The sequence below is a fragment of the Myodes glareolus genome, chromosome 11, assembly GCF_982192425.1.
Source record: "Myodes glareolus chromosome 11, mMyoGla1.1, whole genome shotgun sequence".
In the NCBI taxonomy this organism is placed as follows: Eukaryota; Metazoa; Chordata; class Mammalia; order Rodentia; family Cricetidae; genus Myodes; species Myodes glareolus.
The window spans coordinates 68,789,982-68,860,723 of NC_142036.1; the positions used below are offsets into that span (position 1 = coordinate 68,789,982).

Genomic DNA, 70,742 nt, shown 5'->3' on the forward strand with positions numbered 1-70,742 from the left:
TTCCCTGTATGCAAGACCGCCCCGACCCAGCCTCACACATTCTGTTACCAAACAAGCTAAATTATATTTTCTCAAAAAAAAAAAAGTGCCAGGCGGTGGTGGTGCATGCCTTTAATCCCAGCACTCAGGAGGCAGAGGCAGGAGGATCTCTGCGAGTTTGAGACCAGCCTGATCTACAAGAGCTAGTTCCAGGACAGGCTCCAAACACAGAGAAACCCTGTCTCAAAAAACAAAAAACAAAACAACAACAACAACAAAAAAAAACGCTCAAAATTGGGACCCCTCTCTGCCATCAAGTTTTGTCATTCATTCCCCCCCATAATTTCATTAGTATTTGTCATTATTCCATTTGTTTGTATGACACAGAATAATCTATCTCTGCTCCTTCTCAAGCACGATGTCTGTCCTGATGTACATGCCACCATGTCCTGCCGTGATGAGAATGACCTGAATCTCTGAACTGGAAACCACACCAATTTAAATGTGCGCTATGGTACGGTTCACAAGTTGGGCAAGGGCCTAGAGATTGAAACACACACAGAGACGCAGGAAACACCAAGAATGCCCCCTTTATTGTGTTCCAGGGCAGCTTATCTAGGGTCTCCTTGACTAATGGCCACGCCCTAACTCTCAGCTGCAAGCCCACCAGAAACCACTCCCCGGCCATCAGGAACTCCTGAGGGTCTCGTGCTCAGAGCAGATGCAGGAATAGGAAAACAAGTTGTTTACTCCGGCAGGCAGGGGGTCACAGGAAACTCAGGGTCTGTGGATGCACAGTCCCCAACATCTCCCCCTTTTCTACATAATTAGACCAAGGTTTCTGGACTGGCAAGGGTGTAGCACAAATAAGATACAAGATAGCCACAGTAGCCGTCTGGCTGATTGCAATTCCGGCTGCCTGAAAAGAGACCACAGCAGTGACAATAGCAGCCATTACAGCTACGGTGATCCCGAAGTCTCGGCCGGGACAGCTTGGCAGTTGTCCTCAAACTCCAGATCCTCCTGACTCTGTCTCCTTCAGCAAATGCTACCAGTGTGCGCCACCACAACCGGCTGGGGTGATGCACCTCCCGCCGCCGCCGCTGGGAGCAGGGGTGGCAGGCAGGCTTGGGGACCTTCCCCAGCTACTTCACAGGTTCCTCGGGTCCTGCAGGAAATCTGGCCACTTGTGCTGCAAACTCTTGGGCACACAGAGCCGGGAACCGCCACCACCTTCCCTGCCCCATCACTGCCTTATGTCACAGGTGGATGGGCAGCCTGGCAGGGTCTGGGCGGCTCTGGCTGGCCTCTGCTCCAGCACTTGTTGCCCTGGTTGCTGGCGCACCTCACTCCCGCTGCTGCTCCTGGCACTGCTGCCACCTACAGCATCCCCCTCGGCCCCACAATCTCCAGTAAACTATCATTTAGGGAATTCTCTCTAAACTACTTCCTGCTGTTAGTTGGGCAAAGAAATTTGGGGGGTGGGTATTCACAGCAACCCATCTCTCTCTCTGTCCCCACCTCCCCCACTTCATCTATAAGGACTCTAGTGATTACATCAGGCCAGTCTGAATCGTTCAGAATACGGGATCCAACCCAAGGTCACCAGATTAGAAGCTTAAATTCCATCTTCAGCCTTCATTCACCTTTGCCGTGTGACCTAACATAGTCACGAGTTCCTAGTATTGAGACTCAGACACTGGGATAGGGTGGGGTGGAGTGGGGGTAGGGTGCTGTTCTGCACAAGCCAGAATCCTTGTGCTGAAACTATCACCTCAAGTGTGCTTGTTAAATATTTCTCATGACCGTTGTTTTTCCTATCAGCTCTGTTGACATGGTTTTATTTTTTTCTTCCTGTGCTCGTCCATAGTTCAGTGTAGTTTAAGAACACACAATATGAGTCAAACACAGTGGCACACACCTGTAATCCCAACCCTTCAGGAAGTTTAGGGAAGGAATGTTCAGCCTGAGCTACACTGTGGGTTCCAGAGCACATAGTAAGGTGCTGGCTGCGGGGGCAGGGTGTTTTTTGGATTTTGGGAAGAGAGGAGAGGAGAGGAGGGGAGGGGAGGGGAAGGGAGGGGAGGGGGGAGGGGAGGGGAGGGGAGGGGAGGGGAGGGGAGGGGAGGGGAGGGGAGGGGAGGGAGGAGAGGAGAGGAGAGGAGAGGAGAGGAGAGGAGAGGAGAGGAGAGGAGAGGAGAGGAGAGGAGAGGAGAATTGGCCTAGAGAGATGGCTTAATAGTTAAGAGTACTGGTTGCTCTTGCAAATGATGGAGCTCACATGAACTCACAACTGTCTGTAACTCCAGTTCCAGGGCATCAGACACCCTCTTCTGGACTCCATGGATAACACACACACCACACACAGTGCACAGACATATGCTCAGGTGCACACAGACACACACATACATGTACATTAAAACAAGTATTTTTGAAAAGCAAAATAAAATTACAATGACAAAAAGAAAGAAAAAGAAACAAGTCCAGGACTAATTCAAGCCCCATCCAGTGTGCAGACATATTAACTTTAAATCCTATGTGGTTAGTAAACGGCGGTGACACACTTCAGTTACCACAGCTACACTGCCCTTCACATTCCAGGACTACAGACTCCACACACTTAACAAGTGAGAGAAAGTTCTGCTTTCCTTAGCCAGGCTTCCCTGAGCCTGAGCACAGAATAAAGCAAACTCTGAGAAAGGTAGCGGTGCAGACAGACGCTCGTCCATGAGAGACTGCACAGCAAAAGGCACAGCTTCCGACCTGGCAGCCCCTGCCTTGCAGTTCTCTCTGCTCTCACCCCTGAGCCAACAAGAAACCTCTGAAGGGACAGAGCCCACACATAGGCACCCACGCATGAACACAGACACACACAGACACTCACACATAGGTACCCACGCATGAACACAGACACACACAGACACTCACACATAGGTACCCACACATGCACACAGACAGGCACACACACACAGACACTCACACATAAGTACCCACGCATGCACACAGACACACACGCACACACAGACACACACTCACACATAGGCAGGCACCCACGCATGAACATAGACACACACAGACACTCACACATATGTACCCATGCATGCACACAGACAGACACAGACACACACACACTCACACATAGGTACCCACGCAGGCACACAGACACACACACACTCACACATAGGTACCCACGCATGCACACAGACACACACACATACACACTTAAAATTAAAGCTTAAAGCCAGCAGAGGTGTTGCACACCATTAATCCCAGCACTCGGGAGGCAGAGGCAGTGGATCTCTGTGAGTTCGAGGCCAGCCTAGTCTACAGAATGAGTTCCAGGACAGCCAAAGCTATACAGAGAAGATCTGTCTCAAAAAATAAAAAAATAAAATAAAATTTTAAAAATATAAAGTTTAAGGAAACCTTTCTTTAATCTCTGAGCAGGGTCATGTTTGTACTTTCTACCATTCAGCTGGCATCCAGGATGTTCCTATAGGGAAGGCGATCAATAAATATTATTGACAAGGCGTGTTACAAACAAGCAGTGAGTCTTCCGTCAGCAGAACCCAGAGAAAGGACAAGATAAGGGGGGTAGGGATGGTGACTGTCACATCCAGAGCCATTTACTCCCAGCACTCTGCGACCCAGGTCCATTAATCCCGCTAAAGTCACCCGCTATCCTGTCACCGTGTCTCAGCCCCGGGAGTTTTAACCTTTCGCGTGTGGCTTCTGAAGTGAGTGACTATGAACTTCCTATAGACTTCTTGATATATATATTCTTTTTTTTTATGTGAATTGGGTGTTTTGCTTGCATCTATGTCTGTGTACCACCTGTGTGTCTGGTGCCTGCAGAAGCCAGTGAAAGGTGTTGGATCCCCTGGAACTGGAGTTACAGGCAGTTGTGAGTGGTCATGTGGATGCTGGAAACAAAAATAGGATCCTCTAGAAGAGCTGCAAAAGCTCTTAACCAGATGAACTTTCTCTCTAGTCCCAAGAAACTCCCTTTTGTGTAGAAAAACAAGCGGGTAGGTATGGTCATGTTAGGGAGAGTGTTTCTGCAGTCCCATGAGGCGCCAGTAGGTGGCGATAGCACAATACCAACAAGATCCTGGATGATTGCTTTATTGAAAGCATCCATCTTCTTTCGCTATTGAAGTTACCATATTTATTTTTAGTGTGGCTTGATGGGTCCCGTCTGTATGTAATTTAACAATATTGAAATCAAATTCTGATACCTACTCACGCGGATGTAAGCCCTATTAGATTTCAATTAGCATTCACTCTGATCTGATTACAAGACTTTAGCCAATCCAACAGCTAATAGGGACACATTTAGATAATTGCAGCTGTCTGCCGTTATTACACACGCTATCATTTTCACGGAGCGATTCGTGAAAAGACTGGGCCATACATAAAATTCATTGCGTTGGTAGAGACAAGGAGTGTCCCCCAGAGCAGCCCTAAGGAGTTTGTTATTGCAGTCTGGCATTTGGGGTGTTTTCATTAGGGTAGAAGACAGGAGTGCGCGTTGGCCCAGTTATCCCTGCTCCAGATACTCCTGAGTCTCCACACTCGGCGTTGTTTCACTTGGCAACAAGAAAGAGGCATCGGCCAGGCCTCCTTGGCTGCTCTTTTCATTTAAACCGAACACAAGCACACCCAAACTCACCTTGTACAAAGGCCTTGCTCAGCAAACGGAATTAGGGTCTCAAGGCTCACTGGGGGTGAAATGAAACTCCTAGGGTGGTTGTTAGACACGGGTTACACACCGGGCAGGGATCCTGAAGGCATGCTTCAAGCGTGAAAGGAACACCGGGAGGAAACCGCCTTACTGACTGCCGGCTCCTAGTCGACGGTTCGAGGCAGCAACAACAGAAAAATATCCCTAGGAAGTAACCTGAGGGTGATGCCTTCTAAAGTCTGGAACAGAGATGTGATCCCTGCTGTAGAGACATGGCATATAGAAGGTCACCCTCTGAGTTGGCCACCAAGATTGTTTTTTGTTTTTTCAATTTTTGGTTTTTTAAATCAGATAATTCAATATTTTGCCTGACCACAGCCACCGTTGGAACTCTCTCTGTGGCCTTCTGTGACCCCCATGGTGCAGTCTTGGCACCTCCATTTGGTCCCAGGAATATGCACCATATCTTTCCTGCCTAATACTGTCTTATACCTCCCTCTGCCAAAGGCCTGGGGACGCAATGATCCATACCTTTGGTGTGTTCCGCCAGAGGCCTGCTGGAATCACACACACACACACACACACACACACACACACACACACACGAGATGTAGTATATTTGTACACTGTGTGAAGGTGTATTGTGATTGGTGTAATAAAAAGCTGAATGACCAATAGCTAGGCAGGAGGTATGGGTGGGACTTCCCGGTAGAGAGAAACTGGGAGGAAGAACTAGGCACGAGAGACACACACAGAGACGAGGAGGCGGCAGGATGGGCAGCATGTGACAGAATGTGATGAATGGAGATGGGTTAATTTAAGTTATAGGAGCTATCTGGAAACAAGCTCAAGCTAAGGCCAAGCTTTCACAATTAATAAGTTTCTGTGTCGTTATTTGCAGGCTAACGGTACCAACTAGAAAGTACTGTTACATATGGCACCCAGCATGGGCTCGATTATATACATAGGGCCTGAAAGAGGTCTCTCAGATAGAAACTGTGCATTTGAGTAGCCAGCGCAGGATACAAATGCCTGCTGCTTCTCAGACACAGCAACTTCCCAGAGCGGGGGCAATAAACACCTCTCCAGGCCGGGGCCCTCAGGCACAAGGCCAGCTTTCACCAACCAGAGGCAGGGAGCAGAGCCAGCCACCAGAGCCGCTCAGGCCGTAGCCTAGCCAGTTAAGGTCATGTTGGTCTCATGTGGCCAGAGAAGGCTGCAGACATGCAAAAAGCCAGGCCCAGACAGAAACAAACCTCTGAACAGGTAGAATATGCTTTAAAATGTGCTTAGATATTAAAGAAAGGGAAAAAATAAATTATTTTAAAATAGTAAGTAAAGTCTTTAAAAAGTGAGTAAAGTAATATTTTAAAAATTAAGTCATATAAGGATGGTAAATATTATAACACAGAGAATTTGGACCTTACATGGTGCTTTGTTAATTTTGAATTTTTTGAATTCTAATAAACAGGAAATGACAGCTGTTGAGAAACATTCAATTGTGGAAGGGACTGCCGAATTAAACCAGCCTATACACTTTAGAGATGTCTTGGCTTCTGAATGGAAACTGGGAAATGTGTTGTGTTGAAGATGTTATGCTTTTGTTTCCACAGTAAATGAAAAGCTTTGAATTCCTTCAAAGTTAATTGAGATTGGATTTGACCAGGGGGAACCTCCTGAGGATCTTGGCTACAGACATGAGGGGGAAAAGGCAAGAAAGACTACAGGACAGGTGGTGTATATACAGATCCCTCAATGTGGGAACAGCTCCAAGACTATATGAGACAAGACAAATATTGTTGACTACAGAGTCCTCATGACTTAGTATTATATACCATCCTTTCACATGATAATGATGGAGAGTTATATTACAGTTTATACAGTCCAAATGGACCTATACACTTTTACCTGCCCAAACATAAAACAAAAATCATCTTTAACTGATTTGTGCACACCACACATTCCATATGTGTGCTAATGCAGATATACATGCTGCCTTTAAAAATGTGTATGTCTTCAGAACAAAAGACCATACACAAATAAAGACAAAACAAGAAGCACAAGTGATGTAGCCTCTCAGAATGCCTGTTACAGTTTCCTCAAACCTCTACATTCAAAACAGCTTCAAAGCTGCTAGTTGAGATGTTCCAGCCTCACAGACTACTCCAGCTAAGACTTCAGATAAGTTCTGCACTTTCCCATCACACAGAGACTAAACAAAAATAATACAATTAACTGTCCCAGGACTTGACCATTATCTTAATTTTCTCAATAGCCCCTAAGGATGCCATCTCACCCAGACAGCAGAAAGTAATTTTAACAATATGATGCCCGCATTCCCAAGAGGTAGGGGGGGTGGTTTTGATGATGACATTGATGGGTTATGGATGTTTGTCATGTTTAGGGGACTTGGTTACAAGTTATCATTGGTCATAGTGAGGGAGGAAAGTAAGTAAAGGAGATTAGATTCAGGGGATCTCATTCTGAAAAGAAAAGGAGGGATATAGAAATAATAGGATAAAAGGGTAGATTATTGAATCTACTTTTAGATTAAAAAACAACCTCTAGTCTTAAATATTTTACAGTGGTATGGATTTTTGTATATTGATACAAATTTAAGGTTATTTTTTGTTATACTGCATATGTTTCTACTCTTGTTTAAAGCATTGTACTAATGTAGCTCATTTTAAAATTTTAAAATGTAATGCATAAAATGTAATGCATAGGTTAGTAGTTAGTCATCTATAATAATCAAACATGTAGTCATGTTAGGTATGTTTTCAAGGTCAAACAGAGACATATTTTAGATAGGTAGGTGATCTTCAGATATTTCAGAGACTTACAGAATATGGCACTTAAGATATTTTAATAACTTAAGGCTTTTCATGATAGTGAGGCACATCTGCTCCTGGCGGCACCAATCTACTTCATAAAAGGATTATTGTGCATTGAAGACCCCCCCATATGAAGTTTGCTTTCACTGTGGCAAAGCTAGTCATTTGGGCAAGAAACTGCCCTTGCCTCCACTGCTGACAGTATGCTGTCCAAATTGGACAAGCAGGACACAAAGAAAGGTGACTGCCAAACTTCGCCAACACAAGGTAGAATAGTCCTTCAAAAGTCCTGCTTCACATAAAAGTCTTTAGGTTTCTAGGTCTGTAGGTCACAGACGAATGCCCCGATGTTGCAGAGGAACCTTGACTGACTACCTAGGCAGCCAACTGTCTCTGTAATTTCTATGGTTTTGTAAGTTGTTTGTTCTGCACTTCCTGTTTACTCAGGCAACATTATATCCTTCTAGATCTTTGATGAAGCTGAAGATGGGATAGTTATAGTAACAGTATTCCTTGTTACCAATTTTTAAAAAAACTCACAAAAGAGATGTAAAGTGCATAAGGTTAAGAAACATAAAGGTTTAAGTTGTTTATCTAAGAAAATGTTCTTAGGTCTAAAAAGATATTTTAGAATGGTAATGCAAGCTTTAGTAGGAAGTGGTTTAGGTATACAACTTTGGACTCGTTAAGATAGGATAGATAATATAGCACTTTCTCTGAGTTTGCCAAATACATATGGACTAAACATTGGGAGTGTAATTCTTGGCCAATAATTGTTCTTCCTGTATAGAGTTTTACTGTATTGGAGTTAAAACCCTTTTCTTTCTATTTAGACAAAAAGGGGAAATGTTGTGGATATTTGTACACTGTGTGAAGATACATTGCTGGGATTTGTGTAATAAAAAGCTGTATGGTCAATTGCTAGGCAGGAGGTATAGGTGGGACTTCCGGACAGAGAGAGAAAAACTGGGAGGAGAAATCTGAGTGCTCCAGAGAGACACGAGGAGATACAGAGGAAGCAGGGTGAGAGGCATGTGACACCCAGGGGAATAGTCTGCATGTCACCTCATTGTCACCTCGACCTTTTTCCTGTGGGGCAGAGGTGATCAAGTTGGAGCCTTTTGACCTTTATGGGGAGATTTCCCTACGAGTGCACTTCTGTGGTATCTGTGGCTAGGAAGGAGGCGCACCAGGAATCCCCACCTATTTTTAGCACCAATGTAACACCCTTGGGCCAGCAACCTCATGTATCTATCTGTATGCTAATTTTCACTTTTACTGATATGAGTCACCCAGGGCAGCCCCCACAAACTGTTAGACCTGAAGCTGAGGATGCGGGACAAAAGGAGAGGACTGGGGTTTGCAACAGTGGGATGCTGGGATGCTAGCACCCACCACCTCTGTAGTGGAGCCACATCAGCACTTCCAGAAAAACCCTTCTGGGAGCGTTCCCCGGAAATCCTGCCAGAATAACAGAGGCCACACAGGAGAACCTCAGTTTTTCTTCTAGGATTTCCTCTGCCAGGAAATCTATCCAGGAAACAAACTGTCATAGATATTATCTATTCAGAAAGCCAAAACCATTCTCCATACACCGGCAGGTTTCCCACTTGGAATTCTAGTTGCATTTATCTATGTGTCCTTCCTTTTAAATCAGGTCAAAGTGTTGCAGGCTGGTAGTTTGTGTCAGAAATGGCCCCATCAGCAAGGGTCTGGAAGGCTAGCTGGTGGACCTCACGAGCTGGATGTTCACAGCCTGGGACGAGCTGGGACTATGCAGAGACCTGCCTGGTGGCCTGAGTTCTGTCCCCTCCTTCCCAGCATGCTATGCCCTCAAAGCATCCCTACCACAGAGACACCCTCAAGCAGAACCTCCACTAGCTGGACACAGGGGTGCACACCTGTCACCCCAGCATGAGGGAGGTTAAAAGGAAAGAATCACGAGTGTGAGAGCCAGCCTGGGCTACATAACAAGAATCTGTCTGAAATGTAAAAATTCAACAAGGACAATGATAAAACAGAACTTCTCCCTGCAAACTGAGGCCGGCTGAAGCCATTGCACCTGTAATCAAGGTCCTGCTGACTCCTGACCTCAGCTGAGTCATTGGTGAGAAAAGGAAGGCCACCAGTCCAGAGCCAACGTCATCGTGACTTATCTTCGGATCCTTTTAACAGCCGTGTGCCATCAACCTCTATGTCTGGCATGACACACTTCTGGCTATTTCCTTTTCCTTTCAGTATTAGAAGTTAAACCCAGAGCCCTGAGAGAGCTAGGCAGGTGCTCTGAGCTCCTTCTACTACTAAACTTGACTTCTACTAAAACTCTTGGAGAGTGACACTAAGCTTGACAGTCCTCGCCTCCACCCACTCTAAAGCTAAGAGCATTTGAAGGGCAGCATTAAGGTCCTCCGGACTGCCTGCCTTGCTGAAACCCCCACCTTTACCTGAAGGTCCCACACATGTGCTTTAGAAACTCTCATTCGCAAGTTCATACAACCATTTCCATGTGCTGGTATTATTTGGCTGTGTTCCTTAGCCATGGCCACTCATATTTCAACAAGAATTTTGTGTTTGTTTGGCAGTACTAGAGGCTGAACCCAAAGCCTCATGCGTGTTAGCCCTGAGCTACACCTTGGCCTTATGTTTGAATAAACCATTTTCTTGTTTCCTGAAGCAGAGTTTAATTTTATTTACTTACTGTATACGTATGAGTGTTTCGTGTGTGTGTGTGTGTGTGTGTGTGTGTGCAGCTTGTGCACTTGTGCACTTGGAAGAGGGCAACAGACCCCCTGGAAATCCAGTTAGGGTGGCTGCGGGTTGCCATGTAGGATGGTTGTGAGTTCCATGTGGGTGCTGGGAACGGAACCTGGGTCCTCTGCAAAAGCAACAAGTGTTCTTAACCATGGTGCCATCTCTCCATGTCTCTTGTCCTGGAAAGTGACAAGAAGGGACACCGCCTTAAGGCCCCAAAGAGTCTCCCTGGTCTGCTCTTGGGAGGTGACTCCCATGCCATAGAGGAGGAAGGGAGGAGGGTGCTAGCGGGGCTCGCCTCTAGGGCAGAGGCTCCCCACCTTCCTAGCGCTGCCAGCCTCTCATACGGTTCCGCACACTGTGGTGATCCCCAGCCATAAAATTATTTTTGTATTGTAATCTGCTACTGTTATGAATCATAATATAAATATCTGATACTCAGGATATCTGATATTCGACCTCTATAAAAGTCATTTGGTCCCCAAAGGGCTGTAGATTCACAGGTTGAAAGTTACTGCTCTGGTATCTTTTCCTAATGCTCCAAACCTGGGGTGCTTACAGCAGGATGGGCTGGGTTCTAGGGAGCACTGGTTAGCACTCATTCTCCAGAAAGCCTTCACTGCCTGCTTCATGGTGACAACCCACTCACTTGAAGGCAGAAGCAGAGCAGAGAACCCTTGCAGGTAACTTCCGGGTGGAGATGGACAGTTATCAGGTGACCTTGAGAGGCAAGGAAGAGTCATGGCAGGCACAAGGAACAAAGAGCTGTCCAGGCCTTCAGAGCATTCTTCCCCACAACAGAATCCACTCCACGTCCTGACACGCCAAGTGTGGGGTCAAAGCAGCTCCCAAGCTGCGGGGCGCCATCCTGTCCAGCAGGAATGAACCCCACCAAAAACGAGAATTCCTTCTCTGGTCACATCTTTATTTGGAGCATTCCCTTGAGGAAAATTGGGGGAAGGGAAGATAGAGCAGGGACGAGAGAAAGCTTAGAGAGAGAGCGTTGGGCCCCGAGGCAGCTGCTTTTAAACGGTGGAGCGGCTTGAACGCTGTCCTGATTGGTTAATGCCATTCTGCTGGTCTGAGCATGTGCAGGCAAGGGTGCAGGCAGGGTTGCTCAGCCCCACGTGGCTACCTCCAAACTGCAGGACCACCTGTGCCTCCAGGTGGCTCCCAACATCTCCCCCTAATTATTGTCTTTAAGAGCAATAAGGCAAAACTATTTTCCAATCTGGTCCCCACCTAGACGCAGCATGCCAAGGATATCTCTGCTCCCACCCATTCCTAAGGAAGGAAAAGGCAAAGTAGAGTAAGAGATAAGAGGTTGCACAGGGTGTTGCTCAAGTCGATGGTGTGAAACAGCTGCTCTTGGCACCGCCCAGAAGGTCATCTCTGCTGCCTCCGCACGAATCTTCCGCAGCAGGACACTCAGCATCCACTGGGTCGTCTTCTTTATCTCTCTGGTCGGTCTCGCTGGCATCCAGATGTATGTCAGCATTCCTAGAAAAACATAAACAAAACTCTCCTCCCAAATAAACATTTAAGAGTATTAAAAACTCTCAGTGTAAAAATTCAGCACAATCAGTACTGGAAGTAGGCTGGTTTTGAACTTAGAGATCTGCAGGTCTCTGTTTCAAAAAGCAAATCTTGTTTGCCTGTACCAGCAAAATTTTGAATTAAAAATTAAGTGTAAAGAATGCAAGAGAAATCCTTTCTCTGGGGGAAGCTGTCACTGGTAGTGTATTCCCCCTCTTATGTCTAAAAACCAAAGCAGTTGTCACTGGGAATTGAACTCAGGACCTTTGGAAGAGCAGGCAATGCCCTTAACCGCTGAGCCATCTCTCCAGCTCCCCTATTTAGATGGAAAAACCTCTAGGTAGCATTGTTTATCTCACCAGGTGCCTCAGGCAAAAGGTCCGCCTTTCTTTGTTACCTAGGATACGGTAACCAGGTAAACATGCCCTTATTATGATAATCACGACCAGTTCTTTAAGGGAGAATGGGCGTAGCATCGATCTGGCTACTTCCTGCTGACGAAGGGACGTTGTTTAGGGGATAAATGTTTTTATCTGACTGAATTTTTGGCGACAAATGTTTTTATCTGACTGAATTCTTGGCGACCTTGACTGAGGGCGGCAGCAGCGGACAGCGGCGGCTGCCACAGCTCCGCCTCTGAAGCCCATTATGGCGCGCTCCGCATGGCCCAAAGGCATGGCCCCGCCCAGGGCCGTGCGCGGGCTCGCCGGATATCCCGTAACTGCGAACTGTACCTCAGCCTCACCTCAGGCATTGAATTCGCACCGCCAAGCTCCGGCGAGGGGGGGCATCCGCCCACCCGTGGGGGGGCTTCTCCTGCCCGGTCCGCCTGCGCGCAGAGCCCCGTTCTCTGGGAACTCACCTCCCCGCTCGCCCATGTTGCTATGGAAACACAGTTTTTCCGCAGAGCCGATTCAGCTCCTCTCTGCCTTCTATGGCGCCGCTGCTCACCACGCAGCTTCCGCCTCAGTCAGGCGAGTCCGCTCAGGTGCTGAAAAAGTCCTCCAAAAACCATAGCCCCGCCAGAAGGCCTCTGATGTCACACGGACTTTAGCCCGCCCGCGACCTGGCTATTCGCAGGCCTCCAGCAAACTCCCCGCCAGCAACTGGTTGCGTCTCCCTCCTGAGTAGCTGGGATCACAGGTGTGCACCACCGTGCCTGGCCCACTTCCGTGTTTCTAATCAGGCATTACCGCTCAAAGGCGGGCCGGCTGCCGCCAGCACTCTCAGCACGATCAAGCAGCTTGTCTTTCTCAGTCAAAAATTAAAGTTTTTTGTACGTGAGAGCCAGAGACTGAGCTCTCTTATCAAAATTAGGCGAAAATCACCTCAGAAACTCTGTGGCTCTTTAAGAACAGGGAAGGCAGTGATCAAGCTCGCCTCCCTACGAGACTGTTGCCTCCAGTCTCTAACAGCGAGTACGCAGGTGGACGGAGAGGGAGCGGAAGCCGCGGTCTCCCGTACCCCATCGTCCTCAAAGTCCCGCCTTAGTTACCTCGCCTTTTTTGCTGCTGTTTACATTTCTCCTGCACTGAACTTAAGGGATTTTTCTTCCCCGTTGCTTTTCTTTTCTATTTAGGCCTATCCTTTGAAATTCCTTTTTACATTTCTTTTCCTCCCCTTTCTGGGGATTTCAACCGACGTCACTCACCGCTCCATGTTCTCAGAGTTCTGAAATTCAAGGCTCTCTGTGCTGGTGTCTGATCTTGGCTTTTTCTCCCGGGCTTTCTCAGGGTCCCCCGGCGTAGTTGTCAGGGTCCCTCAGCGTCCCGGGGTTTCGAGCACCAGTTGCGGGGCGCCATCCTGTCCAGCAGGAATGAACCCCACCAAAAACGAGAATTCCTTCTCTGGTCACATCTTTATTTGGAGCATTCCCTTGAGGAAAATTGGGGGAAGGGAAGATAGAGCAGGGACGAGAGAAAGCTTAGAGAGAGAGCGTTGGGCCCCGAGGCAGCTGCTTTTAAACGGTGGAGCGGCTTGAACGCTGTCCTGATTGGTTAATGCCATTCTGCTGGTCTGAGCATGTGCAGGCAAGGGTGCAGGCAGGGTTGCTCAGCCCCACGTGGCTACCTCCAAACTGCAGGACCACCTGTGCCTCCAGGTGGCTCCCAACACCAAGCTATATGGAATGTGCGGGCCCGACATTCAAGACAGACCAGGAACCAGGGAACCTGGAAGAGGACTGCCCACTCCTGGAGATGCAGCCGAGCAGAAGCCTTGGAAAGGTCTGGAAGGAAGCTGACTGAGGCGGCTCTTGTACTCAGCACTGGGTCCCAGTGTGGGCGCTGGGGAGCCACGGGCGGCCACTAAACCCTGGAGAGCTATGAGTGCTCGCTAAGGAAGTCACAGTGTTCCCGAAGGCTGCAGCTCACCGCGTGCTCTTGCCTAGGAAATGGTAAGATGAAAATGTGCATTAGATACAGTAGTAAATGCATTTCTATTTTCTCGTAGTGCTAGAAATTGAATGTAGGGCTTTGCGTGCTAAACAAGTGACGTACCACTAAGTACACTGCCGGCCCCATAAATTCCATTGTATAAATTGCAACTTTCTGTTTTCTTGTTTTCGTTGTTGTTGTTGTTGTTGTTGTTTTTTGAGACAAGGTTTCTCTGTGTAGCTTTGGAGCCCGTCCCGGAACTAGTTCTTGTAGACCAGGCTGGTCCCAAACTCACAGAGATCCGCCTGCCTCTGCCTCCCACGTGCTGGGATTAAAGGCGTGTGCCACCACTGCCCCGCTGAGTTCTCAACTTTCTGAGCATCAGTTTCTTTCAAAACAGAGAGAATGAGCTGGTCGTGGTGGTTCACACCTTATTCCAAGCACTTAGAAAACAGAGACAGGAGGATTGCTGTGAGTATGGAGCCAACCTGGGGTACATAGGGGGCTCCAGAACACCTGGTCTACAAAACTAGACCCTGACTCAAAAGAATCGAAAACAAGCCAACAACAAATTTTAAAACACACACACACAACTATGCATGGTAACTCATTGCTGTCATCCCGAATACTGATCCAAGAGCTGTAATTCCCACGCTGTAGCAAGAGGATCACACGTTCCGTTGGGCTCCATACCTACAACCCTGCCGTGCAAAGCAGTGAAAATGGATAGAGATGGTGTTTGAGTGCCATTTCAAAATAGTCAGTGACCTAAGATGTGGCTAAAAACTGCAGGGCCGAGTGTCCCAGGCAAAACGAGGTCTTTTCTTGAGTTTGTGATATCCAGCCTCAGAGCATGTCCCCCACCCACCGGCTCCCTTATGACTTCCGTTCCTCAAAGGCATCATTCCAAAAATGACCAGAAGATGTCGCTGCAGACAGCACCATGTGCATTGCGTGCCTGTTGGCGACTGGATTTCACCTTGGCTTTCTCTAGTAAGCCGAGAGTCAGCTTCCCAGGGAAATGCTCTTCCTCCTGTGTGCCCTCCCCGCCCCCACTCCCCGTGCTCCCGGCCCTCAAGTCCAGCTCGGTGCTCTCCAGATGTCCTGGCAACCTGAGGGTGGACTTGAGTCCTTCAAGATGGCAGTACCAACATGGGACTCGGATTCTACTCTTGTAGAACTTGTCCTCCCTGCTCTCTTCACATTTAAACCCACAAAAATTACTTGTCAAGATCCATGCCCATGCTGACAGCCCCACCCAGCTTCCTCATGACCCCTTGAAGTTTCATTGTATCCTGTTTCTCCCGGTCTGGCAAACTGGCTCCATTTTCAAATATTAGCCTCAAGTGACTTAATGACACCCCAATTCACCTCTCTCTCTCTCTTTTTTTTTTTCTGAAAATGTCACTGGTTTAGTATGCCCTGAACCTCAGCGTAGAAGCAGCCCTAGTCTATAGGAAACGATGAGCATCCCTGAGCCCAGCTAAATGACTTATCTAGAGGGAACATGACAGTCATGGGACTGGACTGCGGCAGCTGAGGCCGAGTAACAAAGAAAACAACATCCCAGGCCAAGGTATGTCTTCCTTGCTCACATCTTCCAGCTATGACTCTTTCGCTTCTGTCTGCCCCTTGCCCTGAGTGTGTAACAATTAACTAACCATGGCTTTCAGACTCTGTTTCTACAGGTACCCTCCCAGCGGTAGCCCTGGAGACAAGACTACTGCTTACCCCAGTGATGGGAGGACCAGCTCCAGAAACCAGTGTGGAAAGCGAGGCCTGGAGCTGCTCCCAGGAACGCACTGAGGTCAAGGTCCCCTTACTCTAGTCGAAAGCCATCTTTCAGCAACCTCCATCCTGTTTCTCTTTGTCCAAACCATTCCCCAAACTTAGAGCATGAGGGGAAGGGCTTAGACCCTCCCAGCAATTTCTGCTGTTGGGCGGGGCTTATACCATGGAGCTAGTAAGTATCAAAGGCCCTTCTCCTAGTTATGCCGCCCAAACTTAGGAACCTCCGTCTACATAAGACCTGCCAGGTACCAGGCTTCTCTGTAGGATACGCCTTCCTTCTAAGCCTCCTCCTCCCCTGACTAAACTCAGAATGAATTTACACCTGAAAACAGCACCCGCACGTGAGGAAGCCACGTGCTGGGAAACCTCCAGGGCATTCCTGACCCGAGCTCCCCTCCCCCGAACAACAGTGGCTAACCAAATCATGCACACCTGTACCTGTTGCCAGGTTACAGTCAACAAGCAGAGAAAGCGAGAACCAGTTCTGGCCCAGGCTGACACCGCAGGTCTCCTCCCGCCCCTGCAGCAACTTCCCCAGGGAGGGAAGCCAGGCCCGGGCGTTCCCCGAAAGGAGAAGGCTTTAAAGTAGGAACAAGTGGTCCTCGTGAGAAAAATCAGAACAAATGTTGGACTTGTGTTCTACAACGCAGGATTTCAAAGCTGCTTTGGAGGAGGGACATTTTTCAGGGCTCAGAGTCTCTAGTCCTGACCTTGCCTGCCAGAAGCAGTCTTGCACATTGTAAATGGAACACACACACACGCACACGTGCACACACACGCACACTTGCACACACACACACACACACGAATGCATCCACGTGTACACACACACACACACACACACACACACACACAGAAGCAGACATGGGAGTAGCAGTTAGAAGCTTCCCCAAACAATCACTCACATCATACCATTGGTAAATGGAGAGGCTATCTCGGGGCCCGGGCACTAACTTAGCCAAAGATGTGGAAAAGCCCATTGTTTATAAGCCTTTTATAATTACATTACATCATATATATGTATAAAACTGCCTAAATAGATATCCAGATAGCAAATATGCTTATAAAAAAGGTGTTAGACACTGTTGTTACAGACGAAGAAATTAAAGCTACATGCGATCCCGCTACACACCTGAGAACGGTTACAATGGAAAGGCCCCTATTCATCAGCTGTAAGACTTGAGGCTGCTGCAGTTCACGCTGCTGGCTGGAAGGTGTCCTCTGTGAGTGGGGTTTGGAGGTTTTTCTATTCAAGGAAACATACCGCCTGCTTGGCAGCATGGCCATTTCACTCCTTTTTTAAAGAATTTGTATTCTTTCAATGAAAAACAACAAACAGAAAACAATAAGACAAAACCTGCCGCAACAAAATGAAACAAAAGCTCTCTCACACACATTAACAACAACAAAATAAAAACATGCGGACTGGAGATAGGGCTCAGTGGAGGACCTGAGTTCCGTCCCTGGCTCCCACAGACAAATCAACTGCCTAAAACTCGAGTCCCAGAGGGGATCTGACGCCCTCTTCTGGCCTCTGTAGGCAGCGCATACACGTGGTGCAAAGACTTACATTCAGGCAAAACAACCATATACATACAACAAAAATAAAGATGAAAGCAAAAACAGAACAGTTTGTTTTGTGTTAACCATCTACTCCCATCCTGGAGTGTGGCTGATACACCCAGGGACGCTCCTTTGGAGAAACCTGATTTTCCTTTTGCCAGCAGGTAGCAATTGCACAAAGCTTCTTGGTTAGGAGTGGGACCTGGTGTCCCCTTCCCCCTCAGTGCTGGAACTGTCTTATCTACTTTTTGGTTTTTGGAGACAAGGTTTCTCTGTGCAGCCCAGGAACTCACTCTGTGAACTAGGTCAGCCTCCGACTCAGAGCTCTGCCTGCCTCTCCCTCTGAGTGCTAGGACCAGCTTCGGCTTTCATAAGCTTCAATTATCACACATGATAGGCCAGCGCCTTAGCTGTGTGCTCTCTTCCCAGGCCCCTTTTACATAGTACTTCAGTGCAAGCCTCACTAGTCTAGGCTGGCCTTGAACTCAATGGTAGTCCAAGCAGGTCTTGAACTTTTGATCCTCCTGCCTTGGGCCTCTTGAGTAGCTGGAATTACAAACTCGGGCCACCAGGACTGGCTGTCGTAATATCTTCGAAGTTGGGAAACTCCACATCAAGATTCATTTGACAAATTGAAGATGAACTGAACACCCAGCCCATCAGAGCAACTCGGCCTGACCTCAAAAGGAGGGAAGTTAAAAAAGGTGCGGGCTGCTGCGACCCACTGCTTCCTCCGGACCCTCCTGTGAGACCAGCCTGGCCTTCCCCCCCCCCCCCCCGTAGGTGGTTGACATCCTCCAAGGCTTTGATCTCCATTACTTTGTAAGATTTGCAGCAAAGGAAGCGCACGAAGGCTTGGATGGTTTATTTTTATCTCGGTGCAAATGGAAGTCCTGACAGCTGCCTTTCTGTGGGAAAAGATCCATAGCTGGGGGTGGGGTGGGGTTTCCAGGGTCGGACAGAGCGGATGCTAGCCACCACAGAAGTCTGGGTTAGAGACAGAGGCACATTTGGCTTCACACTGTCTCAGCAGGGTTGGCCATACAGCATGTCTCCCATGCCTACTCCTTAGGTCTCCTGCTCCTCTGTCTTCCAGCCCAGTTCCGCTGGGGATGATGGGTGGTCGCATTCAGGAGTTCTGCTGACAGAGGACAAAACAATTTCAGACATTGGCCAATTGGCACAAGCCAGCCTGCCCATAGCTGGGGGAGGGGGGAGGAGGAGCAGAGAAGAAGGGAAAAGTTGGAGCACCTGGCTGAACTTGTAAACTGTCTCCATGAAGGTGGGAGGTTTCGTCTCACCGGGGAGGATTCAGGAAGCTTGGACAATGCCCCTTCCCTGTGGAAGTGCCCAGTCCACAAGCCCCACAGTGCCTCTGGCTACCTTTTCATTGCCAGAGGCTATATCCCGGCCTAAAGCACTAAGTCGCTACAAGGTACAACTTATTATTTTTGCATTCTGCATTAAACAGAGAAAAAAAAAGATCGAGGTGTAGTTCAGTGGCAAAGTATGTGTTTAGCACCTTTGCAAGGGATCCTGGGGTCATTTCCCAGCTGTGCACACACAAACATAGAGCCGGGGCTGGGCATAGTAGTGCACAGGAGGCCAAGGCAAGAGGACTGTAGCTGGAGCCCAACTAGAGCCCCATGGTGAGACTCGTCCCAGTAAATAGATAGATAAATAGATAGATAGATAGATAGATAGATAGATAGATAGATAGATAGATAGATGTCACATAAAGCATTAACATTTTAAAAGTGGTTAACCTTAGATAAAATGTTTGCCAATGAGAGAAAATTGAAGTATGGAAGGATCCACAAGTTCTCTCAGCGCTGAAAAGCCAGACGCTTTCTTTGTCTAGTGCCTTCCTTTCCGTGTGTCCGCATGCAAACCTGCTTATGGTTCTGATATTCTTTTCCCCCAAGTTGTACCGTTTGTTGACTTAAGCCATATGGGGAGACAACCTGCCGGCTCACTTTATTCCACGCATCTCCCTGGCAGCAGGTAAACAAAAGGTACCTCCCTGGGAAATCCCAGGGAGGGATAAGTCATATAGGTTCAGCCCCTCCCAAAGTTTCAAAAGGCTTTGCCATGACCCAGAAAGGGTCTAACTCCTGCCACTAGGTGTCACACTAAACAATACGGACGTAGATCAAAAGGCCTGAGGTGGTAGGGACAGGAAATCTCAAAGGACACATAAACACACATACTCCTTCATTTTTATCCTTGCAGCCCCAAATCATCCTCTGATGCACCTTTTATAGGTAGGGCTTTGAGTTCGAACTGTAGTAATTTTTTTTACAAAGTTTAATTTAGGATATATTGTTTAAAGTAATGTATTAAAATTTAACTAAACTTTAGGATACATTGTTTAAAAATAAACATTAAAATAGGATACATGATTTAAAGCTTTTATTACTTAAAAAAATATTACATGTATCAGTGTTTTGCCTGTATGTATGTGCATCACATTGGTTGCCTGGTACCCAAAGTCGTGTGGTTGCTAGGAATCAAACTCAGATCCTCCAGAAGAGCAGCCAGTACTCTGGGCTGGGCTGAGCCATTGCTCCAACCCCTGCTATACTTTTTTTTTTCTTTTTTTTTGAGACAGGATTTCTCTGTGTATCTCTGGTTGTCCTGGAACTCACTCGGTAGACCAGGTTGGCCTCAGATTTGGAGACTGGCCTGCCTCTGCTTCCCAAATGCTGGAATTAAAGGCTGTGCCACTCCGCTGCCATTAGCATCACCACCTCCTGGCTCCTGCTATACACTTTTAAAGAACTAATCTCCAGATAGAAAAGTGCATACCCTCAACTTTGCATCCCAGGTGGAAGAGAAAATACTTTTGAGGGGTCGCGAGGGAGGAAAGGGGTTTTCAAGACAGATCTTATGTTAGCCACACTGGCCTCGAACTCAGTTAAATACTTTGAGTATATTCCAAATTGCACTATATTTTGTCTCTTTTTTTCTCTTGCAAGGTGTTTCCAAGCATTAACATGACATCTACTTTAGCAAAATGATTACTATATTGTGGTAGAGATTAGATAAGCTGTCATGGGGTGCCTGGGTAAATTCTAGTATTTCGTCTTTCTTTTTAGGAAAATGGGAACCACACCTGGCTTACAACATTACTTCTGAGAACAGTGTGAGGCATAAAGGGCTGGGGATCCTCCAAAAATTTACACTGTGATGCTTCCAAAAGCCCATGCTCATACTTCCAGAGCAGACTGGGGCATGTCTCTGTAGACAAATGACACAATTTTGAAGCCACAAAATATCTCAAAAATGCCAGGACTGACAGCTCACAGCTGCAATCCCAGCACTCAGGGAGGCTGAGGAAGAAGTCTTTACTAACAATGCCAGGTTAACCTGGACAACACAGTTAGTTTCAGACCAACCTAGGACTACAATGCACACCCTGCCTCAAATCACCTCACCAACACAAATCCAATGTCACTATTATAAAAAAACAAGCATAGCATCCAAAAAGAAAAAAAAGGTAAGCTACTTCTTCATCTAATGTATTTAATGAAAGATAGCGCCTGGAACTGAGGTCTCCTTACAATCAATCCCACTTCACCTCAACAATTGCAAATTTACAGACCAAGCCTGAGTTGAAAAGAACTCGCTGGGGAAGTTTTCATTATAACATATCATCCTTTCTACCTCGAGGGTTTGGGTTTTGTTTTTTGTTTTTTCCTGGATTTTACATCTTTTCCCCAGGGTCCTCACATCCATGTACTGGGGGAGGGATGGAATTATGAAGAGAGAGGTGAGTTGGTATATGGCTCATTAAGAAGAAGATCATTCAACTCTCGCCAGACATCTGCAGAACTAGAGAGGCCTCTTGGGTCTGTTTCTGACAAATTCCGATCTGTTCTACTTTTCCTGCGCTAATTCTAGGAGAAGTTAATGAGTTCGGCTCACAGCTGCAGGCTTGTAGGTGGGGAAGGGGTAGAAGCAGCCATTCTATGTCTGCAGGTGGAATAGAGGGTCACAGGTTCAAGTCCCTCTCTCTGGGGAGTAGCGGAAGCTGGGAGAGCCAGCAGGGTTCAGATGTAGTCACTGCGAGGACAGCCTTGAGCCTCCAACAGGATGCCTTGCAGCTACTTTCTTAGCTGTATTGAAGGGCCAGCCTTGGCTAAATTACAAACCCAGTTCCTCTGCTAGGCACTCCCCATAAGCTCAGCCTCCATCCCTGCAGTAAGAAGTAAATTGGACACAAGAACTCATCAATAGTTACTGTTGCTAGGAAGCTACAACTACTACAAAGACTAACACCTTGCCTAACTTGAAAAAAAAAAAAATGTGGTTCCTATTAGCACTTTTCCCCATACAGAGCTAGAGTTTGCCCTCCCCCAGGGGACAAGATTATCGACCCCTAGAAAAATGATCTAGGGGTTCTCCAAGCGCTTGGGTGTTTTTAATGTCAAAGCTTCCCAGCTTCATGGGGGGGGGGGGCAGCCAAATGTCCCTGCACTACTAAGAGCCTGGAATGGGCAAAACACAGACGGCCTAGAAGCACTCATCCGTCCTTCCTCGAAGAAATTTAAGAGAAGCGAATCCCTGCAGCCAGCCAGCGTTTCCACTCTTGGGGTTTCAAAAGATCAAAAATCGGAAAGGACCTGCAGAGTGGCAAGTCGCGAAGAGGAACCGCCCAGCAGGTCTGCGTCCTTGGGATCTCAGCAGCTCAGGACCCCACATCGAACGGACGGTGGGAAACCCCAGGGAAAGAAGGGTTCTTGCAGAGGCCTGGGTTTACTGAGTGCAGGCTGCAGGGAAGTACCTAGAGGGGAGGGGGGCTGGTCGGGAGGACTTTCCAGCCACTCAGGGCTCATCAAAAAGTTCCCCGTACATGACCCCAGTGGCTCATCCCAGGGAGTTTCTCCAATGAACCCCAGCCCTGGGTTTAGGCTTAGGCTCCACAGTCCAGGACCGAGCCAGTTCTTTTTCTAGTTTGACTGGCTGGAAATTCCCCCGCCTGACCCCGCCCCTGAGAAATCCCCTGCCAGCGTTTATAGGGCGCCGCGGCGGCGCTGGCGAGCCTACAACAGTCGGAACTCGCAGCCCAGCAGCCAGCAGCTTGCAAGCCCCGCGCAGCCCCGCACGCAGCCCCGCGCAGCCATGTTTCAGCCGGTCGGCCAAGGCCAGGACTGGGCCATGGAGGGCCCGCGGGATGGCCTCAAGAAAGAACGGCTGGTGGACGATCGCCACGACAGCGGCCTGGACTCCATGAAGGATGAGGAGTACGAGCAGATGGTGAAGGAGCTGCGCGAGATCCGCCTGCAGCCGCAGGAGGCGCCGCTGGCCGCCGAGCCCTGGAAGCAGCAGCTCACGGAGGACGGAGACTCGTAAGTGGCGGCGGGAACGGGCGAGCCGGGTCGCGCGGGGGGAGGCCCGCGGCGCGCTCGGGGCTTTGCACGGCGCGGCCGGCCGGGCTGCGATCGCCTGGGCCTCTGCCTTCTTTCCACCCCCTGCCCCCATCTCCCTTCTCCCCAGTTCCCCCACCCCCCTCCCGGGCGCCCGAGACCTGGCGTAGCCGCCGAGCGCAGGTCGGGGGGCGGGGCGGCAGCGGGGACGCCAAGTCCCAGCCTGGCAGACTTTAGCGCGCAGCCGCGGGGCGGCGAGGGGGAAGTACAGGGCGTTCCGGGCGGCCGAGGGGAGGGCGGGCCGGTCTCGCCGGCGCCCGCCCGGAGAGGGGGGGTGGCGCACGGAAAGTCCCTGGGCGCCTGCCAGGAACACTCAGCTCATAATAACCTCGCGGAAAACACCGCGGGTCGCGGCCTCCAGAAACCCCGGCCTTGCGCAATCCCCCGCAGCCCACGCCTCTTGGGGGCCCCACGCAGTGCGCTCACCGCCCCTTGGGGGCTTTCCCTGTCATCCTTCAGGTTCCTGCACTTGGCAATCATCCATGAAGAGAAGACTCTGACCATGGAAGTGATTCGGCAGGTGAAGGGAGACCTCGCCTTCCTCAACTTCCAGAACAACCTGCAGCAGGTGCGCGCTTGCCCAGCTGTGCCCTCTTTGACCTGGTGGCGGAGTTGGATATTAGCTCAGTCGCCCCCGAAGAGTTTCTAAATTAATAGTCACCGAGCTCTTATCTGCCCTGGCCTTTTACAAAATTCAAATTAGCCAACGTTTTAGAGCTTGAGGAAAATCCCGGGGGTTTAGCTTTGGTTTTATGACCCACCTGGGGCCTCGTGTTTGCTGATGTCCTGTAGCCATCTGGGAGGAGCAGAATCCACTGCTAGGAGGTGTCTGGGGTTCAGGAAACCCAAGACGATGGGTTTGCCCCATGGCTTATCCCCTTTCTGTTTCCTCTTCCGTTTGTAGACACCACTTCACTTGGCTGTGATCACCAACCAGCCAGGAATTGCTGAGGCACTTTTGGAAGCTGGCTGTGATCCTGAGCTCCGAGACTTTCGAGGAAATACCCCTCTACATCTTGCCTGTGATCTGGGCTGCCTGGCCAGTGTAGGAGTCCTGACACAGACTTGCACACCCCAGCATCTCCACTCCATCCTGCAGGCCACCAACTACAACGGTAGGTCTGCCCGTCCATCCCAGGACACAGGGAAGGGAGAGGTGGGCCCACTTTAGGCTAGAGCTTCAACTCTCAACATATTAAAAAGTTCAGACAATATGGACTTTTTAAAATTCTCACTTTGGTGCCTATGTAATTTTCAATCCAAACCCAGAACTGAGTTCTTAAAAACTTGGGATATTTGTGATTGTCCCGTGAGAAGATAGGGCATGAGCTGTGTGCGTGTTGAAACAAGTAGTTATAATTTTTATGTCATCCCTAGGCCACACGTGCCTGCACCTAGCCTCCATCCATGGCTACCTGGGCATCGTGGAGCATTTGGTGTCTTTGGGTGCAGATGTCAATGCGCAGGTGAGTACATCTCCTTCCAGATGGAACCCCCTGGGTTCCTCCTGAGCTCTTCCCAACCCATTCTTCCTGCAAGCGTGTTTCCAGATGTCACCCTAAACATGCCTGATGGCTCTTGGTTTCAGGAGCCCTGCAATGGCCGGACAGCCCTCCACCTTGCGGTGGACCTGCAGAATCCTGACCTGGTCTCGCTCTTGCTGAAGTGTGGCGCTGATGTCAACAGAGTCACCTACCAAGGCTACTCCCCCTATCAGCTCACCTGGGGCCGCCCGAGCACCCGGATACAGCAGCAGCTGGGCCAGCTGACCCTGGAAAACCTCCAGACGCTACCGGAGAGCGAGGATGAGGATTGCTACGACACAGAGTCCGAGTTCACGGAGGATGAGGTGAGCGTCCGTGTACTACCAGGACGGCCCAGTCTCCCTCGGCCCTCTCACGTCCCTAGAGCTAGTCTTTAGTCTAGGAATCGCATCGTAATTATTTAACTTCTCAAACTCAGCCTGCAAAACCTGTATCCCAAGAGCTTGTCTCTGATTCGCTTCAATAACTTATCCTTGGGGGCGGGGGTCTGGAGCTTGAACCCAGGCCTTAACACGTGTTGTTAGGCACGTGTGTTCTACCATTGAGGTACACCTCCTGCAATAGCTTAGATTTTTTTTTTTTTAAGGAGAGAACCAATAAAGGAAAGCTCCTACAACCCGGGGGATTGGTTATATTTGGGTTAAGAAGGAAAGAGCCCGAGAATATGAGTTATTGGCAGAAGCAACCCTCCCGTCTTCGCAATGTCTAGGGATTTAATTCGCCTTTCCCCCTCTTGTTTCAGCTGCCATATGATGACTGTGTGTTGGGAGGCCAGCGTCTGACGTTGTGAGTGCAAAGCGTCAGAGAACACGGACTTGTATATTTGTACAAAACAAGAGCTTTATTTTTCTAAAAAGAAAGAAAAGGAAAAAAAAAAAAAGGGGGTATCCTTACCAGCACACGGCACATGGTCTCGCCCCGAGCATTCCCCTGCGGTGATTTCAGCCTTCGTTTTGTTGTTTCTGTGAAATTTGGGGAAACAGATCATTGGAATTCAAAGAAAATGTCTTTTGAAGTTCATATTTGTGGGATTGGGGGGTGGTTTTCCAGACGCTAATGAAAGGACCACATTTTATTTATTGTGCTTTTGATTGAACCACCCTAGATCTAGTAGCTGACCCCAGTGTGTCCTCCCGTGTGAGAACCAGGTGTTCAGTGGTGTGTGCTTACGTCACTCCCGACTGCGGTGTGTGTTACCCTCCTGTAAATGTTGTATATGGTGTATTTTGTTGGTAATTATTTTGGTACTTCTGAGATGTATATTTATTAAACAGATTTTTACAAACAGCATTGTCCTGCTCATTAGCTTGTTCCTGAGGGCTGGGGGCTGAGAGCTGGGGTTGTGGGGGGTGGGGTACACAGCCAGCTAAGGAAGCCCAGAGCAGCTCACTTTAGGCCCAACCTCCCAGCGAAGCTTTGCAGCAGCCCTGTAACCCCTGTGTGGGCGACAGGCTCCTGCTAGGGTGACAGGAAATGCCAGCCTTGGGCTGGGGTACCAACAAGCCACCTGCTCTGTCACCAAAGGCTCTATTGTCACTTTCTCCTCGATTTAAGCGGTTCCAGAACCCTGCTGTCACTTTAGAACGTAGTCTGGACGAGAGGAATCTGCCGAATTCATTTGCCGTAGCTGGGAAAGTTCCCAAGAGTGGGCCTGGACTCAGAAGTACCGTCCTGACACCCAGCAGACAGTCACCTCGAGACTTCTCATTTATTGACTGGGCTGTCATAGACATTGCACAAGACTTAGGAAAAACAGACAGTGCTGGGCATCTAGTGCTGAGGAAGAAAAAGTACGACTATTGTACAACATCCTGTGTTTCGCAGGGGAAGCAAGAGAGTCAGAGAACAGCTTGTGCGGGGAACGCTGAGGAGAGGAAGCTAGCTCCCTTACCTAATGCCCTGTTTGCAGGCTGTTAACCATAAGGCCACGCATCTGTTTCGTCACTAACCGTAGTCGCAGGGCTAGGAAGCTTGGGGGAAGTCTTTTCATGCGCACAGTGTACTGATTCTACTGAGTGATTCTGCCAAAGGCGATTTCACAATGTCAGTCACTTGTGAAAATTGCATTTAGATGCTTGGTAGTTAATGTTTTTGTCCTCAGAATACATCTCTTGTTTTGGGAGAAAGAAGTGAGGTGACATGTCAAATGCAGAACGGTAGGTAAATAAAATGAACGTGCTTCAGCTTTTAGCCAAGCAGATACCATGCTTCCTTATCCAGTTCTGGATCCACACATGATGTCAAAAAGAATGGTGCTCATCTTCCTCTTACCCCAACACTCTGTGTCTTATATAGAAAAAGCACTATTGCAGACTGGGCAAAGCTAGCCACGTCTCACTCCTGCAACCATAGTCTGTCTGGATCTAAGCACCTGTGTCCCCTGCCAGGTGCCCCAGGCTCTACCTCAGAGCACCTGTTCAGGTGTCCAGTGCTGACCACAGCAATGCTGATTTAGGCACACTCAGCTAAGTGAGAAACGTGCGGACCCAAGAGAGAATCCTAATATCCTAATGAACAAAGGGGAGACACTTGGTTCTGATTTGGAAGTGATGGCCTTAACGGTCCTCCTTGGCTTCTTAAGGCAGGTTTGCTCGCGCACGCCTTTAATCCCAGCCCCGGAGAGGCTGAGGCTGGAGGGTCACTAAAACCAGGACACACCTAGACAGGCTCACTTTTGTTCTGTGTGGAAGGTTGGGGAAACAGAACAAGTAGAGGTGGTCTACCTTTCCTTGACCTCAGAGACCAACTCTGGCCTAGGGCCACCATCCTCTGTGGTGGCGGAGGGAGGGTGCTCTTCCGAGTCACGTGAGACCGTGGAGTTAATGACCTGCACAAATCCTGAGGTAGCTAGGCTCAGTGAAACACCGAAATCCACCCTCGTCCCTCATTCTGTCTCCATTAAGCCTGCTGGTTAGATGGCGCGAGAAAAATCTAGAACAGAAGTGACTTATCCTAAGTCTTCAGTTTGCTCCCAACAGGATAGTTTGGACAGAAAGCCCTCCTTCACACCCCTGATTTTCTCCTGGAAGTTTCGTTAGGACAGGAAAAGATAAAGGAGCCTGGGAAAGAGGGAAGTAACAGCCTGCGGGGAAATAGAGCCATGTGAGCAACTTCCTTGAATTTAGTTCTTCGTTCATCCTGCCTGTCCCTCCTGCTGCTGCCGGACACACTGCCTTGACAGGGCAGGTGGACCGGTTTTTTCCATCCGGGAGAGTTTTTCTATAAAGGAGGAAAGAAACTCCAGTCTGAGCAATCTAAGGCCTGGAAACGCTGAAGGATGGGAGTGGGGGTGGCTCACATTGAAACGTCTCACGTCCTGGAAGTGATTAACCGATGACAACCAGAACTGAGCAAAGAGGAGCTTTCGCCCCGCCCCGCCCCCGCCCCCTGCCGTGTCCCCAAGCCTCACCACTTCACTAACCTGCCTAGGGTAATTGTTTGATAAGAAAGGTCAGGTTTCTCGAAGTTCATTCAGGAATTCACCCAGAGAAGCATTCCCCAACCTCTGATCCCTGTACAGAAATATCCAGGTTGTTTCCACGTTTGAAGTAAGGGAACATGACAGGAACCGAAACTTGCTGTTCTGTGTGTTTCCCTCCCGAGAAGTGGGACGGACTCTCGGTCTCATTCATTCGTTTGCATTATGAAGAATTATTCTCCAGTCCTCCCAGAGGCCCACGGATGAGCTGGCCGGGGCCCCTTGCTTAGGAGGAGAGAGAGAGACAGAGTTTCAGGCAGGGTCACCCAATGCAGAGTAAGGGGCAAGGGGATCTGAGGTTTCTGTCCCAGTTAGCTAACAACCCAGCATTGGCACCTTTTTGACGGGGGCAAGAAAGCAAGCAGGGCTCAGAGCAAAAATGACTTCCAGTCTGGGATTAAGTCCACCATCCATAGCACAGTTCAGGGGTCATTTTAAGTCTGAGGGTGACAGCAGACTCCAGAGATAAGCCTGGAGGAAGTCTGCACTGGGTCTCAATTAATGCTTGCCCAGGACTTTGCAGTCAACGTGCACTTGAATTGCCTAGGCAGATTGTTGAAATTCGGGTTCTCGCCCAAGTGCTTTGAGCCTGGTATGAAGTCCTACATTTCCCGACAAGGTAATGGATCGCATCGTAACGACCTGGGCCTTAGCAGTTGTGCTGGCCGGTTTTGTGTCAACTTGACACACAAGCTACAGCCATCAGAGAGGCGGGAACCTCCACTGAGAAAATGCCTCCATAAGACCAGGAAGACTGTGGGGCATTTTCTTAGTGATTGATGGCTGACCCATTGTGGTAGTGCCATCTCTGGACTGGTGGTCCTGGGTCCTGAAACAGTGATTCTCAACCTTCCTAAGGCTGTGACCCTTTAATTCAATTCCTCCTGTTGTGGTGAAACCCCCAACCATAAAGTTATTTTTGTTGCTACTTCATAACTAATTCTGTTACTGTTATGAATTATAATGTAACTAGTTTTGGAAGTAGAGGTTTGCCAAAGGAGTCATGACCCACAGGTTAGGACCATTGTTCTAGAAGAAAGCAAAGCAGAAGGAGCAAGCCAGAAAGCAGCACCCTTCATGGCCTCCGGGTTCTTGTCGCCTTTGAGATCCTTGTCCTGGCCTCTTTCAATGACAAACTACGATGTGGAAGTGTAAGCCAACTGAACCCTTCCCTCCCCAACTTGCTTTGGTCATGGTATTTCATCACAGCAATGGTGACCCTAACTAAGACTGTGGCACTCTGCCAGCATACATGGCCACAACAAACCAGGGCACAAACTTCTGCACCTTCTCGTACAGGACCCAACATAAGGCAGCTGAGCTGCACGCCTGTATCCTGGTCACAGGAGGAGCAGCAAGGAGCTCAAGGCCAGGCCAGTCTGCATTTCTAGCAAGTCTGAGGCCAGACCACTCGGGGCAATCCTTTGACCTCATTTCCTGTGAGAGTTAGGATTTTTTTGTTTGTTTGTTTTGGTTTTGGTTTTTGGAGACTGGGTTCCTCTGTGTAGCCGTGGCTGTCCTGGAGCTCGCTGTAGCCCAGGCTGTCCTTGGGCTCCCTCTGTAGCCCAGGCTGGCCTTGAACTCCTGCCTCTGCCTCTAGGTTGCTGGGATAAAGGTGTGTGCCACCAGCGCCAGCACAAGTTTTAGGATTTCAAGCATGGACTGCCATGCCCAGTAACTTTTAAAAGTAGTTTTAAAGGTCTTTAATAAAATGTTCTTAAGAAGCAGGGCATGTATCTAGGGAGAGGGCTCGGTGGGCAAGCACTTGTTGCAGAAGTGTAATGACCCAGATTTGGTCCCCTGAACCCACACAAAGAGGGAGGGAAAGACCCAGCTCTACGAATGTGTCCTCTGACTCCACACAGTCATCATACATGCAGGTGCCCCACACCCCCATCACATACATACATGCTTACATCATCATCATCATCATCCTCCTCCTCCTCCTCATCATCATCATCATAGTGTTAAAGCAAACAAACAAACAACACAGTGGCTACTTTAATCCCAGCACAGGGTCTCTGCCGGTTCAAGGTCAGCCTGGTCTACACAGCTAGTCTAGACCAGTGAAGGCTACGTATGTGCCCCTCCCCCAACGCCATCCACAATAATAAAATAAAGTTTAATTTAAAAACTTAACCATATTTTTATTTTGTACCGTAACGGGTTGACTTCTTCAGAGGCCATTAAGTAGAGTAACCCCACGGAACTCAGGCACGGGCTCACACCGTCTTTCGCCTTCCCTGACATTTTTATCTGTGAGTTTTAGTGGCACTAAATAAAGGAAGTGAGGCTTTAGTTTCCTCCCAGGAGTTTCCAGTCGTGTGGACTGAGGCTCCGGTCACCCAAGGCCACCACATTAAACAATCTGGTCAGACTTTAAAACCGTCATGGCACTTTACGCATCTCCAGGCATGCCCAGGGACAAGTGCAGCAGGGATGAGTGTGACAGAGACAAGTGTGACAGCAACAAGTGTGACAGAGAGATGAGTGTGACAGAGACAAGTGTGATCCAGATGAGTGTGACAGAGAGATGAGTGTGACAGCAATGAGTGTGACAGAGAGATGAGTGTGACAGAGACAAGTGTGACAGCAACAAGTGTGACAGAGAGATGAGTGTGACAGAGACGAGTGCAACAGAGACGAGTGTGACAGAGACAAGTGTGACAAAGATGAGTGTGGCATAGATGTGTGTGACAGAGACGAGTGTGACAGAAAGACAATAAGTATGATAGAGACAAGTGTAACTTAGTGAGGGCCAGGGAACGACTTCTGGGCCAGAGCTGTCCAGAGGTCAGGTCTTTCTTCCTGCTTGTTTGTTTTTGGAGATGAGGTCTCACTGTGTAACTAACAGACTTGGAGCCCATTAGGAGCCCAGACTGGTCTCAGACTCACAGAAAAACACCCATCTCTGCTTCCTGAGAGCTGGGACTAAATGCAAGTGGCACCAGGCCCGTTTTACGTTTCTTGGTGATGTTTTCCTTTGGATGCTGTTTCACCTGTCACTGGGGACCTCTTCCCACACTAGGCCCCTGCCACACAGCAAGTTCTGTGTCTGGTCAAAGCCCTCTGGAAGACCTTTGGAAAAAGCAAAACAAACTAACTTTTAATTGTGTGTTCATGTGTCTGTCTGTCTGTCTGTCTCTGTTGTTCTGTCTCTCTGTGTGTGTTCTCTTTCTCTGGTTTCTGTCTCTCTTTGTGTGTCTCTGTGTGTGTGTTTGCATGTCTGTCTTTGTCTCTGTCTGTGTGTGTCTGTCTTTGTCTCTCTGTCTCTCTGTCTGTATGTCTGCGTGTCTCCGTCTCTGTCTCTCTCTATCTCTGTGTATGTGACTCTATCTGTGTTTGTGTGTTTCTGTCTCTGTCTCTCTCTCAGTGTGTCTCTGTGTGTGCGTGTGCACATGTCTCTGTCTCTGTCTCTGTCTCTCTCTCTCTCTGTCAGGTGCTCCAGGTGGTCAGTGCTGTCGGATCCCTGTGGAGCTGGAGTTAAAGGCAATCATGAGCTGCCTGACCTGGGTGCTGAGAACTGAACTCGGCTTCTGCAAAGCGACTTGTACTCTTAACTGCTGAGCCATCTCTCCTTTCCCTAAAGACCTCTCTGTCCACATACATTCAATTGTTCTCTTCCTAAACACAGTGATCCTTGGTCTAAGGAGAGACCTAGGCTGTGCATCTGCAGTCTACAAAAACAATGGAAGCGAGGAGTTTTCTCTCTTCGGGTCTTCTTTGGGCCTAGACTAGGGAATAACTAACCGCCCACCGTGACTACCCACGAAAGTCTCTGAGGGCCGGAGAGGAAAAGCATTTCACCGCCAGTCAAGTCACGAGGGGCTCTGTGTACACGGCTGCCTACTCATGTCCCCATAACACCCAAGAGCAGCTCTGTGTGCTCAGATAACATAAAGAACCCTGGTCATCCGGGCTCTGGAGGTCTCCTGGCCTGGCTCTCACCAGGGCCTAGCTAGCGTCAGTGCAATCAAACAAGCACTCTGGGAGGACTGCTTCAGATTTCTGTTCAGGAGAAAAGCGACGTTGGCAGGCTCCTAGTCATTGATCTGGAGCACCGGATCAGCTCATTTCCAGCCAGCCAGGACAGCAAAGGGCTTAGCAGGGATGGACCAGCACCAGGGAGGGGGCCCCCCTGCTGGCCACAGGAGGGAGGGGAGAGGGCAGGTCTCACCACTCACAGACAAGTACTGTCTGATATCAAACGAGAGGGCCTTTCCACAGCAGGGGCATTGTTGGTTTTGAGGCAAGACATAACAGCTCCATGTTGGAGGAAAGAGCAAGGCCAGGGCTTTGACCGGCACAGGTGTGAAACGTTCAGGGATGCTTCCTCGTAGAGAGTCGCGGGATCTTTGGGGAAATTCCTAGAATGAATAATCTGTTCTTTGCCTGGGCAAGAGTCTCCTGGAATAGTAAAGTTATTGTAATGCAGGATAATGGAAAAATAAGATCACGTTCACGTAGACAATGAACTGGGGGCAGAAGAAAGCAGCCTCCGTATAACTAGCCATCGAGCCTAAAGACCTGAGCAATAGACACCAAGACGGGGGAAAGATAAGACACTCAGGACATGAGCGCATAAGCAATGTGTGTGTTGGTGGGGGGCGCTGACCGGGACAGGGAACGTGGAGGAGGGGCTCAGAAAACACGTTTCGCCTCTTTTAGAATCTCACCTGCAACTGACAAGCCTTAGCTCTAATCTACCTCTCTAGCTAACCCACACCACGAAGCACACCGCCAAGTGCCAGACGACCAGCCCCGGGAGAATAAGAAGACCCGTGGGTGTCATTTATCAAATAATAACTGCTCCAGGCATACGAAATCGTGAGAGCATCAGGGAGGAGCGCGAGTTCAGAGACAGCTTTAGTATCTAAGGAGAAGCTGCAGGCATGTGCGGCAGTGCTGGCTCCCAACCCTGCCCCCTCCATCTCGGAGCTCTCTTACTGGTCAGGGTGAGCCTCCTCATCCTGCCAAGGACAGTCAAAACTCGATGGCTGCCTCTCTCTAAGGCCTCTACCGCTGTTAATCGAAGTAGCTGCAGCTGCTGCATCAACCTGTGACACCCTGAACTTCCATTGTCTAAACTCCCTTACTGAAGAAGCTGGAACGCTGCCTCGTAGGGACTGGAGAAGTGAGAATCGGTTGTCTTGTCTCACAGGCTGTCCTTAACTCACACATAACTGAGGAGGACCTTGAACTTCTGGCTCTCCTGGCTCCATTTCTTTAATGCCAGGATGATAGCGATGAACATCCATGCCCTGTTGATGAGGGAGGGGAGATATAAGCCAGGACTTCACACACACTTGGAAAGTGCTCTCTGCCCACAGAGCTATGCCCTCACCCCACTGACGGTGCACGGGAAACTAAACCACTTAGCTGGCAGAGACTGTTCAGGCTGCTTACATCCAAATACCGCAGCGAGATAAACAACCAAGATCGATTTCTTATAGTTGTGAAGGTTGAAGTTGAAGATCAAAGAGCTGGCAGGTTGGGGGTACGGTAGGGACCTGCTCTCTGATCATATGGCATTGTCCCGTCCCCCCACCCCATCTCAGCATGGCGGAAGGAGAGAGCTAGCTCTCTGGATTCTTCTTTACAAAACATTGATCTCATGGCCTAATCTCTGACCCAAAGCCCACTTCCTGATTCCATCATTTGGGGACTTGAAGGTTGTCCTGGCTGGGTTTGTGTGTCATCTGGACACAAGCTAGAGTCATCAGAGGAAGGAGCCTCACTTGAGGAAATACCTCGGTGAGATTCAGCTGTAAGGCATTGTCTCATCTAGTGACCAATGGAGGAGGGCCCAGCCAGTTGCAGGTGGTACCACCCCTGGGCTGCTGGTCCTGGGTTCTATAGGAAAGCAGGCTGAACAAGCCAGTCAGCAGCACCCCTCCACGGCCTCTGTATCAGTTCCTGCCTCCAGGTTCCTGCCTTGCTTGAGTTCCTGTCCTGACTTCCTTCAGTGATGAAAAGCAACGTGGAAGTGGAAGCCAAATAAACCCTTTCTTCTCCTGCTTGCTTTGTGGTCATAGTGTTTCATCATAGCAACAGAAACCCTAAGTCAGTCAGGGGGCATAAGCATCTAACCCATTGCAGCAGCTTTGGCTGCAGCCCTGACACACTAGACCTTAGTGTGAGGAAAGCCTGTGGGTTGCAGCTAAAAGGGGCTCCAGCCCAGCTCTGCACCTCACTCAGGGACTACCTCAGAGTGGTGTGTGTGTGTGTGTGTGTGTGTGTGTGTGTGTGTGTACACACGTGCACCCATGTGCATGCGAGAACAAACATACACATATGTTTTAACTTTTGCAAAATTATGGATGAACCCAGAGCCTGTGTAAGCTAGGCAAGCCCTGTACCTCTGAGCCACACCTCCACCTCCACCTTTCATGGGACTTTTGAAAGCAGGAACTCAGCAGCAGGGAGAAAAGGCAGCTGCTCAGAGCCTCAGGCAATCCTAGTGAGGTCATCTGTGATTAAGTTTAGACCATGTTTCCACAGACCCACCAGAGTGGGATGAGGCACCTCGAACACACCCCTGGCTGCCGTGACTGAGTGGCCTCTGGGGTGACAACTGACCCACGGGAGATTCATCCTGACCTTGCTCAAGCACTTGTGACCTAGTGTCTCAGTACCCGAGTCACCCTGATTCCCTGCTGTCAGAGTTACTATGAAAGTCAAGTAACATCCATGGTGACAATAAAGCTCTGTAACGGATTGACACACAGTCTATGCTCAGCAAAGGACCGCTTTAGCTGTGAGGGCTCTCAATGCCCTGAGCCAACGTTCCTTCCTCTACTCTTAACTGCCCGAGACCAGAGGAACCAGATCCCCAGGACGCTTTGGGGCCTCTAGTCCTCCCTCTTGACTCACGATGACCCTATTCCAACAGAAGGTGGAAAGGGGCTTCTTTGCCCATATTTCTCAGCTTCTCGATGCTTCTACCACTCAGGAGCCCACAGCAGTGGCCATGAGGCTGATGTGAGGTAAGAAACTGAGAGTCTTACTGGGCCCATGTCAGGGAAACGTCTGACCTCTGAGAGGCCCCCAAAACAACCTTTGCTCCTGTCGTTGGTGTTGGACCAGGCCACAGGTCACTAGGACATTGGTGTCCTTGAAACATCCCACTGAGTGATGGACACACTTTGCTGGGGTAGTGACTAGCGCCTCCAGGGTGGTGGGTAATGCCCACTGTATGACAGCTGATTAGGAAGACACATAGAGCCTGCTCCCTCCCTTCGTAATGCAGAAAGAGAACGTTTTTTTAAAGAAATTTTTTTAATTCATGATTTGTGTGTTTCTCTGTGTACCTATATGCAACATGGGTGCAGGTGCCTTTGGGGACAAAAAGAGAGCATCACACTGGTCAGTCAGTGGTGGTGTGCACCTTTAACCCAGCACTCAGCTGACAGAGACAGGCAAATCCTGAGTCTGAGGCCAGCCTGGTCTACAGAATGAGCTCCAGGACAGTCAGGGATATGCACAGAGAAACCCTGGCTCAAAACTAACAAGCAAAAAAGCTAGTATCAGATCTCCTGGCACTGGAGGGTGCAGGCAGTTGTGAGCTACCTGAGGCAGATATTGGACTCTAAACTCTGATCCTTTGGGAGAACAATAAACATTTAAGGGCTGACCCAACTCCTCAATCCAGGAAAGGGGATTTTATTATGGAGGCCTTTCTTTCCTTCTCCCACTGTGGGAGAGAGAGAGAGAGAGAGAGAGAGAGAGAGAGAGAGAGAGAGAGAGAGAGAGTTCATCCCTGTTGCGACACTAAAGGTGTGTGAGGGCTGAGGGCTGAGGGATAAGGACGTTTGTAAGCTATAAACACACCTTCAGTGAGCAATATGAAAGAGAAAAGTGTGTTGCCAAGTAATTTACACAATCAAACCCTAACTGATACACTAATGATCTACTACCCATACTCAGGTGATAGAAAAAGAAATTACTTGTGGGTCATTTAGGGAGACAGGAGATTTGTGGAAAGAATTCCAGGGAGCCCTCAGAATCTCCAAATAGTTTGGAGAGCTGGAGGGAAGGTAAGTTTACAGTGTGACTGGCATCCAGTCCCTCAAAGCTGACCTCCCTGACCCTGTGTCTCCATGGGTTCCATACAACCAATTGATTCAAGTTTCCAGGAAAGAGTGTGAGAGCTGAGGCTGCTCTGGTGAGGCCGCGTAAGGAGGCTGGGCCAGGACAGGGAGCGGCTGGCGTTTCTTCAAGTTAACACAGCCTTCAAACACAGAAAACAGTAGAGGACAGATGTAACTGACGTGCGTCTGAAGAGTTCAAGAATAGTTGTCGTTGAGTAGTTGCCTTCTAGTTTTGTTGCTGTTGTTGTTTTCATTACAGAAAGCTTGGCATGCCCACCCCTGGGGACAGAACACTAAAATAACCCCCTTTCCCACTTAAACTATGAGCTCATGAGCAATTTTGTTTCCTTTATACTTGGCACCTGCCTCCCTCCCCAGTTTCGAACTGCCCAACCAGCCAGAATAGCATCAAAGTCATCCCCAAATGTTTTACCACTTAGCCCAGAAGCTAAAGGTTACACAAGCGTTTTTTAAACTGGTCTTTGTTTTCTGAAACATAGTTTCAAGTAGGTCAGGCCTCAGACTAGACACATTGCAGCTGAGCTTGTGCTTGCACACGTGGTTCTCCTGCCTCTCTGTCCCAAAGGCTGGGATTGTAGGTGTGAGACACAAAGCCTGGTTGTTTTCTTGTTTATCTGAGACTGTCTCCCGAAGCCCAGAGGAGTCTCTAACTCCTAAAGTAACTGAGGATGACCTTGAACTCTTGCTTCTCCTGCCTCTGCCTCTCAGGTGCTGGGGTGACAAGAAGAGGCCACCACGTCTGCCCCTAAGGATCATATCAGTGTTTGCTGGGGGAGGAGGGGTAGAGAATACCTGGAGACTGAGCCCAGGGTTTTAAATATACTCAGCACATACTACCCCTCAGTTACATCCTTATGCATAATAGAATTTTTACACCAATTAAAAAAATCAGAGAGATATAACTCTATTCATGGCTTCCCCATCTATAAAGATAATGAAGCTCCCCTCACTTTTAGTTTTTAATTTTAATTTTAGATTTATTTTTATTTTATGTGAGTGGGTGTTTCACGTGGGTATATGTCTGTGTACCACATGCATGTCTGATGCTCTCGGGGGCCCAAGAGGACATTGGATCCCCTGGAACTGGAGCTACAGACAGTTGTGAGCCACCATGTGGGTGTTGGTAATGGTACCTGGGTCCTCCGAAAGAACAGCAAGTGCTCTTAACCTCTGAGCCATCTCTCCAGCCCCTGTCCTTATAAGATGGATCTTTCTACGCAGTCCAATGTGATCCTGAATCCAAAAACCTCTTGCCTCTGCTACCTGAATTTTCAGACGATAAAATCTGCTTTCGATTTGTTCTCAGAAACGACAGCGCACAGTTGAGCATGACCCACAAACCCGGTCCTTCGGAAAAGGAGAGCGAAAGACATACAGGACAAGATCTAAGTCTTAGTGGGCATTGCTTGCATCAAAGGTACCTGGCCCTTGAGTGATGACCTCAGGAAAGATGTTAGCGGCGGCAATAGTGAATCAGGGGGGTTAAAAGGACTTCAGGAGTTCACTACTCCGGCCCCCACGCAGCTCTGATCCCAGAGGATGCCTTGCCTGTGTTCTTCCTACAGGAGAGAGTCCTCTGTATCCTGCCGCTCAGCAGGAGAGTGCAACCGTGTTGCCAACATGCTCATGGATGACCAGAGGGTAACAGATGAGCCCATCTTCGGTCCAGCACTTACAGCCCCTATTCCTCCATCCCCATACGTTCCCAACATTCCCTCCCAGGGAGAGGATTCAGACAGAGCTAATTGCATTCCAAAAACTAGGGCATACCTAACTCCTAAAATCTCTGTACTAAACCCTGGTCACATCTAGACACTTGGAGGGCAATGACCAGAAGGAAGAGCAGCCTTGGAAGTTGGACAGACAGCCCAGTGGGTGACTGTCTCAAATGGGCCTGTGCTTGCATGTGCTTGGCTGGAGGAAAAAAAAATCAGAGTAGAACTGGTCAGAGAGTGAGTGATTCAGGGCTGGACGGTGTACACAGTGTGGAAGACAGGTGGCCCGGACAGCAATTCACAGCGGCAGGTCCTGTGAGCACAGCATCCCAGGCTCACCTGGTCAGATCTGTTTGCAGAGCGGTGGCCAATCAGAAGCTCTGCCCGTGCCTTCGTGCCCAGCGGGTCTTCAGTTTGAGGTTCAGTGGTACAAACCCACCTGCCCCACATAACTCAAGGGACTGTCGCACCACGGGAAGGAGGCAAAGAAAGGGAGTGTTTGAATGATTCCTCCACGGACCAGACCACATGACCCAAGGTTTCTACAGAGGACAGCAGTGACCTCCCCCCCACCCACCCCCCGCCGAGGGAGGGTCAGTGACTGCCCCAAACCAAGTTCCTGCAGTGAGATGCAGAGCCAATCAAACTTGACCCCAAACTCTTCCCAGGCTTTGGACAAAAAGAAAGGAACAGGACCTCCCAAGAGAGGAAAACAGCGATGTGGTTCCTTGGAGCCTCTCATGGAGATCCCAGGCTTCTCCAGTCAGATTACAGAGGAACGGCTTGTGAAAGAAGGCCATGGACATCTAGATTTGACCTGTGCACAACAGGAAGCATGCTGGCTTTTTTTTAAGAGGCGTATTTTTATTGTTTTAAATTACACGTAAGCACTGTCTGTGTCAGGAATGTGCACGCGGCTGAAGGTCAGACTCCTGAGGTCAGAGCCTCTGGCAGTTGTGAGCCAACCAGTGTGGGAGCTGGGCCCGAGGCTTCTGCAGGAGCAGCGGAAGTTCTTAGCTACTGAGCCATCTCCCCCGACCTGTACAGAGCTTATGCTTATTTTGTTTTTGGAGAACTATCACTAAGCAGCCTGTCTGGTCTTGAACCTAAGACCTTCCTGCCTTGGCCTTCTGAACACTAGGATTGTGGGTGTTCACGAAAAATCCAGGTTACACTAGGCTCTTGAACAGTAAAATAACTGAATTAAAACAAACAGGCAAACAAACAAACAAAGAGGTGTTATCAGGGCTGGAGAGTGGCTCAGTGGTTCCGATTCCCGTCACCCATCAGGTAGCTCATGACTGTCTATAACTCCACCTGGGCCTCTGGCCTTTACGGGCACCAGCATGCAGGTTCATATATTCCCACCCCCATGTGCACATAGTGAAAAGTAAAATAAATCTTAAGAGAAAAAAACTGTCACCAATGCGGGTGGTGGTACACCCCTTAATCCCATCACTCAGGAAGCAGAGGCAGATGGATTTCTATGAGTTCCAGGCTACCTTGGTCTACAAATTGAGTTCAAGGACAGCCACGGCTGTTAGACAGAGAAACCTTGTCTCAAGAAACAAAAAGAAGAAGAAAGAGGAGAAGGAGGAGGAGGAAAGAAAGGAAGGAAGGAAGGAAGGAAGGAAGGAAGGAAGGAAGGAAGGACAAACGAAAGAAAGAAAGTCAGGGATGCTTGAGGGAGTTAAGGGTGTAAAGGAAGCTTATGTAGGAAGTTGCTGCAATCCACAAGAGAGAAAGTCCATGGGGGTGAAACACAAACAAATCTCAGTGAAGAACAAATTGAAGGATCAACATTTGTCACTAAGTGGTAGATGCCAGCCTAGGGCTCACCTCACGGGGAATAACCAGAAGCAGCTAATTGCAGCACCAAGGAATTTAATGGCAGTCCACAGAGGTGGAGCCCTCCTAAGATGGACAAGAGAGACAGAGCTTGGAAGAGCTCTGGGGGCCAGAGGCAATCGTGGCCAGGATACCCACAGGGCAGCCATGCCCGCTGCACCTGCTTTTGGAGATGACCTTTAGCTACAGTGTCCTCGGCTCACTCACCCCAGAGCCAAATCCCTAGGTGTCCAGTTGGTCTGTAGACACCACATTCCAGTTCCTACCAGCTGGTGCAAGAATCAGGAGAGGCAGGGACTGGACCTCTTCCACTGTCCTGGAGGTAAATGGTAAGAGATGATCTCCCCCAAGGAGGCCAGGTGCTTTGGCATTGGGTTGTGGGCACCCTACAATGGCAGCCAGCCTCAAGCTCCCTTTTGTCTCCATCTTGCTGATCCAGGCCTACAGAATGCTGCTGTAACTCTTGCTTCCCCCCCCACCCCCCCACTTCTCCACCCCCCCACCCCCCCCACCCCCGCTTCATGCAGCCCTGGAGCAAGACTTCCTTCACCCTCAAGGTGAAGTCAAAGGTCCTTTATCTGGGGTATGGGGGTGGGGTGGGAATGGTTGGCAGGACTTGGGAGTGAGGCGTGGGAGTGAGGCCCTTCAAGTACCTGTGGTCAGCTTGCCACCCTGTCTCTGCCAACCCGACTTGTTTGTGTCCCAAAGGCCACTGTACTCCCTCTCCAACCTTCCCCTTTGCCCCCGGGCTCAGCTGGGGCTGGCAGACTCTTTGACCTGCAGATTCTCTAGCCTCCCTCCATGGTTCTTCAACACCCCTCCAGAACCCCACTATGTTTATACATCTCAACCAAAGCATGTTTCCTCCCGGGAATATCGTATTTGCAAAGGGAAGCGTCCCCTTTAGTATACTCGAGTTCCTTCCCCTCCCTCCCAGCTCTGACTTTGGAGAGCAACCTTCCAGGTCATCCAGCTAGTTACTTAGGATACATGTTCAGGGCATGGGCCTGGCTTTGGGCAGTTGTGGGTTTTGTTCTTATGATACCCTAGGCACCATTCTGGGCCATCATTTTTTTCCCTGCTGTATCACTCTGGCAGTTGGCACACTGTGTTGTGACTACTTAGCACCCCTTTGGTACCCGATTGGGGGCAAAGTTTGTGCCTTTGACTCTCAGTGTTCCCAGTGAGGTGCTTGAAAATGGTTTTTTAATAAATATGCTTGTAGTGATCGTGGCGGCAGATGTCTTTAGTCCGAGCACTCGGGAGGTCAAGGCCAGAGAATCTCTCTGAGTTCAAGGCTACACTGCACTCTACATAACAAGTTCTAGGCCAGTCAAGACTTCATACTGAAAACTCATCTCAAAAAAAGGGGAGGGGGCTGGAGAAATGATTCAGCAGCCAGGGGTACTTGCTGCTCTTGCAGAGGTCCAGTTCCCAGCACCCACGTGGTAGCTAACAACACCCATACCTCCAGTCCTAGGGGATTTGACACAACCTTCTGGACTCTGTGGGCACACGCAATGTACATATATGCAGGCAAAACATTCATGCAAATAAAATTAAATCTTAAAAATTAAAAAAACAATAAATAGACATTGAGCCTAAGAGCTATTTTCTTTCTTTTATTTTTCGATATTCCTATTGAAACTGTCCTGTTTGTGTGAAGTCCCAGCAGCCGCCTCTTCTCGTCGGCTCCACCTCCACCATGTCTACTTTTCTCCTGGCTCTTTATTGAAAACCCACGCACACAGGGCTGGAGAGTTGGCTTGGTGGCTAAGAGCACTCATTGCTCTTGCAAAGGACCCAGGTTCGACTGTCAGCACCCACGTGGAGGCTCATCACTTTCTTACACACCAAGCATGCATGCAGTACACAGACATACATGCAGGCCAAGTTCTCATATACATATGCGGTGCACAGACATACATGCAGGCCAAGTTCTCATACACACAAAATAAGGTAAACCTAAAAAGAGATTTAAAAAAGAAAAGGAAAATCATATGCCGCTTTCTCTTTCCTTTTCTCTCCGTTCTGCTTAACACTGGGGGAAAGTCTGAAAAATACAAATAAAGCTAGAATAAAGAAGCCCTTTTCAGTCATTGCTCAAACACAAGTCCCTGGGAACAGAAAAACTCTCTACTGTAATCCACACATTTTTTCCTTATAGTTTAAGTCTCTTTCATTGCAAAGGTATTTTCTTGAATAAAATATCCTCCAAAGTAGAGAGAACTGGACTGAACTTCCTTTTTTCTTTTCTTTTTTCTTTTTTGGTTTTTCAAGACAGGATTTCTCTGTAGCTGTGGAGTCTGTCCTGGAACTAGCTCTTGTAGAATAGGTTGGCCTCGAACTCACAGAGATCTGCCTGCCTCTGCCTCCCGAGTGCTGGGATTAAAGGCATGCGCCACCACCGCCTGGCAGACTGAACTTTAACAAATGGAAAACTCATTATGGCATCCGGGTGTTCTCAGCATGACTGCAGTGACTGTCTTACTCATCTTGGGCAGTGTCTTCTTCATGAAGTTGGACATATATAATTTTGTAACCCCTTAAAATCTTTTTATTATCTAATCTGTGTGGGGAATAGAAAAAGACAAGATCTCCTTAGTAAATTGGGAGCGTGGGGACCACGGGAGAGGGTAGAATGGGAGGGGGAGGAAGGGAGAGAAGTGGAGGAAAAGATACAGCTCAATAAAAACACTTTTTTTTATTTACGTGTGTGTGTGCACGCATGCTCGTGTGCACACACCCAATCACACCTACCTGTCTGTATATTTACCACATGTGAGAAGGTGTTGGAAGAGATCAAAAGGAAAAGAAAAAGAAAAGGAAGAAAGCAAGAAAAGAATAAAAAACATAAAAAAAGAAAGGAGTTCCAAATATAAAAGACTTGCGGGGACTGGAGAGATGGCTCAGTGTACAAAGTGCCTGCTGTACATGCAAGAAGACCCAGGTTCAGGTCCCAGGACCACAAACAAGCTGGGCAAGCCAGCACACACCTGTAACCCTGGTGAGGGTTAGCAGAGACAGGTGTACCGCCATGACAGTGCCTGTGTCTCTTTTCTGAGAGGCATTCAAGCTAGGTACAGCGTCGCATGCCTGCCATCCCAGCCCTGGAGAGCCAGGAGCAGAAAGAGGCAGAGTCCACAGCGAGGACACATCTAAACAACCATGAAAACCAAACAGGCTTGGTGGCACATGCCTTTAATCCAGGCACCAGGCTGTAGAGATGGGAACATTGTTGCAAAGACAAGGCCAGCGTGGGTTACATAGAAAGTTCCAGATCAGGCAGTATTGACCTTCTATCAAATGACTGTGAACAAGCCGCCAGTGTAAAAAGGGCACCTCCGGATGAATTGGTTCCTCTGAATCAATTAATTAACCTTTAAATTTTATTAATATCAGTAAATGTTTACTGTGTGGCAGTGTTGTTTGCAACAGCTGCGTCTGGAACATGGCTGGAGAGGAGGTGTGCGCACAGCTCCCTAAACGGATCACACCTTCAGAAGGCTGCTGTGTGTCCTGTGGCCATTCTTACGCTTTTTCAGCCATCTCTTACATAAAGTCCTTTTCTTTTTTTTTTCTTTTTCTTTTTTCACAAAGAGAAGAAGTGTTGTCCAGGCCACACCCTGTCCTCAGTCAAGTTGAGCAGAGACCCACCAAGCCTTGTTTAGAGACAGGTACTGGGTGCCGGGTGGGTGGCCAGGCTCACTCATCACCAGGCACGCACTTCCCTGCCCCTGGGCCAGAGGTACACAGAACAAACCTTGTCCTCTCACAAAGTCAAAATTGTGACATCAAGTTTGCCCTCAAATATTTGTGCTGGAGAAGGCCGCGCTGCTAATGGTCTCCTGGGATAATAAGGAAGCTGTGGTGGATTATAAACCTTTAGTGTGCTGTCCAAGCGGACATTTTGCCTGGAGTCCATGCCCTTTCATAGGTTCCTGAAGTGCCTACACCAGTCTTGGTCAAATGGCTGGCTTTTGGGCCTGATATGATAAGCACCAGGCCTTCAGGAAGTCCGACAAGCTAGCTACTGTGTGGAGACACTCTAGAATGAAACAGTTCTTGGGGAAGGACAGCCACCAGATGTGGCAACAGATGTGGCAGAGGAATCCTTCCTGCCCACCCCCAGGATCCTGAGAAAGAATATGTGAACGTCGTGGCAAGCTTCCCAAGGTGGGAGCCGTCTGCTACACAGCCATGGACAATGGGAACACATGGCATGCACACAACATATATACCATAGCATGGGAAAATACAAAGAAAACATACACAGTGAGTAAATCAAGCCTGTGTCTGTAGAACAACTAGAATAGAAGCCATTTTAAAAGTATGGACTGGGGAGGCAGAGGCAGGAGGATCTCTGGGAGTTCAAGGCCTGGTCTACAAAACAAGTTCCAGGACAGTCAGGGCAGTTACACAGAGAAACCCTGTCTTGAAAAGCCAAAAAGAAAGTACATACTAGGCATGGTGGCTCCTGTATGTGGTTGGAGCAGTTGGGATGCTAAGGCAGGAGGATTATAGTGAGTTCAAGCATGCATAGGTCACGTAATAAGACCCTGACTCAGGCTTGGGGGACACAAAAACAAAATTATAAAAAGTATTGTCTGGGGCAAACTCGACAGTTCATTGTGTAAACTGTTTGTCATGAGGGCCTGTCCACCTGAGTTCAGTCTCTGGAAGGCAGAGGGAGAAAACCACCTCTACAAAGTCGACCTCTGGTCTCCACATGTGTGCCCCAGCCTGTCCTTACACATTCCACAATAATAAAATCTAAGTTTTTGTTCATTTATTTTCAGTTTTATTTATTTATTTATTTATTGTGTGTTTTGTGTGTGTGTGTGTGTGTGTATTTTCAGACAGGGTTACACTATGTACCCCTGCCTGGCCTAGAACTTTCTATGTAGACCAGGCTGGCCTTGAACTCACAGAGATGATTCACCTGCCTCTACCCTCCCATGTGCAGGGATTCAAGACATGTGCCACCACACACAGCATAAATCTTTTTAAGAAAATAAAGTTAATATGCTTGTTAGGTTACTTCTTGTGACATTCGTTGTTGTTTTGGGGACAGGCTCTCTTTCAACTCAGGCTGGCCTGAGCAAGCTGTAGGGGACCTGGAATTCCCAATCTTTCTGCTGCTTCTAACTCCGAGCGCTGCGGTTTCTGGCATTTCCACCATATCAGCTCCATCAGACTCTCTTAGGTATAGATTTTTAAAGAGCTGCCAGTAAACCCAACGACACTGCTGTTTCAGCGCCGGGGGTGGGGGGTGGAGGGTGGGGGGGTGGGAGGGTGATCAGGACAGGAAGAGCTTGATTTCAAGAGCATCTTCAGCGACAGAGTGAGTTCCAGATCAGCCTGGGTCACATGAGACCCTGTCTCACCAGAACTAATCAAAACAGGTGCCGGGGTGTCATTTCGTAAAACTCGGGTATGAATGGGGTCTGAGGGTGCACGCCTGTAATGCCAGCGCTTAGGAAGTAGAGGCAGGAAGGTCAGGAGGTGGAGGCCAGTGTGAACTACGTGAGACTCTGTCTCAAAAAAAAAAAGTTCAATGTGACTGCTGTTCTCAGAATTTCTAGTCCTTGGGAAGTGTAGCGCCAGGCAGCTCAAGGCAGAAGCCGACAGTTTCCAGAAGAGAGTTTTGAATAGACATTATAGAGCAACTTCCAAAGGACCATGACATCATCTTTCTATAGACTGGTGTTTGGAGGTGAGGAAAAAATTATAACACCAAACAAAAGGAGTGTGTGTGTGTGTGTGTGTGTGTGTGTGTGTGCGTGCGTGTGTGTGTGTTAGTCCAGCCTCGGGGAGAAAAGCATTATGTCATTATATATAATAATGTATAATAATATAATAATAACGACAAAAGAGAATTGCCACCAGAGCCTCTGTGAATGGGTTTCATTTCAACTCTGGAGCCGCTCTGGGACTCTGGGGGAAAGTTCTGCACTCTCTTAGCTCAGCTTCAGACTAAACCACACTGTGGTTGTCTTTGGCAAATTGGGGACAATGAGATGTACAGAGCTGGTATGCCTAAGGTAGACAGAGCTTTGTGGCTTGAAGTGCACACTATGTAAAGCCTAGGCAAAATTAAGAAAATTACAGTGTGGGTATGACTGTACAGGAGGGCATGACATCTTCGAAAGACTTGAAAGAGGAAAATGAACAACCATCTTGCCAAAACAAGCTATTTTAAGAACATGAAGCATAGTGGTATAGGGCATGTATGCCAGCACCTGTGAGGCCGAGGCAGGAAGATTTCTTGTTCAAGACCAGTCTGGGCGACATAGCAAGACCATGTCTCAAAACCAGCAAGAATAAAACCAAAGCATCAACAACACCAAAAAAGAACAAAAACTTTATTCTTCCAAATTCTCTGCTAGCTCCACCTCACACTCATATGTTTTAAAACTCCTGGAAACACGGGACGGGAACAGGACTGACGGACAGAAGACTAGGAACACACCGATCACACTGTGCGTATTTCAGTTAGCAATAGTGCTTCTGGTTCCTGAGTCGAAGGAATAGCCGCACATGCCACTGTTACCAGACGTGTGGACCCCGGCCCTGCGCTAATCACTGCTCCTCACACAGCCATTTAGTTCCAGAGCCAGCTGTCTGAAGAGGAGGCAGCGGTGTTCCTGAGAACAGAGCCTGGGGCTTCTGCAGAGAGCTCCGGAGCCAGGATCTTGTTTAATGCACTTATTTAGGGCAAAGAGCATTGCGTTTGCGACACTTCTGGCTTCCTTTACAGATGAGGCGCTGAGTCATGACTGGTAGTTATTCCTGTAATGAGCTTTCTAGATTTCCCAAGGCTCCTTTTATAGCTCAGATTTCCTTGATGAAGACGTGCGCACTCCGAGGAAGCTGGTCTATCGCAACGGGTAAGGAGACCCCGGCAGGGGCAGGTGGGGCTGCCGCAGAACGGAACCGTGAAACAGACCTGCCCTTCCTCTTCGCCCAGCACTGCTCACAAAATGGGAAGGTGGCCCAGCTCCTCCCCTGGGAAAGGCGTGTCCGGCTGCACCGTGGGGTCATTTGTCTTCCAAGCTGGCCCCATCAGTGGCTCTCTGAGTCCTAATTGGAACTCTCTGTCCCTGCTGCTGTGTGGCCAGGCCCCCATGACCTCAGTTAGGAAAGGCGTTCTTCCCTTCTCGGGCTGGCCAAGCAGGTTTGCTGCCAGCTCTCTGCAGGCACGGGCAGGGGCGAGGGCGCGAGCTGGAGCGAGGCCCCGTTGCCCACAACAGTCTCACTGGACATCAGAAGGTGTGGTCTGGACAAGAGCTTACAGTTCAGGGTCAAGGGACTGCTGAAGCTCTCGTTGTGAGTGACAAAGGACAAGAAATAAAATCTTTGATCTTGGAATGCAGCTTGCCTGGATGACCTTTGCAAATTCCTATTCAGAGGACACCACCCACTTCCAGGGCCCTACAAAATAAGGGCCATTGCAGAATCCCGTCTTGGGAAGGACGATATCACAGATTGCTCAGTGGTTGTCTCCTGACCTCACTACCTGCTGGTGGTGAGGCCTTGTGGACTCTCTGTGACTTTTCTGCATCTCAATTCAGTAGTTTTTAGATGGGGGTGAGGTATAGTGAGAGAAATAAGAAAAATACCTGTCCCGTGGTGAGCTCTCTGTGCAGCCACCGGGCTGGGGACACGGTTTGGTGGTAGAAGGCTTGTCTAACATGAGTGAGACCTTTGGCTTGACCTCCAGCACTGCCAACAACAGCTCCTAACACTCCTAGTAAGACACTGGGAAGGCTGCAAAATCTCAGGGAACAATGGCAGCCTGTCCCTTATAATCCAACAGAAGTCCCTGTCCCACCCCTGCCTAGACAAAGGCCTTGGCCCAGCAGGTATCTGTGGCCTCTGTCCTAGAATGACTGCCCATCCAAATTCAGCCGAGTTTCCCTGGCTTGGGCAGGAATGGGGAGAGAGAAGGCTGCCTAGGGTTTCGGGTACCACACAGACAGGCAGGATACTGGCAGCTTCCTATCCGGTCAGTGTTGCCATTCAGAACTACTTAGGAAAATCCTGAGAGAGGTCTCCAGTGAGTAAGTGGTCGATACCCAGGGGTCACGGAGGCTGCAGGAGGAAGTGCATTGGCTAGGGAGCCCCACCTACAGCCCTTGGCCAGAGGTTCAGAAATGCCACTCAGAAGATAAATGTTAGGGCTGGGGATGTAGCTCAGTTGGCCGAGTCCTTGCCTAGCATGCACGAAACCCTGGGTTTGATTCCCAGCACTGCACCACAAGAAGGACAAACACTCCAGGGGTAGAGGCAGGAGGATTAGTTCAAGAACTGTCTCAGAAAGGCACACACGCACACACGCACACACGCACACATTCAGTCAATGTTAAGAGAAGGGGGGAGCGCAAAGGAAGCTCAAGAGGGTGATACTGAGAACCTATAGCTCCGGTCGGGACTCCTAGACAGTGGTCAGCCTAGAACCTCAAGCAGAGTTCCCGGCTCCCAGCTCCTTCCCATGCCCTGAATCAGAGCTACGCGGGGAGTTAGTTAGAAGCTCCCCAGCTTCTGCTCTAGGTGGCAAAGTCCAGGCTCCTCTGAGTTCCAGTCCCCACCCTGACCCCAGGGCCGTACATTTATGCACCTGGGAAAAAAGCCACATCAGGACTGTCTGACTCACGTTACCGTAACAGGATGCATTTTGTGGGACTCTGGATGAGGGGAAAGCAGGTGGGGACCAGTCTCTGAATGTTTCCTGTCTCATGATGGCTATCAGTGTCCATGTGTGTGTGCCACACAGGACAAACTGAAGAAGGAGGTGTGGCCTCACAGCCTGGATGCTCAGGAAGGGTCCTGCGTGCCCTCCTGCCCACAGCCTGGCTCAGAGGAGGGCCACGCTGCCTCAGTCAAGGAGGCTCCACCCAAACAGGAATATGCTTGGCACACTGACACATGTGAGCCAGGAGTTTGCTACGGGTCTGCTTCTAGCATGTCTTGTCTACCCAGAACCAGGAAACGATCCTTCCAGGTCCCTCAAATCCACTCAGCTGGCATCTTCTGGGGCCTTGAAACCCCTAGACAAACGTGACATTTGGGTGACATGAGAGGCGAGGGCTAGGGACAGTGGTGTATGTGTGTGTGTGTGTGTGTGTGTGTGTGTGTTTTCTAGTGTGCCAGGCAGGAGTCAACCACTGCATGCCCAAGGGTGGATAAACAGAGAGGGGTTGATAAAGGCGGGGCCAGGGTGTGGCAGAGGCTAACGCAGAACTCCAGACTCGTGGCAGACTACTGTAGCTTCCAACACCTGGAGACCTGAAACCAGTGACAGCAAAAGGTCCCTGAGAACTGTGCATTGCCCTTGGTGACCTACAACTGCCCTTGGAAACCCCTACCGCCGTTGGGGAACTAAACCCTGGCCTCATCCTCCTCCACCTCCCCCACAGAAGGTAGCCCAATAGGACTCCTTCGGCTGCCCTCACAGGGAACAAAAGTCTCAGCTAGCTTGTGTTTAAGTGGTTTTGTCTTTGCAGTTTAAAGACAACTCTAAAAATAATTGCATCTGAATGTTCTGAGAGCCAAAAATGATCATTCCCAAGCACTCCACTTCTCGCTGACTCTGCCCACCCCTGTAATTTGGTGTCTGGGTGGCTGTCCCCAGGCACATGCTCTCCTACCCTGATGTCACCCAAAAACCCGCACCCAGCCAAACCCTCTGTGCAGGAAAGCCCCTGGAGTGGGCTCAGCGTGCGGCCTCTGAATCACGCATTCCACCTGTGCAGCTCAGAACTCCGTCAGTAGCCCTTCTTTGGGCCTCTTTGTAGAAAGAAATCCACTGAAGGAAAGCATCCGCGTTTACAAACTGCTTAAAGGTGAGGACATACTTCTCATTCCAAGTATAAAATGGGAAAAGGGAGTTTTGCTTTTACGAAACCAAATGCACCACTCACAACTGAACCCACCAAAAAAAAAGTGCAGTTTGCTTTGTAAGCAAGACCAAGGAAACCAGGCTGAGGCTAGCCCACATCCAGAGCAGAGCTTTAAGGACTGGCCTCTTCCTGCCCAAGAGGAGTTAATACATCTAAAAAAAAATACATTTAGTTACTATAGTGGCTCACACCTGTAATCCCAGCGCTGGCTGCTGAGGCAAGAGGATTGCTGCAAGTTCAAGGCCAGCCTGGGCTACACAGTGAGCAGAAGCCAGCCTGGGCTACAGTGGGAGACCCTGTCTCAAAAACAAACAACAGCAACAGAGCAAAAGATCAAAATTATTGGCTACTTCCTAGTCTTATGATCTTAGACAGGTTATTTAATCCTCTGTGCCTCTGCGTGTGTAAGGCAGGAGTGATATGCTGTTGTTTGCTTGTTTGTTTTAGAGTTTTGCTAGGATTAAGCAAACCCATCACTAGAAAGCACTCATGCCATGTGTAGTCCTCCCCCCAAAAACTCATGTGTAAGTGTCACCTTATTTTCAAGTGAGGCCGGAGAGGGAGGGACACTTTCCCCGAGGAAACTGTAGTGTTGGAGACTAAGATTGTGACCCCTTCCTCCATGCCCAGGGCCAGCCAGCTGTCGGGCAAGCACAAGCAGAGCCCGATTTCCTGATCTTTGTTCCCAGATGTCCCCAGCACTCTCTAAGTCCCGCCTCCTTCCTCCAAGTACCAGGCACCGGACTGGTCTGCGGGCACGTGGTGAGGGAAAGTGGCCCTGGGGTGAATCCAGCTGACCATAACTCTCCCAGGCTCCCAGCTCCTTCCCAGACATTCCCATTTCTATGCTTGGGGCTCGGTGGCAGAGCGTTTGCTTAGCATTCCCAAGGTCCCCCGTTTGAGCCCCAGGACTGGGTGTCAGGGAGATCACACCATCACAAGCTGCAAGCCCTTCCTAGATAGTCCTCACTACACTGTGATCCAGTTCGTACTCTCCAGTGTTCAACGGAGAGGAATGGACTTTTGGAAGCTCCTAAGCCAATTGGAACCTGGTCCGGCCTGAGATACCAGACCTGCCGGGGAGCAAGGTCGGTTCTGATGAATCTGAATCGCTGAGCACAGGGGGCCGAGGGCAGACAGCTTTTCCCAGTTGGGTTCTGGTTCTAGGGGGGGGGGGACTGGATCCCACTCCCATCAGTAAGATTAGACGGTCTCCTGGAAGAGGTGCGCCCCCTACAGGGCTCACAGGGAGGAGGGGAAGGTGGCTTGTGTTGGGAAAGCAAAGCCATCAGCAGGGCAGTTGAGGACCCTCTGACGGGGAGATAAAAATAGAAAAAAAAAGCCAGTTGTCTATAATCTCTGCTCTTGGGAGGTAGTGGAAGGAGGGCCAGAACCTAAAGACATTTTCAGCTATTTAGACAGTCTGAGCCTGGTTTGAGGCTATGTGAGGCTATGTCTCAAAAGGAAAAGAGAAGAAATAGCCCACTCCAGCTGCAGAATGCCTGTGTGAAAAGCCACTCCACAAGGAGGAAGCACAACCGTGTCAAGGACCTAGCCCTGGCCTGGGCCACAGTAGACATGCAACAACGCTTGCCAAAATGCAAAATGCTGCTCTCCTTCCGCACTGCGGAGGGGAGCTGGAAAGAAGTCTCTCTTGGTGGTCAGTCTCGGTGGTCAGTCCGTGATGGTCAGTCTTTGGAGTGTGGTGTTGCAAGTTGATTTTGGAGATAACCACAGCGAAGCCCCACCTCCCCTTCTAGCCACATATTTGCATGGAGGACTGGGAGATGGATATGGGGGAGGAAAGGGGAAAACTCTTCACGTTGAGCCTGGGGGTACATGCCAAACTGGAGTTTGCCCAGAGCAAGCTGAGAACGAGGACCATGGAACCAGGACCTTTGTCCATACCTATTCTTATTTAATCTCACCACCAACTTGGTCAGCGTCTTATTTTTATATGCGGGGTAGGGGGTGAGATTAAACGGGGGGCCTGTGCGTGCTGAGCTAGGGTTTTATAACCAAGGTGCATCTCGGTTTCCCAACTTTGTGAGGTATGTCTTTAAGACTGATGAGGAAAGTGAGCCATGGAGTATTTGCTTTATTTTTACTGTTGCTGTGTAGAGACCGTTTATTGCTTTGTTGTCCAAAACAGTCCCAAATCCCTAGTTCAAAGCAAACCTCATGCCTTAGTCTTCCAAGCACTTACGACTATAGGTGTGCACCCTTGAGCCCAGCGGGAGTTCATTTGCCCAGAATCACACAGCTCCCTAATCAGTATAAGATTTCTCCCCGCTGAGGATTGTTCAATGAGTGTCTGCAATTTGTGTGTGTCTTCTGGGTGAACGGATGCCGACGGCCTGGGGGCTATGGCTCAAGGAATTGCGTGGGTCAAAGTTTTCTTGGTGAATAAGCAGGGCCAGGACCCGTCACAAATGGGTCAAGGTATAGTCACTGGGTTCTCATCCACAAAGTTAGTGGGGGTCCCAAGCCTGGGATTCCAGAGTGGGCGGCTTTGCTTTCGGCCTTCCCAGTTGACAGACCTGGAAAATTCCCTGCCTCTGCCATGCGCCACACAGCTCTGTGTAATTTCCTTTGTGGGTCAGGCCTCCTCAGAGGACTATGAGGAGGCCATGACTCAAGCCTTGGCCTGACATCGACAAGCCACCAGTTGCCTGGCTTCCAGCTGGCTCAGAGGATGCGAGGCAGGAGTGGCTGCCCACTGACTCTTCCCACTTCTGCTCCACTTTCAGATATGGATAGACGTTCACTCTGGATCGCTCTGGATCAATCTGGATCAATCTGGATCACTCTGGATCTGAAGTTTCTCAGGTTCTGGAGTGTGACCTTAGCCCGTGTCCAACAAGACAGTCCAGGTCCTCTCTAGGGTCCAGCGTCAAGTTCCTTCATCAAGCTGTTGGAGCTGGTCCTAATGTCTCCATTCCCAAATAAGAACACTCTCCACTTTCCTGCCAATCCGAAAAGACCCACAGAGCAGCTTGCTGGTGCCTTGATTTTTTATTTCTTTACTTTATTTTATTTTGGTTTTCTGAGACAAAGTTTCTCTATATAATAGTCCTGGCTGTCCTGGAATTGGCTCTGTAGACCAAGCTGGCCTCAAACTCCCAGAGATGGAGATCCACCTGCCCCTGCCTCTTGAATGCTGGTTTTAAAGGCGTGTGCCACCACCACCCGGCTTGCTGCTGCTTTTAAAGAGGCTTTGCTTAGGTGGAACCGTACACCCTCCAGTGCTCACCTGGAGCTTACTCCAGAGAACCTGCCCAACACAGAGAGGCCCTACAACTCGGCAGCTAACTGCCACCATTCAGAAACAAATGAGAACCAGTGGCTCCCTGATTCTGAATTGACACTGCTCACTCAAGAGTCCCTCAGCGTGGGGAGGCACAGGCCGGGAGCCAGTCATACTTCTGGGCAATTTGAAGTCATGTGCTGTGTGTCACCGAGGTCGTGACTCAGCCCAGGCTCTTTCATAAAGGGTGAAACTGCTGGGCAGGCACTTTTTAAGGGAGGCGGGTGCTTCCCGACGGCAACTGCAGCGGGGTTCCGTAGCCCCCACCCCAAGGAGTTTCATAACGGGTTTGATGACGGAATGAACAACAGAGAAAATGAAGTGAGACTGGTTTAGACCACCAGAGCTGACACCGCTCCAGGCAGGAGAGCTGCGGTTCTGGTGTGGCTGCTGGGAGAGACCTGGCTCCCCAGAGAGGGTAAAGAGAGCTATGTGTCTCAGGGGTGTGGGTCTGTCTGCCTCCTTCCAAGAGGGAAGAACTATTCCTGTAGCTCTTTTCCGGAATAACAAATAGCTGGTGTCGGCTGAGGCCCTGGAAAGAGTTATTAGTATTATTGAGCTCAAAAAAAAAAAAAAAAATGATGACAGCAAATATCCAGGTGAAGCCAGCATGACCAGGCAGGATGAAGGAGCAGCCACGCATGGACCTCGGTCAAGCTGTGCCCGGTCAGGCTGTCCGCGGTCAAGCTGCGGCGCTCAAAGAGTGGGTGGAGGCCACTGCAGGCTTCGGCTGCAGCACCTCCTCCCTCTTCCTTCCTTCGGTGCTCTGTTGGGCGGGGCACTATGGCTGGAGTACCTGCCTGCCGCCCACAGGTAGCCCCTACCACAGCGAGCAGGAGCAAGCCCCTCGGGCTCCGGTTGGCGTCGTACTTTTGTATTTTCCCTTTTCTTTCTCATCTTAGAAAGTCACATTTCATAACGGTCAGCCTGGCGGGTGGGAACCGGAACCAGAGAGGCTGTGGTACCTGGTAGACTCCCAGGGGAGCAGATGGCTTGGAAGCTAGGACTGGGTGAAGAACGGTCCCTTGGCCTACTCAGTTGGCAGACAGACCACCTCTCCAGGGTCTACCTGGGAGATACCAGAAGAGGGTGGATACCAAGGGTTGGGTCTCTAAGGGACACGGGTGATAAAGACCTGAGCAGTTTAATCAGGCTGGTTACACGAATGGCCAGCACCACAGCTGAGCAGATCAAGCTCAAAACGCAAGTGTGCTGTCTTCCCAGGACAGGTGGTCCCTGCTGCCCCAGCGGGATGACTTCTCCCTGGTGGCGCCTCCCACAGCTGAGCGTTCATACCATAACCAATAAAAGCTCTTTAGGCAAAACAGCCTTTAGAGGCTGCTGTCTCTAAAAGGAAATCGGCACTCCATTTTCCCACAAGAAATTCAAAGAATGGTGATTACTCAGAACTCCCTCTGCACATTCTTGTGAACATTTGAGAAATTCCCAATGCCTCCCATTGTCATCAGTCCGGGAAGTCAGGCGTGCACGGTCTCACAGACCGTAGCAACTGAGCTCATAGCAACCGCACAAACCATTGTGGACTGTGTATGCGCAAGCGCGCGCACGTGAGCCAGTGCGGGAGCATGGGTATGTGTTTGCACATGTGTGGGTGTGTTACTTCGTTTGATAAGGAAAGGAAATGCAAATAAAGAAGTGATGACTTCTGGTAAGTTTGGGCCTGGAAACTGACTGTCCCTTTCCTCTCGGAGCCTTCCTCTTGAAGCTTTCTTCCACCGAAGCCGTTTTTCAGGACATTCGGAGACACGAAGCCACTTAGGTAATTAATTCTGTGAGACCTCCTACTTTGGGTATCAAATTAACTTCATGCTCGGAGACTCTTGAATGATGAAGTGCCTTTTGGCCACTGGCCTAGTTCCAGCGCAAAGTGAAACTACTGTCATGAAAAAGACCCAGCGAGTCTTGGCAGAAACTGAGAACACCGCCAACTAAGGATAAAGGGCCCATTAAGCCCGCCCCTAGGGCTCCCTGGAGACAGACAGCTCACCTTGGTTTCCTCCAGACCAAGGAGGACGTGTCTGTGAGAGGCTAAAGAATGTTGCAGGTAGACTGTTTCAATTCCTAACGAATCCAAAAATAAAATAGGGAGGGTGGAGGGAAGAAGGAAGCACAGTTAGAAAAGGGAGGGACACAGACCCGGCGCTGCTCCGTATCGGGGATGCTCCGTATCTGGGATGCTCCATGTAGCTAGACCAGCTGGGTGTCCAATCTCAGTACTCAATAATGCTAAGAGCTGCAAGTTCATAGGCCGGGCTGCACTGTGAATTTCCAGGAGGTCTGAACTGGACACAGTGAGACCAGCTTGAAAAATCAAAACACAAAACAGCAACAACAAAAACCTGGTGGCCACTGCTTAGATTGCTATCTCTCTCCCCCTCCCTCCCTAGGGCCTGCTGCTAGGCAACTGCTCCACCTCTGAGCTACATCCCAGCCTACTACTGGAACTATGAGAGGTCTGAAACAAAACAAGCTCTAATATACGCTCAATTTCAAGACTTAGTACGAACAAAACAAGGAGTGTAGCTACTTGAGATCTTTTCTCGAAGATAAAACAAAATAAAAAGCAAAAGCCAGAATGTAAAAATTAGTGAAAATAATTTTTATCAATTATATGATTAAAAGTACATTTTGGAGTTTTTATTCAATAAGGTTAATTTTCCCTATTTTTGTTGTAAAAGTTTATTTTTTATTTGTGTGTGAATATATGTGTGTGTGCAGGCACGCATGTGTGTACATGTGCATGTGTGTACATGTGCTCACATATGCCGGTGCAAGCACAGAAGCCAAAAGAGGTCCTGTACCTTCTCCCCTTTGTTGTATGCTTATTCCATTGAGTTACGGTCCCTCTCTGAAGCTGGAGCGTGGCTAGGCTGGAAGCCAGCAAGCCCAAGGGGTCTTCCCGTCCCCACCCCTCTGGAGAGGGAGTGACAGGCACACGCGTGCCAACTGTACATGACTGTACAGCAAGCGCTCTTAATCCCTGAGCCGTCCATCTCTCCAGCCCTCCTACCTAATTCTTAATTGTTTATTTTATTCTAGTCGCTCAGGTTTTTGAGACAAGGTCTCCTGTAGTTCTGGCTGTCCTTAAACTTATCATATCAATATGTAGCCAAGGCTGGCCTTGAACTCCTGGTCCCCCCAACCTCCACTCCCTGAGTGCGAGGGTTACAAGGGTGTGCCATCATGCTGGGTTTATTTTATTTACCTGTTTCTTAAATGTGGCTACTAAAGCATTTACAACTCCTTCTGCCGCCTGCCTTGTCTTTCCAGAACAGCACTTCCCCCATCTGTTGCTTCCTGGAGGCTGGTACAGCCGAGGTCCCAGCTCTTTCTACTTCCAACCGAATGGCAGACATCTTTGGCTTCTCTCCCTTACGTAGGACTGAGAGTAAACTGTCACAAGGACAAGGCCTTGGCTCTTAGCTTCTCCAGAATATCTTCACATTTCACTGATAAAGTTTTAAGGCAAGAAGCTTCTTTTTTCTTTTTCTTCTCTCTTTCCTTCCTTTCTCTCCTTCTTTTATGAGGCAGGGTCTCACTATGTAGTTCAAAGTCAGCCTCCTGCATCAGCTTCTTCACTGAAGGGTTACAGGTGTGCACCACCACGTCTTCTGAGGCCAGACGATCCCAAGTTCACGATCTACTTTTGGCAGCCAAGCAAGATTGAGAACAACCTGGAGCAACAGGAAAGATCTTGTCTCAAAACAAAATAATCGAGAGAGGAGATGTAGCTGGGAGCCCTTGCCTAACATGCTCGACGCCCTGGATTCATCCATCAGCCGGTGAAAATAAACCCCTACACTTCAGGTGAAGGTGTAGAGGGGCCCTGTGCTGCTGGAAATGGCTGTAGGCAGCTATATGATAGCAGCAGACGGTTTAAGGGGATGTGTGAGTCATGAGAACGCCTTGATTAGGCCTCAGTGGAGGCTGAGGCCAACACAGTTGAAATCCGAGTTCACTGTCTTTTTATTTGCTTTTAAGTGGGGCCACTGAATATCCTAGCAACATGAACAGAGCATTTCTCCCAATAACACGCATTTGAGCACCCCCTGAAAGCTGGGGTTCGCTGGGTAAGGAACCAGTTCACTCCCATGGGATCCTGACTGGGTGTGTGACACTTCCACATAGCTGGCACTGTAGGACACCGCAAACTCGCTTCCTGGTTTTCCTCCAGAAGCTTCCTTGCTCCTAGGCACGCTGCTTCTCTTCCCTTTTGTCCTTTCCTTTCTCATTCTCTTTTAAATTTTACTTTATTCTTTTGTGCATGCAGGTGTTACGGCTGCATGGGTGTTTGTGCACCATGCATGTGTCTGGTACTGGACGAAGCCAGAGGAGGGCGTTGGATCCCCTGGAAGTGGAGTTACAGTGGCTGTGAGCTGCCATGTGGGTACTGACAATTGAACTCAGGTCCTCTGGAAGAGCTGCCGATGCTCCTAACCCCTGGGCCATCTCTCCAGCCCCTTTCTCATTTCTCTGTCTCTACCTCTCTTCCTTCCTTCCTTCATTCTCTCTCTCTCTCTCTCTCTCTCTCTCTCTCTCTCTCTCTCTCTCCTTCTCCTCCTCCTCCTTTTGTGCTGACCATCGAACTCAGTGTTTGGGCATGCTAAGCCAGCACTCCACTTTTTAATAACTGAATCGCATTTTACCAAATGGCTATATCACACCATAAGCCTCTATAGAACCCTTAGTCTCCTGCTTTTCAAACATAAATAAGACAGCAGTGAAAACGGAATGTGTATTCCTTTTACAACTTTCCTTTTGGATTTGTGTTCTTCTTCAGATAAGTTCTCAGAAAATAAACTACTGTGTTAAAGGCACGGACTTCTAGTTCCTGAGGTACTGCCAAGATCCGCTCCAAAAAGCATGTATAAACTCATATCGCTCACAGCAGTGCACACATGTATCAAATTTCTTGCAACTCTGCCAAGAGCGCATACTCACATCCATAATCAATTTTAAATGCTATAGAAATAAAGCCTCTCTGTTTTGCTTTACTTTTCCTTAGTGCTGGTGCTGGAAATTGAGCCAAGTCCACGGAGCTCACACCTAGCCCACAGCATGCTTCTCACGAAGCCCAAGCTGGCCTCGAACTTGCTCTGTGGCTACAGACAGCCTGGAGCTTATGCTCCACCAGCCTCCACCTTCTGAGTGCTGGGAGTTCTGGTGCCAACCACCACATCTGGCTTTCCAAGCACTTTAGGTCCTTATTTCAGGGAATTTTCCTTCCAGAAGTATGGTATTAAGGAAGAGAGACGATTCCATCGTGTTATCAACAATTTTAATTATTCATAGCTACAGGTGGAAAGTGTTGTTGGAGGTACTGAGCAGTCTGTGTGGGTCCCCAAAGCAGAAGGGTCACTTACGCCACCCTACTGGTCTAGCTGTGTGTCAGCGGCTTCAGAACCCACAGAAGGGTCTTAACACATCTGTTGTGGGATATTTGTACACTGTGTGAAGGTGTATTGCTGGGATTCGTGTAATCCAAAGCTGAATAGCCAATAGCTAGGCAGGACGTATAGGTGGGACTTCTAGGCAGGGAGGCTCTGGGAAGAAGTAAGAAGGAGATGCCAGGGGGTATGGAGAGGAAACAGGAGGTGAAAGATGAAAGAGAGGTAATACCACGTGGCAAAATGTAGATTAATATAATTGGTTTTTTTTAAAAGAGCTAGTTAGGAACAAGCCTAAGCTATAGGTCAAGTTTCCATGAGTATTAATAAGTCTTGGTGTCATTATTTGTGAGCTGCGGTCCTGATGAGAAACTACTGCTACACACACATCTGCCTCCGTTCCAGAGTCATGTGCTCCTCAGTGATTTGTCTGCCTTTGGACAATCGAGCTTCCCCGTTCAGTGACACGGCTGCCTCAGGTGGGCTCAGCACGGCTGGAAATGAATTCTGTTTGTCCATCTGCTTGCTTGTTTGAACCGGTCTCACTACGTAGTTCTGACTGGTCTGGAATGTAACAGAGCCCCAGACCTTAGCACAACTGACTCCATGATGGAGCCTGCCATCCAGGCTGCAACCTCAGCAGACAGACAGCACCATCTGCCAAAAATGAAAACTAAGACCTAATCTATCCAAGTTCATAGTCCTGGGAAAGTCTCTAAATGTACTAACCTTGCTTTTTGGCTACTGTAGTTCTGCTTCTGGCAAACGGTTCTTGTTAACTGAAATATGTCAACCCAGGACTTAAAAACTCACCCCGAGAAAAACTCGGGGCTATACTGAAATCCCAAATGTCCCGTGTAAGCTAGCTAATAAAGACTTTCTACTGGCTTAAACCTGTGTCTGTGCAGTCTTCACTGGTGAATTCCCGACAATATGGGATTTCCTGTATAGATCAGACTGACCTTGAACTAAGAAACAACCACCTGCCTCTGCTTCCGAGTGTTGTGATTAAAGGCTCGGGCCACCACGCCCAACGCTGGACAAGAATTTTTGCCAGCATGATGCTGTCCGCTGTCAAGAGCCTGCTGCCTAAAGAGTGGCTTTCAGTGTCTACTCAGCCTGCTCCTCCACCCCCAAGGGAGGATGGGGCTCTCCTCTCCCTGTAGATGCGTGCAGTGGGCACCCCTCTTCTGCAATTCATGTTCAGGCAAACCAAGACCTTATTAGGATGAGAGTTTCCACAGAGCCCAACACCGCCTACTTGAGAAGCAAAGCTTGTATTTACACAAGTAACAGTAGCTAGAGCAGCTATGAGCTAGGCTCCGTTCCAAGCATTTTACTTGTATCAACTTATTTGATCCTCAGTTAGACTTTTTTTCCTGGTGAGCTATGCTTTTTCACGTGTGCACTTCTGGTCCCGGCATAGGAAGGACTGTGCTGAGTGAGACATCTCTCCGGTCCCTACCACGACTATTCATAGAGAAAGGAAACTGCCTTGAGGTTTGGGGCTGTTTGGTTGGTTAGTATTTTGGAGCAAGGCTTGACCAAAATTATAGCTCAGGCTGGGCGCACAGTCATGGTGATGATTTTGCTTCAGCTCCCTGAGCCTGGGATTACAGGGCATTTTTGTTGTTGTTGTTGTTTGCTTGTTTGTTTTGTGGGTTTTTTGTTTGTTTGTTTTGATATTTTTGGAAGTACTAGAGATTGAACCTAGGGGCTTGCATATATTAGGAAGGAACTCTACCACTGAGCTATAGGCCTAGCTTACAACTGTTTTGTTTATAAAAAATGTAATTTCAGGAGATAAGAAGGACTTCAAATAAGTAAACGAACACATAAAATACTGTGACTTGCCACTTTAACCTGTCCAGGCTCTAGAGATCATTGCAAGTCAATATATATAAATCTCCCTCAGCCTTTTAAACGCTCCACCCTGGGGACATACCATAAGTTTCTGGTCCGGTTTCCATCTTATGGTCCTCTTGCTGTTTCTAACACTTTACTAGATACACAATACTCAATATCCTTGCATGAGGCAGCCAGAGAGCGGACGCCCAGGCATGAATTTCCAGAGAAGGCGGTACACAGTTCACCTATGACCATTGCCCCACTTTTCCCAAACCACCTGGCTCAGTTTCTCCCTCTCCAGCAGGGCGTGAGAATACTCGCCTGCCCATAGCCTTGGCCACACATTGAGTTCTCTCAGCCCTTAAGGGCTCTGCTCCTGCGACAGATAGCATGGGCCCTGCTTCTGAGTGTGGACATCTTTTGTTTGCACAGTGTTCTTTTGCTCCCGAGCCCTGAGTTTCTTGACTTACTCATTCTTCTTGGTGGCAGTCTGAACCGGCCTTTGAAGCCTTGTTGGCCTCACCTTTGAGCCGGTGCAGATTTTGTTGAGAAATAACAGTATCATTTCGAGGCAAGTCCAAGTCTATGCGGAGTCATCAGTGCTGTCCCCGTGGGACTTGGCAGGGTGACAACTCAAACAGAACTTCCTCATTTGTCTTTCCTGTTCCTCCCAGAGCTGTTCTAGAACATGCCAGTCATGCCTGCCTTTGGACTACTATGGACCTCATCACTGTGACTCAGGCTGTGGGGTCTAAGGTTGTCCATGTGGAAAGCAGGAATTCCCTATACAAACTGTTCACTGCCTCCGTCAGCTCTTTGAGCTGTCTTGTGGATGGACAGCCTTGTCATTCCTTTATGAGTTCATGTAAGAAAGAACTCACTACTCTTGTCACGTGTAACACAATCATTTCCCTTGGCCTATTGTCTTTTATTTGTAAGCTTTTATTGTACAAATTTTATTCTTACAGATTGCGGATTTTGTGTCTTTTTGATACAGGGTCTCTCTCTCTACGTAGCTCTGGCTGTCTTGGAACTCACTACATAGACCAGGCTGATCTTGAACTCATAGAGATCCTCCTGCCTCTGCCTCCCAAGTGCGCCACTCTGCCCAGCTTTTTTGTGTCTTATAATAGATGTCACAAAATAGAACTTAAGAGAATTCCTTTTTGCACTTAAACCATGTTTTTCTTTTAGCTCTTGTTCCTTGTGGGACAGGGACAGTTACTTCATCTCAGTACAGAGTGGCTATTCCCTCCTACCTCCAGCCAGTCCCTGGGTTTCTCCTGAGTCTGGGCGCACTGACACAGCAACAGGAGGAGGCTGGAGCTCACGTGCTCCTGGGACGGCTGTCCACCAGGCATCCACAGACATTCTCGGCCTCATCACCTCCAGGTGTCACTTCTTGCCCTCCAGGCCCCCAGGCAGCTGGTCTCTTCCTTGCCTGTGTCAGCCCAGGAACATAGGACTTCCGGCAGCCGGTGGCCATGCAGAGGGTCTTGTGCCTGGACATGTTCCATCGCCACCTTTCCTAGACCTGGGGTAGAATCTGGGCTACGGTCCCCTCTTTCAGGACCTCACCAGGATCTGTGTGCATTTCAGGACAACCCTGAGTTCCACCAGAGACCGAAGTCTTACTGATTCTCTGAAACAACTTCCTGATCAAATCTTGTGTCTTTACAATTCTTTAGGGAGTTGAAGTCCAGACATCCGGAAAGCGGGACTCCTTCCCCGTGTATGTTCCACTCTGTTTTCTCTCCCGTCTCTTCCCTGGGATTCCCTGGCCCTCTGTGGAGTGGGAGCTAAGTGAGAGCGAGGCTGGACCAGCCTGCTTCTCAGAGCCCCTGCCAATGGCTCCTTTCTCTGCTTCCATCTGCTGCCTGCTAGTCTGTCTCTCCAGTCCTCTTCTGACACCCCCGGGGCTTCTTCTGTGGTTTGTGTGCTTGCAGACAGCTCTCATCTTGGAAGGCCATTTGTGGGCAATGCCTGGCTCGTTTTGCTGGCATTTTGGGCCCCTTTTGGGCCTCACTTACCCAAAGGCCTGGACTCCTGGTGAGGCTGGGTGGTTCTCAAGTACCTGTCAATCTTAGTGGCCAAGCTATTCTTGTCCTTAGTACTCTCCCAGGAGCCCAGAAGGGCGGGAGTGAGCATAGGGGACAACTGGTCATCCTCTAGGTGATCTGGCATTTGCTCGCCTCTAAGAACTTCCTGCTGACCCTCAAGAGCTGGGGTGGAGCTCCCGGAAAAGTTATTCTGTGGATGAGGCCTCCTTCAGCTCCTCCCTCAATCTCTGCTCCACTGAGATTTCTTCAGGTCAGGTGGCTCGCTGCAACCCGCTGCAGGTGTGGCAGGCAGGAGAGACGCTACCTGCCATTCTTCCTGTGAGCACAACCTAATTGATTCTTCCCTGTGTGGATAGCCCATCAAGACTGCACAGCCTGCTTCCAACCCTAACTCCGCCAGCCGAGGACCCAAGGCCTGTGGAAGGAGGGGATCTTTCCTGAGAGGCCTCACTATTTTCTGGCAATGTGACCGAGCCACCCGAACACAGAAAGGGTCTTCCTCATGTTTTGCTCTTCTGTCCCCATCCTCCTCCTATCTTGGGAAGGGACAGCTCTCAGGACAACTGCCTCTTGGCTGTCCCCCAGCTGTCTGTTTGGCTAACCCTGTCCCTCACAGCACCTGGGTTGTTTCTCCCAAGTCTGGCTACTTCTAGTTCGGTCACACTGACTCATCCTCTTTCCTCGGTGTCTATGCTGAGCCTCACCGTAGACACCTTACGGCCTCTGACCAACTCGAGTGTGAACCACGGTGCTTAGAGATCCATCCAGAGCCACCAGTGGTGTCGACTGACTGGCCCTCGTGATTTAACTTTTTTTTTTCTGAGACAGGGTTTCTTTGTGTAACAGCCCTAGCTGTCTTGGAGCTAGCACAGTAGACCAGGCTGGCTTGGAACTCACAGAGATTCGCCTGCCTCTGCCTCCCAAGTAGTGGGAGTGCCAGCCTGGCGTGACTTTAAATTCTCTGAGCTTCTTTCATTTGCTGTAAAATGGTAGTGGTGGGAGGAACCCCAATGAGGACTCCATGGGTATCATAAGAATACAGTAATTATTGTTAATATTGCATATGTATCCCATCACCATCATACCATCATCATTACCACCATCATACCATCATCATCATCACCATCATCATCATCATCACCATCACCACCATCATCACCATCACTATCATCATCATCATCACCACCATCATCACCATCACTATCATCATCATCATCACCATCATCATCACCATTACCATATCACCCGACTCCATGTAGCATAAGGTCCTTTCTGTGTGTATGAGACAGGGACTTACCGCTTAGTCCACGTTACCCTCAAACTCTTAATCTTCTTGCCCATCCTCCTTGGTGCCATGATTGCTGGCATGCACCACCATGCCTGGCAAACACAAATCTTGTCCTATTTGTTTGGGGAGGGAGGGCTTTCTCTACCATTTCCACCCCTTCGACACAATTTTTTTTTTAATCAAAAAGTAAGGCCGTCTTAGAGAGGAAAACAGCCTAGGGTGTGAGTGGAAAGACAAACCAGCTCTGGATGGCCTTGCCTTCCAGGGTAGGTGCCAGCGCATCCAGCTGTGGATAAATAAACGAATGAATAAAGTTTGGAAACGTGGGCCCAGCTGCCTCACATCTGCGGACAAAGCCGGTACCTTTTATCTCCCCACAATCTCTATCAGCCAGGGCTCTATGCGCTAGAATCCAGTTCGCAAGCTTCGGGCAAGGGGCTGGAGGGTGAGGAAATACACACAGAGACAGACCAACACATGAACCACCAATCACTGATTCAAAGGTCCTCTTTAATAGCACCATGAAGGCTTAAATACCCTGCAGTCAATGGCCAACAGGTGAAAATCCCATCCTCTGATCCTCTAGGTAAAGCACAGCTTTTAGTAACTTCTATTAGAAGGCTCTAGCAGGGAAGAGCAGCTGAAGGCCAGGAACCCAATGGTCCCAACAAAAGCCGGTACCTGTTATCTCCCCACAATTTATATCAGCCGGGGCCGTGGGCGCAGGGGCCATCAGTTTGTTCCTTCAGCTTATCACATCTCAAACATGAGCCACCAGCACAGGGGACATGGCCCCAAAGAGACATGCGTTGGGCTTCTACAGGACCAGGACTGAATGTGTGGGGAATCACCTGGGAAAGACAGCAGGTCTGGAATCCAATGTGTCAGCGGTGGGGAGAACAGGAGCTCTAGGAAGGAAAACGGAAGGTTAGAGCCAGCCAGAGGCGTTGCAAGGCTCTCTGGACCACAAAGGATTGCAGTGCCTTCAATGGTAAGGATCAAAACAAATGCACAAGATGTATCCATATAAGGGATGCTGAATAGACAGTGGGAAGTCACATCGATGCAAAACGATGTCTGTGAAAGTTAATCTTCACTGTCAGCTTGGTCGGGTGTTGGCCAAATGAGAATGGTCCTCACAGGCTCATAGATTTCAATGATTGGTCACCAGGGACTGACCTTGTTTAGAGAGATAAGGAGGTGTAGCCTTGTTGGAGAAAGTGTGTCACCTGGGGGTGGGCTTTGAGTCAGGCCCAGAGGCTCTCTCTGCTGCCTGCGGATATGGATGCAGAACTCTCAGCAGATGTTTCTCCGGCATCTGTGTACCATCAGGCGACCCTCCAGCATCTGTGTACCGTCATCGGCCCTCCGGCATCTGTGTACCATCATGGGGCCCTCCATGATGATAACAGAGTAAGCTCTGACCTGTAAGCCAGCCCCAGTTAAATGTTTTCTTTATAAGAGTGGCTGTAGTCATGGTGTCTCTTTGCAACCATAGAACACGAACTAAGACATTGAACCACCATGGAAACACATCCCTAAATGTGTTTCCAGAAAGGTTTGACTGAGGAAGGAACGGCCCATGACTACATGACTACCATCCCATGGACTAGGGCCCTAGATTGAATAAAAGGAAGAAAGCGAACTGGCGGCAGCTTTGGTCTCTCTGCTCCCTGGCTGGGGACACAATCTAGCCAGCCGCCGCCGTCTCCTGCTGCCAAGCTTTCCCTGCCGGACTGCATCCATTCGAACTATAAGCAAATAGCCCTTCTTCCCTTACGTTGCTTTCGCTATAGCAATAATAAAAGTAACTAATATAATATTCAAGATATATACTTAAAATAGAACTTGTATTCTTCTTTATTATTATCAAATAGGGTTTCTCTGTCTCGGTTGGTAATAACGAATAAGTTCTTAAAATGGATGGATGGATATTTGTACAGGAATGTGAGTGTACTAAATGTCACTGAACTATATACTTTAAAATAATCACTCGAATCAAAATAGATCCAGGGTGGAGAACTCCCAGCACTTGGGATGCAGAGATAGGACAGTTAAGAGCCAAGATCACCCTTGACTCCATTGCAATGAGAGACATGAGACTCTGCCAACAAACAAACTGACCTGAAATGCTAAATTTTGTATTTATATTAGCTACTTCTCTCCGTGTTATAACAAAATATCTGACAAGTTATAGACTTCTTTTTAAAACTTGTTTATATGCATTTTCTGTGCATTGGTGTTTTGCCTGCATGTATGTCTGTGTGCGGGTGTCAGACCGTGGAGTTACAAACCATTCTGACTGCACACAATGATACTGAGGAAACATTCTGCTTGCCTCTGCCTTTGGAGTGTTGCAATTAAAAGTATGCGCCATCACCACCTGGCCCCAAAATCTTACAGAGAGAGAGAGAGAGAGAGAGAGAGAGAGAGAGAATGTGAGAAACAGTAAGCTGATGAGGCCCAGGACAATCTAAGCTTTGTTCTATGCAAAGTTGAGAAGCGGTGCAGGACGGGCCAGCCTGTTTTGCAAAGGGACTGTTTACCAGGCTGGAAGGGTGGAAGCAATGCAGGGCGTTGTGCAAGAGCATGGGGCTGATGGTAGCAGCACTAACATTACTAAATGGAAGCCGGGTCACAGCCTAGCCTGGGTGACCTTATGGTGGGGAGGAGTGGGCATCAAAGACATGAATGGCTTCCCTCTCTTCCCTTCCTCTGATCTTTGAGATGCCCACTGACCGACTCTAAAAGTCAGCAGGAAGTCAACAGCACTTAGGCAAGCAGCCAGGGGTTGATGATCCCCACAGGGCACTTACCCTACAAGATTGTACGGAGGAATAGATTCACCAGCCCAGAGCAAGTGCTCATGCACATGGTAGCACTACACTTAGAAGGGAATACACACACACACACACACACACACACACACACACACGCTGTCAAGCTAGGATTCGTTTTTCCAGCTGTCTTTCTCTCTTTAAGTTTCAGCACAGCCTGGAGTCATTCTAGGAGCAGAGAATGCTCCAGCCAACATCTTCCCACATCTCCTTGGACCCAAAGCCCGGGATGGAAAGGAGTGGGCAGAAGCCAGAGGGTGTGAGAGGAATGGAGCTGTGACCAGTAGAGGTCTTGGGACACGCGTCAGTAGAGCAGTCCTCGAGGGCCTGGGCACTAGGTTCCTCAAAAGCAAAACCACTTGAAGCACGTCGTCTGGAACAGCTGAGGCCCTGGGACCAGCCCCCAATAACCCAAGAGTCTTCTGTTACAAAAACCCTCAGCCAGAAAAAGGCAGCTGCTGCCTGCAGATGCCACGAATCTCCCCACTTGACTTCACTTCTGCGAGTAGTGAAGGAGCACGGGGCAGAAGGCCTGGGGGCCGAGAGGGACCATGGAGAGACAGCCACCCGAAGGCCTCCACTAGGACCTGGCCACAGGTTTCAGGCCTCTCTGACTTGCTCTGTTGCCGTGTCCTTCTGTCTCAGCCCTTTTTTGCCCTGCTGAAAGGGGATTGGTGGTTTGACTGCCCCCGAGAGGCAGCTGACAGACAATAGAAGGCATGGGCCCTGGCAAGTATACAGTGTTGCCTCTGTGAAGGCAATGGGGCTAATTATACTCAGCTGGCAGTCTGGGGACGGGAGTTTCCCAGCTCGGCTGCCTCCCTCCCCGCCTCCCCGCTTGCCTCTTTTTGTGTGGTAGACACTGTGGGGAGGGGTGGGGACAGAAGGGCCGAAAGCAAGTAGGAGGAGTTGGAGTCAGCCTTGAAAAAGAGCCAGGCTCAGTCCTTGCCTGGCTCCAACTAGGGACTCGGCCTGAAATCCTAGGAGAAGAGGTGTGACCAGCTCCTTCCAGGATCCATGGTCCACTAAGAGGAGCAGGTGGCCAGGGGTTCGCACCCTTCGCTTTGAAAGAACAGAACACTGGTGGAGAAAGCTGCCTGCTTTTCCTTCTTCCTTGGCCCATAGACTTTCCTGTCCAGCCACTAGGTGTTGGCTGAGGTGGAGGCTGGGGGTAGGGGGTGTTCAACCCAGATGGTGCTGGGCTTAGTCTGTCTGATTTACCAGTAGCTTTCCCCAAATCACAGCCAGATTGTGTAGGCCAGAACCTGCTGTGGTTCAAGCTGGTTTCAGGAGAGCAGCTCTTTGGTGATGAACCTGCACATTTGTCATTCACATCATGTTAGGCTCCCGAGCTGAATTCCCAGCTTGGGAGGTACTCGCTTCTTGGGCTGTTGGCACCCTTGTCTTTCCCTGCCTGCATCACTGTGGCAAGGCTAGCTCACAGAACCTGCTGGCTTTCATCCTGCACAGGTTGAACCACACAGAACTGGACTGAAGCAAGAGCCATGGGCACTGAGGCTACAATCAGTGCGGCATCTGCATTTGATCTGAAAAGTAGACTGGTGGGTAAGTACCTAGGTAAGGCTAGGGTTACATTGTATTGGCAAACTGTCCTCCACAATTTAATTCACTGAGAACCTGGCTCTGGAACTGGGGTTGCCTCCCCACCTTTCAGGCCCTAGTATATTTGTTTCAAAGTGTCCTCCAAAACCCTTTGTTCTGGGACTTGCTGTCCAGATAGCCGTGCCAGGGAGGGGACAGAACACAAGACAGCCCAAGGGAAAAACATTGTGTCCTTGAGAGAAGTTAGAAGGTAAACCATTTCCAGTAGGGGTGACAATGTTTATCCTGTGATATAAAAACACCTGAAGTGGGGACAAGAAGCCCAGGGCTGCCGTGGGGAGCTTGTCTATCTGGGGAGGACAAACTCAAATGGAAGCCCAGCTGGCTCACCCTCCACAGGTGACTTCTGCTGGGTGTCTGTCAGCCCCAACCTGATAATGTCACCTGCCTGCTCTACTTGTTGTTGCCCTTGAGGGCTTATCCTGTCCCCACCAGGACTCTCTGGATCCAGAGCTCCGGCTGATGGCATTCCCAGACATCTGTGGCTAGATGTTCATAAACTCCAGTGTGGTGATGCCACCTCTGTTGTCCCTCAATCAGGACTGCTCAGTGTCTCTCCTGGATGCTGGGAGTTTCTTCTTCCTGTTGCTTCCATTCATTTGTCATGTATAATTTATTCTTTTTTCCTTTTTTTTTTTTGAGACAGAATTTCTCTGCATAGAGTTGGCTGTCCAGGACTTGCCCTGTAGCACCAGACTGGCCTCAAACTCAGAGCTCCTCCCGCCTCTGCTTCCTGAGTGCTGGGATTAAAGGCGGGCACCATCACCGCCCAGCTATAATTTATTCTTTTACTTTTGCTGCTACCCACTCATTCAAAACAGTAAGCCTTGTGATTGTAGATCATCCTCCGGATCATACAAAACAAACAAATATTTGGGGGACAGGAACAATTAGCCTAATTCATAGTTGCTCTGACATAATTCACAAGGATTTTAGATTCCCAAAACTAACCGCAGGCCATCAAAATGGCTCAGCAAGTCAAGGGTGTTTGTCCCCAAAACTGAAGACCTGAGTCCAAACCCCAGAACCCACATGGTGGAAGGAGAGAGCCTACTCCCACAGAGCTCCCCTCTGACCGCCACACAAGCACTGTGGCATGTGCAAGAGCACATACACACAACACTGATGAGTGTGCAGGTGGCAACAGAACAGCATTGGAATGAGGGACAGCATCGTCATGTCGGAAGCCTTGGAAGGGGCCTAGACAACAGCGGTTCAGCAGACACGTTCACATCCCCTCCCCAAAGAGCCTGTTTGACCGGGGTGTAGAATTGGGTCATGTACGTTTTTATATGAAACTTTCTGCTAAACAAACTTTTGTAATAGAAAGCAAAAACCAGGCCCCGTGAGATGGCTCAGTGGTTAAAGGTGTGTGTCATCAGGCACGAGAACCTGAGTTCAAGCCTCAAGACTGCATAGTGTAAAGAGAGAACCAACTCCTACAAGTTGTTCTTTGACCTTACACAGTGCTCACACACACACACACACACACACACACACACCCTATCTGAGTGCACGAACTTTCTCTTGACCCCCATGCCTGCTTCTGTTCCCTCCACTGTAGTCTGTGCCAGGTGGACCTCCCCCACACCAGCGTATAAATTTGAATATTCATCAGCTACTCCACTTTTTTTTTAAAAAAGAATCCATCAGGATATGGGGTTGACTCCTCCCTCCCCCCTCTGTGGTACCTGGGAGCTGGCGCTTCCCTTCTGTCTGTCTTGGGAGGGCATATCCAGCCCTCATATTTGTAGGTGGTCACTGCCCACTTTGCGCCAGCAATCAAAGTCCCTGCTGGCCTCTCTACCACTGACAGCCACAGCTTTGAGCAGGGGTAAAGGAGAGCTGGTTCCTGTTCTAGCTCTTTGATTTGGAGTAGTTCGAGGCTTTTTCCTCCTGGACTTGGACTGGGGTGAGTTTTCTGCTACCCTTCGGAAGTCAGTGTGGTGAAGATAAGCCACACCCTCGGGACTTACAGGCGGTCCACCACTCCTTGTTCCAGCATTCATCCCCTCCCAGAGATTTTACAATTTGCCATTGTCTTGTTGGTTTTCTTGTCTCTTGCGTGTCCATGAGAATGTGAGCTCAGGAGAGTGGCGACACCCTGTGTTTGATTCTTTCCTGGGTCTTCAGAGGCGATGTGGAGTGGGAGGTGTCCGGAGGGCTTTTCAATTAAACAACTTATTCTTTCCCATTTATTTGTGTGGAAGAGTGGGTAACCACCCACAAACATGGGGCTGGGTGTGGCTTTCTGAGACAGACATGAAAGACGTGTCAGGTCCCAGGCACCACAGAGGGAGGAAGGGAGGGAGGAATCAACTCTTTGTCCTGGTAAAATGGAGGAACTCATAAATTCAAATTTGTGGGCTGGTGTGGGGGAGGTCCACCTGACACAGGCTACAGTGGAGGGAACCGAAGCAGGCCTGGGGATCAAGAGGAAACGGGCACACTTGAAGAGCGTGAAGCGGTCACTCAAAGGGGAGAAGCCTACAGCCAGGCCGGGGAGTGCGGCAGGCCTCAACCTGGGCAGGAAGCCAGACAGCACTCAAGGGAAGGAAGATGCCAGCCCTTGGTGACTCCTTCCCTCCCTACTGCAGCTGCTTCTGTCACTCCCTCAGGGGGTTTTCCCAAACTGTCAACTGGCCAGAGTCCTGCAGGGCAAGGCCCAGACAGGCAACAGGGGGCGAGAACCCTAAAGAGTGTGCGTTGGGAACAAGGCTGCTGCTCTCACACCCAACTGGCTAGTTCCTTTGCAGGGAACTTCGAGACACTGAGATTCAGCAGCAGCGGCTGCGGTTCTAGCCATCAGCATCTCGGAGTGAGGCTGACCG

General features: G+C 49.2%; 1 protein-coding gene and 2 long non-coding RNA genes across 6 annotated transcripts; 2 read left to right on the plus strand and 1 right to left on the minus strand.

Moving 5' to 3' along the window:
• Positions 1-18,363: 18,363 nt before the first annotated feature.
• On the minus strand, positions 18,364-23,847 carry LOC148120526 (uncharacterized). 2 transcript variants are annotated; one of them, XR_015739250.1, is made up of 2 exons: positions 23,704-23,847; positions 18,364-18,651 (listed from the first exon to the last, which is right to left on the minus strand). It is a non-coding gene; the product is annotated as an uncharacterized LOC148120526 (long non-coding RNA). The 2 variants fall into 2 exon arrangements; XR_015739251.1 differs by lacking the exon at positions 23,704-23,847 and adding an exon at positions 23,044-23,121.
• On the plus strand, positions 22,548-25,773 carry Nfkbia (NFKB inhibitor alpha). Its single transcript, XM_087911800.1, has 6 exons — positions 22,548-22,864; positions 23,402-23,510; positions 23,847-24,057; positions 24,320-24,408; positions 24,531-24,791; positions 25,229-25,773. Exons 1-6 carry the CDS (start codon positions 22,638-22,640, stop codon positions 25,274-25,276), a joined length of 945 nt encoding a protein of 314 aa, XP_087767926.1. The 5' UTR covers positions 22,548-22,637; the 3' UTR covers positions 25,277-25,773.
• Positions 25,774-46,085: 20,312 nt separating this feature from the next.
• LOC146892413 (uncharacterized) lies at positions 46,086-59,148 on the plus strand. 3 transcript variants are annotated; one of them, XR_015739253.1, is made up of 4 exons: positions 46,086-46,528; positions 52,291-54,627; positions 56,139-56,333; positions 57,139-59,148. It is a non-coding gene; the product is annotated as an uncharacterized LOC146892413 (long non-coding RNA). The 3 variants fall into 3 exon arrangements; XR_015739254.1 differs by lacking the exon at positions 46,086-46,528 and adding an exon at positions 50,345-50,628 and having other exon boundaries at positions 52,291-54,912; XR_015739252.1 differs by lacking the exon at positions 46,086-46,528 and adding an exon at positions 50,345-50,628.
• The last annotated feature ends 11,594 nt before the right edge of the window (positions 59,149-70,742 follow it).

What these genes read in the sequence shown, in the direction of transcription:
- Nfkbia (XM_087911800.1), top strand. Translation starts at nt 22,638, where the DNA reads ATGTTTCAGCCGGTCGGCCAAGGCCAGGACTGGGCCATGGAGGGCCCG. An exon ending in GTGCAGATGTCAATGCGCAG is followed by an intron (nt 24,409 to 24,530) that starts GTGAGTACATCT and finishes TCTTGGTTTCAG; the next exon opens with GAGCCCTGCAATGGCCGGAC. An exon ending in CCGAGTTCACGGAGGATGAG is followed by an intron (nt 24,792 to 25,228) that starts GTGAGCGTCCGT and finishes CTCTTGTTTCAG; the next exon opens with CTGCCATATGATGACTGTGT.